This window comes from Erythrolamprus reginae, chromosome 1 (genome assembly GCF_031021105.1).
Source record: "Erythrolamprus reginae isolate rEryReg1 chromosome 1, rEryReg1.hap1, whole genome shotgun sequence".
NCBI classification, from domain to species: Eukaryota; Metazoa; Chordata; class Lepidosauria; order Squamata; family Dipsadidae; genus Erythrolamprus; species Erythrolamprus reginae.
The window spans coordinates 159,535,069-159,606,037 of NC_091950.1; the positions used below are offsets into that span (position 1 = coordinate 159,535,069).

Here is a 70,969-nt window from a genome sequence, read left to right on the forward strand (position 1 = left end):
GACAGTAGGCACGCTAGTGCATTTATGCCCGCGGGGGGGGAGACGCAATGGGGTAGCAAAACCCCAGAGCACCCAATTTGCACTGAAAGATATTGAAAGAAAATGCAGGGCATCCTACATAAGCCACGCCCACAGTAAAAATGTTGGTAGCCCTGCACTGTACACATCCATTATACCCCATGTGATGGGCTCCTATGGGGACAGTCAGGGACGCAGAACCGGTAGAAAAAGTTTGAATATTTTTCTTTTTTTCCCCCTTCTAGGCTCTGGGTATGTTTTTCCTATCTCAGTAAATGAGGTTGAATGTGTATAATTTTAGAAGAACTGTGCGTGCATGTGTGTGTACATACACATATAGTTTATAAAGTAGATAATGTATATTTTTGTGTGCCTGTGTGCAATATGCACACACATAGAATTAAATACCGTATTTTTCGCTCTATAAGACGCGCCTGCTGATAAGACGCACCTAGATTTTAGAGGAGGAAAATAGAAAAAAAATATTTTGAGCCAAAAAGGGGAGAGGAAGAGAGGAAGGAGTGAAAGAAGGGAGTGAGGAAAAGGAAAGCAAGAAATGGAGGGAGGAAAGGAAGGAAGGAAAGAAAGAAAGAAAGGGGGAAGGGACAGGAACAGAGGAAGGAAGCAAGGAAACTTATGAAAGGGGAGAGTAAGAGAGGAAGGACTGAAGGGAGGGAGGGAGGGAAGAAGGTAGGAAGGAGAAAGAAAAGAAGAAATAGAGGAAGGGAAGGTAAAAGAGAGAAAGAAAAAGAGCAAGAAAGAAAGCAAGAAAGAGAGAAAGAAAGAAAATGAAAGAGAAATAAAAATAGAGAGGGGGAATGAAAGAAATGGAAGGAGGGAAGGAAGGAGAGAAAGCAAGAGAAAGAAAGAAAGCAAGAGAAAGAAAAAAGAATGAAAGAGCAAGAGAGAAAAAGAAAGAAAGAAAGAAAGGCAACTTCAAAGAAAGGCTCACTGAGCATCTCTCACTCTCTCTCTTTCTAACCCTCTTTCTTTCTTTCTCTTCCTTTCTCTCTCTCCTCTTCCTTTATCTCCTCTCTCTCCCTCCCTCTCTCTTTCTCTCCCCCCTCTCTCCCCCTTTCCCTCTCTCTTTCTCTCTCTCTTGCTATCTCTCCCCCCTCTCCCTCTCTCCCCCCTCTCCCCCTTTCCCTCTCTCTTTCTCTCTCTCCCTCTCTTGCTATCTCTCCCCCCTCTCCCACTCTCTCTCTCCCTCTCTTTCTCTCTCCCCCCCCCCCCCCCCTCTCTCTCTCCCCCTCTTTCTCTCTCTTCTTCTCGCTTTCTCTCTCTTTTTTTCTTTCTGTCTGGGCAGATGGCTGTGCTGACCGGAGAAGCGAGCGATCCGGGAGTCCGGGACTGTGTGGCTTTGCGCCATGAAGAGGAAACGGCTCCGGCAGCAGGGAAAATCGGCCGTTTTCTCTTCATGGCGCAAAGCCACACAGTCCCGGGCTACTGGATTGCTCGCCCAAGGCAGGAGGCGGCGGAGGAGGAGAGGGGGCGGATCGCGCCCCAAGGCAGAAGGCAGTGGCGGAGGAGAGGGGGCGGATCGCGCCCCAAGGCAGAAGGCAGCGACGTTGGAGAGGGGGCAGATTGCGCCCCAAGGCAGGAGGAGGCAGCGGAGGAGAGGAGGCAGATCGCGCCCCAAGGCAGGAGGTGGCAGAGGAGGAGAGGAGGCGGATCGGGCGGGCAATAGGGCAGCGTGGAGAAGCCAGGGGGCGCATTTGGCCGGAGGCACCGTGGGGAGGCAGGGGCGGCCGCGGCTCCCTTTACTCCTACTGCCACACCTCCCCGCCCACCTCCCCGCGGGCTGGCAGGGAGATGGGGAGCCCGTGGAAAAGGGCGCGCACGGGTGTATTTGGGGGTGCGCGCAGCTTACGGGGAACGGTGGGCCAGGCAGCAGCTAGCCAGCCAGCCGGCGGGATGGCGCTTCCGAGTTCGCAGCCTCCCCTCCCCCTCCCTGCCTGCATCTTCGCTCCATAAGACGGGGCTGATTTTTCATCCTACTTTGGGAGGAAAAAAACTGCGTCTTATGGAGCGAAAAATACGGTAGTATATTTTGGATGTTCAGTAATATTAAATAGATAGGGAAATTGTATCTCTTTGAGGGGAGGAGAGGCCAGGCACCCTAACCCTTTACGTGAGTGACCTCAAGTTCGACACATTTAAGCCAGTCACATGACCTTTAAGCCCCGTCACATGATCGTCAAGCCACTCCCACCTAGTCACATGGCCAGCAAGCCACCCACAGTGTGGTAGTAAAAAAAATTGCAGCCCTTCACTGCCATCATCCCTTTTGTTGAAGGATGCATTTTAAGTGCTTTTAAGTTGGTTACAGTTCTTACTGGGAATATATTGGGGGAGTTTTAAATATATTTTTATTGTTTAAACATAAATATATTGAATACAGTGCACTTGTCCTGGCATTCTACTTGCCATGAAACAAAGGTGAAAACAAACTAACATACGGTACTGTATATACTATTTTAAACTGTACAGCTAGTACTTAAGTGTTTAAACTTAAAGTGCTTAAACTTCTTCAGCTCTGGCTGGATGGTGGGGAATGGAAGGATATACAGTATATTCCATGCAGATTGAAATCTGTCCATTTCCCCACTATCCTGTCAGCTGAAGAAGTTTCTTGGATTATCTATCTATCTATCTATCTATCTATCTATCTATCTATCTATCTATCTATCTATCTATCTATCTATCTTCTATGCTGCCCAATCCCAATAGGATTCAGGACAGCTTACAACAATATAAAAATACAAATTACAATGATAAAAGAAATCAAATATAAATGTTAAAACAATAAAACCTCAATTATAAAACCCCAGCGCAAACAATCCAATCAACACACATACATGCCACACGACACAATTCAGCCGTGACAGATGTAAATGTTCACAGCCCCCAGGCCTGCCGGCAAAGCCAGGTCTTTGCAGCCTTTCAGAAGGCCAGTAGGGTGAAAGCCATACAGACATCTGGGGGGAGACTTGTTGCATAGAGCTGGGGCACCCACAGAAAAGCCCCTACCCATTGTCCCACCAACCTGTATTACTTAGTCGACGGGACCTGGAAAAAGGCCAACCCTATGCTATCTTATTGGTCTCTGGGAGGTATGCGGCAGGGGATGGTCCCGTATATAGTCTGGTCCTAAGCCATGTAGGATTAGAAGCTAAAAGTCTTCAAAGGAAAACCAGAAAGTCCTGTTGCCTTCAGAAAAAGGCACCTTTGAGACAATAGATTGTGCTTTACTCTCTTTTCTCAACTCACATAGCACTTTGAAACATGGAGTGGGGGGAAGCAGACACCCACACTTGAGGTGGCATCATCCCAAATGAGCTATCTTTTTTCCCCAAGGTGTGACTTCTGGCTGCCCAAATCTTGTCCATTCCCGTTTTGATATATCTTTTCATTTCCTGGGTGGGTGGGTGGGTGGGTGAATTGTGTCTTTGCATCAGGACAAACAGGTATTTTTAAAATTTAGATTTGGAAGGTGTCTTACAGAGTTAAGACAAACGCTTGAACAAAATTATCCATTGTGTTGCAAAAGAACACAAGGGCTCAGCAAGCGTCAGCCCTTTGAGGTAATGCAAACAAGAAACGCCAACCCTAGGAACCAGCACTGTCTTCATTGGAAAGTTATACAGTGCTCAAAACAATAAAGGGAACACTTAAGCAACACAATATAACTCCAAATAAATCAAACTTCTGTGGAATCAAACTGTCCACTTAGGAAGCGACACTGATTGACAATCAATTTCACATGCTGTTGTGCACATTCAACTTTGTACAGAACAAAGTATTCAATGAGAATGTTTCATTCATTCAGATCTAGGATGTGTTATTTGAGTGTTCCCTTTATTTTTTTGATCAGTATAGTAACATAATTTTTCAAGTCTGAAAGTACCTCTCCCTCCCCCCTTACTTTTATTTTCCTGAAAATGTGGGAAGGTCCCTTCTGAAATGTTTTCTCTAAATTCTGCCTTCCCCTCTGACTCCATTTTTTTTTATCAGACTATTGTTTGGCTGCAGCTCTTCCTCCTGAAAATCTTCTTCCTCTCAAAATCATTCTGACATAACATTAAAAGAAGCAACTAAATCCAAACTTGCAGGCAAAGCCACACATCCAAAGTCTTTTGGAAACTTTGCAGGGTTGGAATTGTGCATATCTCCATGGGGGGCGGGAGAGTGGGGACAGCATCCAGAGATCAGACACTTCGATAGAGAAGATATGCTTCTGGGCTCCCACTAGATGACATTGTTTAATTGACACAAGAGCACCTGTATTTTAACCTGATGCTGCTGAGATCACTAGAAGGTGGTCTCCATGTAAATAAATAGAGGTAGAGCTGGGGTGGCGCAGCAGGTATAGTGCTGTACTGCAGGCCACTGAAGCTGACTGTAGATCTGTAGGTCAGCAGTTCAAATCTCATCACGGGCTCAAGGTTGACTCAGCCTTCAATCCTTCCGAGGTGGGTAACATGAGGACCCAGATTGTGGGGGCAATAGTCTAGCTCTGTTAAAAAGTGCTATTGCTAACATGTTGTAAGCCGCCCTGAGTCTAATGAGAAGGGCGGCATAAAAATCGAATAAATAAATAAAAGTAGGCTGTATGTTACAAGAAGCTCTATAGGTTATAACCAGCCCCTTGAATTGCACTCAGAGGCCAACTACCTATAGCAGCCAGTGCAGTTTGCAGAGCAGTGATAATGTATAGACATATTAAGATGTGCCCATTGTTGCCCAGCTAACTGTTTTACATCAGCTGTAACTTCTGGATGGTCTTCAAGGGCAGCTCATGCAGAGTGCATTGCAGTAGTCCAGGCATGAGATGACTAGAGCATAAGTGATTCTCTAAGGGCCTCTAGGTTGAGGGAAGAATGCAACTGGTACACAAGATAGATCTGTGCAAAGCCATTCCTGGCAACAACTGCCATTTTTTTCTCCAATCAGTAGTTATGAAATCAGGAGTGCGGGGGGGGGGGAACCTCTCAAGTTGTGTACTAGTTTCAGATGGGGAAGTCATCTAAATCCAAAGAAGAAAAAATGCTAGAACCAGGAGGATCTAAACAGACACACTTGGCTTATTCTTCCCTATCCAGATCCAAACAACCTCTAGACACTGGGTCAGGATATCAACAGCACTTCCTGGATGATCTGAGTCAAGATGAAACATCTGGTATCATTGGCATGGTGATAACACTGGACCCTAAACTTAACAGATGACTTCACTGTCACGCTGAGTATTGACAGCCCCAGAGACATTTAGAGACTTTCAGAGTTATTCAGTAATTAAATAGTTAACTATGTGTGTGTTTTATTAACTCCTCCTATTATGATGTAAAATCCTGCCACATCATATATGCATCACATCCGTCCTCCTGAGATTCTCCATTTGTTAGCAGCCATGATGTGAAGACGTATTTTATTTGCCTCCTATGGCATATTTTATTTTTTCTACTTTTGTAATAAAAAGAAACCTTGTTTGAATACAAATTCTCTCTTTCAATCCATCGCCTCCAGAAATTATTTATTATGGTCCACACGGGCTGTAATATATCGCCTATTTCTGACATTCACACATGTAGATTCCATGTAGATGTTAAACAGAAGGGGCAAAAGCTTTAAGCTGTGAAGCAATGAGAAGAACTCTCCCACACTCCCATCAACATTAATTGGATCTGACCACAGAGAAAGGAGAGGAACCACCACAATAGAGTGCCTCCCAGCCCCAAACCTTGTAGTTGGTCCAGAAGGTTGACAATATCACAAGGCAATGAGAGATGAAGTAGCACAAGAATGGATGCGCTATCTCCCATCCCAACTTGGCAAAAGCCACCAACAAAGGTTATGATGATAAAGAAAGCTATTTCTGGAGTGAAAATTGTGGGTTTATTTCTGTATTTCAGAATAAAATTGTATAGGTAAAGGAAGGTGTCACATTTTGTGTTTCTTACATTCCATCAAAACAGTTGGAAGTGCAGACTATCTCTACATTGTCTTTCTTCCATTTTCCCTCAAATTGCAAGGGAATGACATCAGTAGACAATACAGCTAAGAACAAATACTGAAAACCTTAAACATAGAAATTGTAACATGCACTGTTGGAATCTTCGGACTAGTAGCATAACTTCTTTTAGTAGAGTTTACATATCAGACATCTTTAACGTAAGCTCATGCAAAGAGTAAACTAAGGAAGGGATAATCTATCCTTTAATAAAGTAATGTTTATGTTCACATGGTTTACCCATGGCTATGTTAAACATAAACTATTATGTGGGCTTGTGCAACACATTCTGAACCATAAACTAACCACAGGGACTTGATTTCCGCAGCATGGTAGGCTAAAATATGATTGGTTGGTTGATTTGTGTCCTCTATGAATTGAGAAAAGGAAAGTTCTTGTTTGTTACACATAAAGACCTTGATGCCTCTATACAATCTGAGACTCGCAGAGAGAATCTTGAATCTCTCTTACCTATTTCAAAAGGCTGATGTTAAGATTACAAACCTTTGAAGTGACTGAGCCCTCAGGAAAGAAAAGATAAATACATTTGTTATGAAAAATACATTTGAGTTTTAAAATACATGTGTTATATCGCCTGTCTACTTTGTCTCCTCTATTGACACTTCAAAAATAATGTGGAGTATTATATGTAACATCAGTTTTTCTATTGCCCTTCAGGAGGATGTGCAAATAGAACATTCCCATGCTGTGTTACCAAAACACATTAAGTCATCTATTAGTCACATATGTTGTTAGACTGGAAGGCTTTCTTAGTGTGGGTTTCAAATTTAAACAAAATACATGCTCTTTTTTTGTTTTCCTTGTAAAAAAAAATTGGTGAATCTTCCTGTTCTTTCATTCTAATCTGTTGCTGAAATTCAGTGATGCAATATCAAGGAACCTTACGAAAGTTTGAACTCGTCCCTTTTAGAAAATATTCATCATACTTATCTTTTAAATGGATGGCAGTCAATAAGAAATTTTCACAAGGAATTTTTTAAAAATACAAGAAGGCAATAGTAAACCCATTTCACATTCTCGTCAAGAATATAATACTGTCTTTCCTCCTTTTAAAGCAGTGAGATATTTATATCAAATACATGTCCCCAAAATTCGAAGGGCACTAATCTTAGTGCGTTGCAATGCACTTCCCACAGCAGTTTTGAAGGGATGATTTAAAAAAAAACACCACATAAATTGAGACTGCCCCAGAGGACAAGGGGCCATGCAACTTAAAACTCATCCTATTATAGTGCATCTTCTGTAAGGACTCATGGACTCAAATATATAACACCTTGCCTAATAAAAATATATGGGGAATACTAATCTCTTCTACATACAATTTACGGATCAGTAATAAGTTGTTTCTCCTAACATGGCTAGGTTCTGTTTTGGTGTATGCAAAATTAGATTCTAACTTCCCAATGGTAATCCACCACCAATTGTAATAAATTATTTTAACTGCTGGGTTTTTTTTGCATAGTTATCTGACTCTGATATTCTGGCATAAATTACAACTGTATCATATACACTTATATACCATAGCATATGCATATAGCATATTACAAATTATTATTGTAAATTGAAGACTACCTGTATGCCAACATCACATATTTGATGCAGAAATTGTAGAAATTGTAGAAATAATTCCAAGTTATAGTAAGGGTACCAGATTATGTCTTTAATGATATTTGGGCTCCAACTAGCACTCATCCCTCCTCTGGGTACCATAATTCTTTATTTTCCTGGTTTGTTACAAGCCCAGTAAGTCATATATTAACATTGTATTTCAACACTGTGTCATATTTACTTGTGCTGTATACAGCACTCAGGTCGCTTGGAACTGTTATCTCCTTCCATATTCTAATTCTTTTCCAAAATACATTTACCTTAGAATTCTTGAGGATTGGCAGACTGCTTTTTTTCTTATGTTTACCAAAATGATATCATTCCATTGTAGGGATATTTTAACTCTTATTGATTACTAAGCATTTATTTTTTTCTTCATTACTTAGCCTCATTACACTAGCCAGGTGTAAGTGACACTACATCTTTGTGACAAATATTGAAGTAATATGATAAATATGAATAACTCTGATGCACCAGAAAACACTGACAAATCAAGCAAACACCACCTGCATTTTGCTTCCCAAAAGCTTCATTTTAAAGTTGAAGAATCTTTATTTATCTTCTTCTTTGATCTTAAAGAAAAACTCAGATTCTTGTCCTTCCTCTCTCTCCCTTCCTTCCTATCTCCCTTCCTATCTACCTCCCTCTCTCAGGTGATGCTATTCACAGGATTGAGTGTTTTTCCAGTGAAACCAGTCTATCAGGGCAACCTGGCCTACCCAAATATGACAGAGCATACTGTTCCCACTTTTGCCTTTCAGGCCGAATCCAGGAGGCTTCACAGGTGGTCACCTCCATGACAAATTATTTTTCTGTTAAATTTACCGACAAAGAAATAAAGGGAGACTAGGATAGCTATTTCAAGCTGTTTAGTTCTTATTAGCTAGCCATATCTTTCTGGGATTTGAACCCGGACCACTATATATTAACACACTTGCCTAATATGCAGGCAGCCTGGGCTCCAATCTCAGAAGTGCACGGCTACCTGATGAGATCTAAACAGCTTGATATACTAGTCTCCCTTTATTTCTTTGTCAGTAAATTTAAATTTGTTCACAGGATTGTACTTTATAACAGGGTCGTATTGTGAATAGCACCCCTTTTTCACTATATTTTTAAGTCTGCATTCTTCTACAGAAAAGCTTCACTGTTGAGAAAACTAAATTTTTGGATTAATTAGATCCATTGGGGAGGAAAAAATAAATTGGGATCTGTTATGGGCTGCTTTTTTGCATGGTTCTGGAGATTCATGGGCAATTAACAGACTTTTTTTTAAAAAAAAGTAATTTCTATTCAGTAATAAATGGCAGACACAAATGATAATACCCTAAAGGTTTTCAATTTCACTGATATTTGCTGCCATTAAAGCATTAAATAGTAATGTGCTAGATCACTCAGTAAACATAGCAGTTACTGTGTTCATTAATGGGTCCATATATAAAGCAGAAAATATCATCAGAATCAACAAAGTCCCAGGAAAAGGAGGGAATCCTAGTGGAAGACAAGAATACCTAATGGTGCCTTAATGTAATGCTGAATCATGGCTTTGTATTATGTCTGAAAAGCTTAGTGTGTCAGAGAAATCCATCCAGTACCTTGGAAAAAGTAGCAAATTCTATTCCAGATAAGTATGATGCATGACCTTGTATAATTTTCTGTCCGTGTCAGACTTAAAAGCAATTTTCAACTGATTCTGGAAAAGGACAAAATCAGTTTGCCCCATTTTGGCAATGCTTGTATGAAAATGTGCGGGCTCTTTGGGAAAGAAAAATATTTCACTCAAGCTGGGATACCCATTCTGTAGAATTTCCTTTTCAGCCTTTTAAACATTATGAAGAGGCCTCCCTATGACTTCAAGTTGTTTTGTTTCACAGCCAAAGTCTGCATCTCGTTCTGACCAGGTGCATCCATTTCTTCTCTTACTTTGAAAAACAACATGCAGCTCTGCAGCCAATAGGATTAATTTTTATCACTTTATCACTTTTTTTTTAAACAAGCATAAATACAGCCCAAGCGTACACCCTCATAACAGTGCTGTTCCATTTTAGAACAGGTACAGAAATTAAACTAATAAACAGTAAGCCAAAGAAATTAAAGGTAAGAAATTAGAAAAGAAATTGAAATAATACCTTAATATGTAAAGGTTTTATATCAAAACCACTTGCTATACTTTTCCATACTTTCTTGCAAAGCATTCCTACTCTTTTAACATCTCTCCAATGAACTTATACATGGTCTTTTGTTCTTTAAACCTCACCTCTCTTTCTGAAGATTTAATCAACTGCATTCACTCAAATGTTCTTGGTTTTTCCTTTCTCTCAATTCACCCATTCTTTCTTTGTAGATGACTTGTGATTTGATCCTCATTCAGTTTTGTATTTCTTTTACACTGATCAGTAACTTTTGTATTCAGTCATACTTAACTTATCCTATTCCTTGCTAGGTGTTGGCTAAGTTTTCTATTCATCATTCCCACACAATTTACTTGCTTCCGTCATAAACTCCAAATGTTTGCAAAACATGGCTTTAGTGAAGCCTGTTTATTCTAGCTTTCTTTCCCTTCTTTCTCTTCCTTTCTTGTTCTGCATTTAATCTCCCTTTAGATACAATTTAGGTACCAATCCCCTTTAGGTACAACTAAAGGACAAGTAAGGAAAAGTCCAGGAAGGCCTGGAGGACCATTGTCCTTGGGGTTGCGATAGGTGGGACACAACTTCGCAACTAACAACGGAAAGGAAAAGACAGGGAAAAACAAAGCCAACAAAAAGTAGAAAGTATAAATATTGTAAAAATGTGCATCAACTTTTCAGTACTATTTTTAGGTAAAAGTTTGTAAACGGTTACCTGAGCTTTACAAACCTTATATTCTTTCCTTTTAACAATACTGATCTTTAATTCAATCAGAAATTGTGACAGGATTGCTTCTCTCTTCAGTTTTTCTTTCTCCCATTCCAAGGGCTCCTTCAAGGATTCTTATTTTTCTCTGGCTTATATTATTCAGCAGAAATTGCTATACAGTATATTGCCTACTTTTCTGTAACACGCTTGTTGGGAAGTTAATGAACTCCTTTTCGCAAGCCTTTAACAGAGGCTTGTGGTATACTTGACATTTAGATCCAGAACAGATATCATCCGATTCGTGAATTATATGATATCAAGTTCTTAGTGAACATGTAGATAAATTTTCTCTGTGATGATCTATCCCTAACCTGCTCTTTCAGTCTCCTAACAGGAAAGACCAGAATCCAGGGTTCAGCATCGAGTTTTCAAACCCACAAAATTATTCCTTTCAGGTCATTTTGGAAATGGCCCACTGGAAAACTGAATGGAAAGATGAACGTGATAAAATGTGCTGTCAGTAACAGGACTTTTCATCTGATCTATCTATCTATCTATCTATCTATCTATCTATCTATCTATCTATCTATCTATCTATCTATCTATTATTTATTTATTATTTATTTATTTACTTATTTATTTGACTTCTATGCCACCCAATCCCATGGGACACAGTGCCTCCACTGTTATACTTATCTCTTATCACGTGATCACTTTTCTCCCAAAGGAAAAATGGTAAAATGAAGTGCCTCTTTTCAAATCAATGTTTAATTTCAGGTGTTGCTGGATGTTATCTTTCTTTTTTCCTTGGCCAGAGTTTGTGGGTTTGGGGTTTTTTCCCCCCAGGTGGTGGCCTCCTAGCATTACAGTCAGGAACCACAGTGCCGCTATTCTTTGTCTCTTTAATTGATTTTCTCTGAAAAGAGACAGGAAGGGAACAAATGGAGGACAAAGTAGGTTGAGCTCCTTGTAACGTCCTTTGAATAAGAGGGGCATTATGCAATAACAGCCTCATTTGGAGAATCTATTGCCTGATGCAAGATTGAGAGAAAGAGAAGGGAGAATGCCAAAAGTTCCAATTTTGGTATACACACACACACACACACACACACACACACAAATACTCTTTAGAATCTCAGGCCCAAAGAATGTTGGGGTCTGAAGGACCTGTCCCTTGCCAGGACTATCTATAACTATAAGCCCCAGCCCTCTGGAACCAACTCCCCCCCGGAGATTAGAATTGTCCCCACCCTCCTTGCCTTTCGTAAGCTCCTTAAAACCCACCTCTGCCATCAGGCATGGGGGAACTGAGATACTCTTTCCCCCTAGGCCTTTACAATTTATGCATGGTATGTTTGTTTGTTTGTATGTATGTTTGGTTTTACAATAAGGGTTTTTTAGTTGTTTTAGTATTGGATTTACCTGCTGTTTTTTATTATTGTTGTTAGCCGCCCCGAGTCTACGGAGAGAGGCGGCATACAAATCCAATAAATAAATAAATAAATAAATAAATAAATGAATGAATGAATGAATGAATAAATGAATAAATAAATAAATAAATAAACTTGTCAGCCACAAAAAATTGCATATCAACCCTTTTGCATACCTGTTGAGCTCCAGTTGTGACAATGATAATAATAGTAGCTTTGTACATTTGCTCCTTCCAAGAACATGGCTGCCAGGTTTTGAACATAGCTATGATTGCTTTGGTTCACATACCTAAAAAGTTAGAGCCACTGAGTGGGACACAGTGATAAAATGCTGGGAGCTAGTCCATAACTTGAAAGCAGAGGAAAACAGATTGCTAGAATTGGCACAAGAGAGCCAGTAATATTTCCATGCAGGTGCTTATGCTACTTTAAAAAAAAATAAGTTTGATTTATATAAGTTGATCTATAGTTTATTGAGGATGTAGAAGTACTAAATAGAGAACCATTTAAACCTTTTGGCTCTTCTTTTACGGACACCCCCCCCCCACTAATCATTTCTACAGCCTGACTTCAATTGGAATGTGACCTATAAAAATGTTTAAATTGAGCCAGGATTATTCTTCTCAGGATTACACCATTTCGTATAGGAGCCAGTAAAATGTTATCTTTCATCAGCCACTATTATTCAGCATAAGCTTAAGACAAAGCAACAGAAAATATGGGACTTGCGGTTTTAATAATCTTTTGTTGCATCCATTGCTGCCAGGAAGCAAAGGGAGCCGACACATGTGTAGATTTCAGATAGTTGTGGGAAAGTTTTCTTTCAATATAATTCAGAATTGGTCAATGGAATATCAGATGGGGCAGCTGCCGCAGTCTGTTTTACAGCTAGACACAAATATCACTAAATTCTGTAGAATTGTGGCCAAAATGTTTTAAGACAGTGTGTTTTTTTTTCAAATTTGGCAACTTTGGAATGTGTTGTGCTCAGGCTGGCTGATAAATTTTGGAAGTTGAAGTCCACACATCTTAAAAGTTGCCAGATTTGAAGAAGTTGTGGTCTAAAAAAGCCCTTGTTCCAATTCATATTTACTGTTCTCAGAACCAAGTGACAAATTTAACAAGAAACAGCCTTTTTGGGTGACAGCCGGTTTGGGCAGAAATGGGCTACTAAGGTGGAACAGGGACCTGTGCTGACCCCCTGGCTCTGAGTGCTATCAAAATCCAGCGCAATTATGCTACTGTACCTGGGGTCATGGCACACCTGCATGTCCATGTGAGATTTCACTACCTGCTCAGGTGCAATAGCATAGAACTGTAACTGTGCTGGATTCTGCTAGCACTCAGAGCCACGGGGGCGAGCACACATCACCGTTCCGCCTTAGCATCCATTGCTGCCAGGATGCCACCTTAGACTACTGTAACGCTCTCTACATGAGGCTACCTCTAAAGAGTGTTTGGAAACTTCAGATCATGCAGAATGCGGCCGCGCGAGCAATCATGGGCATTCCTAGATACGCCCATGTCTCGTCAACACTCTGTGGCTTGCACTGGCTGCCGATTAGTTTCCGGACATAATTCAAAGTGTTGATGATGACCTAAAAAGCCCTACATGGCATTGGATCAGAATACCTCCATGACTGTCCTCTGCCGCATGAATCCCAGTGGCCAATTAGATCCCACAGAGTTGGCCTTCTCTGGGTCCCATTGATTAAACAATGTCTGGCAGGACCTAGGGGAAGAGCCTTCTCTGTAGCGGCCCCAGCCCTCTGGAATCAACTCCCCCTGGAGATTTGAATTGCCCCCATCCTTGTCTTCTGCAAGATGTTGAAGACCCATTTATGTCGCCAGGCATGGGGGGACTAATCTCCCCCTCACTTCTGACTTGTAGCATTTGAGTGTGGTGTGATTGTGTAGTATTGATTGTTTTAGTAATACAGTGAACCCTCGAGTTTCGCGTCCTCAAGGATCGCGAAAGGGCTATTTCGCTAATTTTCAACCCGGAAGTAAACTCCACCATCTGCGCATGCATGCCCGCGTAGATGGTGGAGTTTCCCCGCCGGGCAGAGGCTTCCCTGGGTCTTCCCCCTCTTTCTCTATGTTGCTTCTTCCTCTCTCACACTCTCTTCCTCCCTCTCTCATCTCTTTCTTTCCTTCTCTCTCTTTCTCTATCTCTCCCCCTCTTGCTCTCGAGCGGCCGCCTAGCAGCTGATCTGCTCGGCAGCGCAGCAGCAGCGAGGAGCCGAAGATCTTCGGCTCCTCGCTGGTGCTGCGCTGCCGAGCAGATCAGCTGCTAGGCGGACGAAGGAACCTTCCCTGGGTCTTCCCCGCCCGGATCTTCGGCTCCTCGCTGCAGCCGCGCACCCCTCGCCTTCGCCTCACCTGGCGGGCGAAGGAGGGCGCAGCTCCGGCCGCTCGCCTCGGAGCCGGTCTGCCTCACTGCCTCCAGTCCGCGGCAATTCCCCTCAGCACGCTGCCGGATCCAGCGGGGGAGGGGGGGAAGCGAAGGCGCGGCGATGGGCAAGGGCTGCCAGTGAGCCTTCTCCGTCCCGTGGGCGGGGGGAGGCCGGGACCTCGCCTGTCTCCGCCGCCCGCATCGCCCCTCCGGCGGGCCGGCCTCCCCCGCCCGCCTCTGCTGCAGCCGCCACCGCCTCCCCGACTGGCACAAAAGGGCCCCGCCCGCCCCGCCCCGAAGCTTACCTTGCGGCGGGATTCCCTCCCCCCGCAGCCAAAACTAAAAGTCTGTCTCTTTTTTTTCTTGCGGCGAGCCCAAGCCGTTTCTCTCTCGACCGCAGCCGAGCTTCCCTCGGCCCCCTTTGGCCCCGTCGCCTCCTCCCCGCCTGCCTTTCCTCGCCAAGCGCACGAAAAAAAAGAGAGAAGGCTTCTACCAGAAGCGGGTGATGGCGGAGGAGCTCCGAAAGCTGGCTAGCGGCTTTTCCCCCGCAAGAGATCCTTCATGCCCCTGCCCGCCGTCCCCGGCTTCTGGTAGAAGCCTTCTCTCTTTTTTTTCGTGCGCTTGGCGAGGAAAGGCAGGCGGGGAGGAGGCGACGGGGCCAAAGGGGGCCGAGGGAAGCTCGGCTGCGGTCGAGAGGGGAACGGCTTGGGCTCGCCGCAAGAAAAAAAAGAGACAGGCTTTGAGTTTTGGCTGCGGGGGGAGGGAGTTAGGAAAGTCCTACTTCTCTCCCCGCAGCTAAAAACTCAAAGCCTGTCTCCTGCCGCCCGGTTTAGCCAGGACACGAGCGGCGAAGTGACACCCCCCACCCCAGCACTTTGAATCCCGCCGCAAGGTAAACTTTGGGGCGGGGCGGGCGGGGCCCTTTTGTGCCAGTCGGGGAGGCGGCGGTGGCTGCAGCAGAGGCGGGCGGGGGAGGCCGGCCCGTCGGAGGGGCGATGCGGGCGGCGGAGACAGGCGAGGTCCCGGCCGCCCCCCGCCCGCTTGACCCTGGGGGGCTGAAGGGAGCCGGGCGGGGGCTACTCCGCTTCCCGGAGACCGCTTTGGAACATTGCTTTGGTTGTTCCTGCCTCTCCTGCAGCAGAGAGAAGCGGCAAATGGCCCAGCCCTTCCCCCAGCGGCTTCACCGAGCGCTTCGGGAAGGTGCCGCCTGTCTTCGCTGTAAGAAAGGCAGGTGCATCCAAAGCATGCGGGGAAGCGGTTGGGGGAAGGGCTGGCCATTTGCCGCTTCTCTCCGCTGCAGGAGAGGCAGGAACAACCAAAGCAATGTTCCAAAGCGGTCTCCGGGAAGCGACCAAGGGAAAGGCAGTCGCCTGCTTTTCCTTCAGCTCTAAAGAAGCGGCAACTGCCCTGCCTCCCCCCAGCCGGTTAACCGAGCGCTTCAAGTTAACCGGCTGGGGGGAGGCAGGGCAGTTGCCGCTTCTTTAGAGCTGAAGGAAAGGCAGGCGACTGCCTTTCCCTTGGTCGCTTCCCGGAGACCGCTTTGGAACATCGCTTTGGGAGAGGGGGCAACTGTTCCCGGTTAAGAAGCAAGAATCCACCCCCTAGCCAAACGGCTTTTTTCCTGTTTAGCACGGCGTTCGAGCGCTAAACACGAAAAAAGCCGTTTGGCTAGGGGGTGGAAGTGAAAGTGAAATGCCGGCGGCTCTAGCAGCTGCTACAAGCAGCATTTCACTTTCCCTCCCAGGCAAAAAGATGCCGGCATTATGGGCTGATGGGGCCGGACTTCCCAGGCGGAAGGCGTGCCCCTCTCCCCGGCATCTTTTTGCCTGGGAGGGAAAGTGAAATGCCGGCGGCTCTAGCAGCTGCTACGAGTGGCATTTCACTTTCCCTCCCAGGCAAAAAGATGCGGGGAGAGGGGCACGCCTTCCGCCTGGGAAGTCCGACCCCATCAGCCCAGAATGCCGGCATCTTTTTGCCTGGGAGGGAAGGTGAAATGCCGCTCGTAGCGTGGGCGGGCGCGCGCGCGGGGACCCCAGGCGCGAGCAACGGGGTGGGCGGGCGAAGGGCGGTGGAAGTAAAAACACCATCTGCGCATGTGCAGATGGTGTTTTTACTTCCGCACCGCTACTTCGCGAAAAATCGATCATCGCTTGGGGTCCTGGAACGGAACCCTCGCGATGATCGAGGGTTCACTGTAATGGGTTTTAACTTGTTTTTCTTAATTAGATTTGTATTATATTGTATCGTTATTGCTGTTGTGAACCGCCCCAAATCCTTGGAGAGGGGCGGCATACAAATCTAATTACTAATGATAATGATAATAATAATAATAATAATAATAATAATAATAATAATAATTATTATTATTATTATTATTATTATTATTATTATTATTATTATTATTATTATTATTATTATTATTATTATGCCACCTCTGGGTTTGGGGTATTTTTGTGCGGAGATATTCAATAAGGGAGGTAAGCCCTTTGAGAGGCTTCACATATTGAATTTGGACAAACATACCTCATCTTATTCCATTGATCCAATTCATATCAGCCCTATAGCCCATTCCCTTTCCAGCTTGAATTGGATCCTGCTTTTGGCTAGTTTGCTTATACAGGTACAGTATTTCATTTGGACTATACAAAACAAACCAGTACCTCTACAACCAGTTGTAGTCCAAAAAGAAAAGAGTGACAATCTTTATAGCCAGGTTGATCAGCATACATTTTGTGGATTATTATTTATGGGTATGGAGACTTTCCAGGTTTTTTAGACTTTTCATTTTAAAAAAGACCATCTCAGTGAAGCAAAGAAAAAGCTAGAGTGCTTCAAACCTGTTTTAAAAGCATGTGGTTTTGTTAATTGTTTGTGATAATTAATAGAAATTACAGTTTGTATTAAATCCACTGGGGCTTCTGCAAGCAACCATGGTTTAAAATGGCTTGTTCAGCTTTCAGAGACAGAGGAAAAATGAAAAAGAGAAAGGCCTCTGATAGCAAAATGTTTCCCACTTCAGGACAATGAAATCAGAACTTGAAAAAATATATTTGATAAAAGTTAAATAATAGTCTCCAAAGAGCCAAAGCACAGTTAACAGAGTCCTTAAGACCCACAGAAACTTGAATATTATACTGTATTAATACAAAATGCTAAACCCTTTCTAGGCTCTCTAATAAAAAATAAACTGTCAATTAATACTACAGTCTGAGCCACCTGTTACTATGTATTCAAGCATAAAGGAGAATTTAATTCAGTTTCCTCTGGTGTGACCCCTGCCTTGCTTATTTCAAGCCTTACCACCTGCAAGTTTTGCTTTCTAGCTTTTACTTGGCTATTGTCTTTGTGCAAGTTCTTATTTTGATATTAGCACTTCTGAGCAAAAAGGTCACTTGTGTTTGCACAACTTATTTATATGTGGTCAACTGAACCACAGTAAGTAAAATAACACAACTCCCTATGTCTGTATGACATACTAACCCATAAACTTGTTCCAAAAGATCACATAATTGGAAAATATCATTTACATGCCATTGGGTCCAGCCTCCTATTCAATGCAGGAAACCTGTCTGTGAATCATTAAAGCCTCTCCCCCCCCCTTTTTTTTTGAAATATGGGCAACATTTACTCATCATCATTTGAAGGTACCCACTCTCCAGGATATCTCAAAGGTTCGGAAAAGTTCAGCTAAACCAGCTTTCTTTTCAGTTAGCTTTAAAGCTACAGCTCATGTGGTTTTACAGATTTAAACTCATTCAGAATAAACTTCTGCTATCCTGTTTTAAATCCGTAGAATTGAACTTATCAAGATTCAATTCTATCCATTTATCCCGCTCTTTACAATTGATGGTAGAACACATACATTTGTTGGAGAGGGTTACAACAAAATAGTATTATAGTGCCGCCTCTTGTTACTGATTTAGATTTTGCCATCTTCACTGAGTAGCAGGTATACAGGTAGTCTTGACCATAATTTCACCCAACATTTCTGTTAAACGAATCACTGTAAAAAAAGAACTGGAGTTATTAAATTAATAATATTGTTAGGTGAATCTGGTTTCTCCATTAGTAACAGCAATAGCATCTTATATAATGCTTCACAGTGCTTTTACAGCTCTCTCTAAGCAGTTTACAGAGTCAGCATATGTTTCCCCCAACAATTTTATTTTATTTATTTATTTATTTAGTCCAATACATAATACACATTGAAGAGAATAGATATGTAGTAATATAACTAAAGAAACGAATAGAAGAAAAGATATAAAAGTATAGGTGAACAAATTTGAAAGGAAGAAAAGATAAATGAGATAAGGAGAGACAATTGGACAGGGGACGGAAGACACATTGGTGCATTTATGCACGCCCCTTACGATTGACCTCTTAGGAACCTGGAGAGGTCAATTGTGGATAGTCTAAGGGAGAAATGTTGGGGGTTAGGGGTTGACACTACTGAGTCAGGTAATGAGTTCCATCCTTCGACAACTCGGTTGCTGAAGTCATATTTTTTACAGTCAAGTTTGGAGTGGTTAATATTAAGTTTGAATCTGTTGCGTGTTCTTGTGTTGTTGCAATCTGGGTCCTCATTTTACCCACCTTGGAAGAATGGAAGGCTGAATCAACCTTGACCCTGGTGAGATTCGATCTGCCAAACTGCTGGCAGCTGATGATCAGAAGAAGTAGCCTGCAATACTGCACTCTAACCACTGCACCACTGTGGCTTCCCCATTGACTTTGCTTGTCAGAAGGCAGCAAAACATGACCCTGGAACACAACAAAACAACAAATATGAGTCAGCTGCCAAATGTCTGAATTACGATCCCATGACCAGGGGATGCTGCAATAGTCATAAGTATGAAAAACAGTCATAAGTCACTTTTTTCAGTGTTGTTGTAACATTGAATGGTCACTAAATGAGCTGTGGTAAGACAAGGATTACCTGTACTGATTATTGTCTCTTTCTTTTGTTCTGAACATATTGGAAGAAGATCATTTAGTGAAAGCCAACCATTGAATCCAGAGCTTTTGTGGAATAAAAAAAACTTGTGTTGTGACCTCACTCAAGCGTGTATTTGTGTGTAACAGTGGCACACACCAAGGACCTATGCCTACACACATTTCATCATTTGTCACCTTGTTCTTGTTCTACCTTTGTTCTTCACCAACCTCAGCTCATTCTGAACATTGGTTTTCTGTGTTTCCTCTACAGTTCAGATAATTTATATGTATTCTTCTTTAGTAACTACCCTTCTCCTTCATTCAAATTGCCTCTTCTGCTGTCTTACATTCCTTTTCTTTCAGGAATTGTTTGTGATAGTGCTTCTATTGTTTGCTTTTTTAAAGAGCAACCCCTCCCATCTTATTTTCCCATCAGGTTTCCTGCCATGAAATCAATTTTAAATTGTTATGGCTTCCTTAAAATCCATTTCTTTGAAGTTCAAGATAATGCACAGGATCGCTTCTTCTTAGTGCACTTACTTGTCTACTTCTTCAATTAAATCTTCCATGATAAATGTTATTAAGTTTTTAAAGTAGATTTTTATGGTCTGATTTTATGTATTAATTAGATTGATTTTATTATTGTCCCTTATATATGTTGTGAGCCGCCCCAGTCCTTGGAGAGAGGCGGCATACAAATCCAATGAAACAAACAAACAAACAAACAAACAAACAACCTTTCTCAACTGGAATTCCAAGGAATTTATGTTTCTATGTGAGTCAGGTTTGAAAAAATATCAATGTAGTGTACAAATAGCTCATGTTGTAAGCTGTAAATACAACAACTTTTATGTAGGAATTCCTGAAGTACTGTTTCCTCCAGAATTAAAAGTTGAAAAAAGCTGCTATACCATCAAAATAATTAATTCTTTTAGGCCTTCATTCCCTGAAGGAGGAAGTTGTTTGCAAGAAAACCCCCAGAATTTCCTGTAAAGACCATGATTCCTTTTTCCTAAAAGTATTTTGAGTCCTTAGTATTATAATCATTAATGCTATAAACTTTTTGAAAGGGTTTGCAATTTGCTTTTGGAAATCACCTTCTGATTCTCCACTTTGATTGGCTGGGACATAGAAACTATCACCAACAATGGTGGGTGATTAATTCATTCATCCATCCACTTAACCCAGATGCTTCCTGCAATATCTTAAATTTATTTACTGAGTTTTAGCAGCTATTGCTTTACTATACTGTGTAACTTGTTCTACTACTTCTGTTCATTTTAAACAATTATATTCTTTGACCTTTAACTCCCAAACCTAGGAATCTTGCACCAGGTTTCTGTTTATATTGATTATTTTATATTTGCCTTCCTGTACTAAGAATTCCAGCTCTCTTGTTTGATTTCTGAAATACTAAACATTAGCATGTGGGGAACAAAAATCTTGATGAGTCAATATACTTTTTAACTTTTCCTTTCCACTGAGTGGATTAATTGTCTCCCTTACGGCAACATTCCCATTACCTACTATAATAACTGAGCTTTATCTTTACTTTTCAGTTAAGCATTTTCATCTTGGTTAAAGTTTCATTTGAAAGGTCTCCTGATCAAACTCTTCATTATTTCAGCTAAGCCATTTTTCACCTGCCTTCATGAGGTGTTTATTCTGGGCCTAAATCAGGCAATGAATCCAAAAAATCCAAATCTTGCCAACATGATTTATATAACCAATCATCCTTCTTCTTCCGCTTGTCTTCCTTTATAAATGAAGATCATCTTCAAGTTTCTTGAGTTTCCTTCCTGGCTCTGCAAAATTTATGACAAGCCACAGTTGGGGTTTGCAATATTTTTGTCCTTCTGTGGATTAGCAGTAAGGAACAAATATGTATGGACTTGATCAACTTTCTTATCAAATCCTGATCCATGCCCAGGCAGGCAACACACTTCATAAGTAAATAGAGGAACCTGATCAGCACTGATTATTATTATTATTATTATTTATTGGACTTGTATGCTGCCCCTCTCCGCAGACTCGGGGCGGCTAACAACAGTGGTAAAACAACAGTTCTTATATAACATTCAGATATACCAGTAGCAGTGAGTCACTACCTTTTGGTTGTCTACTACTCACAGGGCACAACTGTTTCTTCTGAGATCTATAGGAATTAATTGTCTTCTGTCCTATTTTGTATCTTTCTGTTCCACTCAAGCCCAAAGTCAGCCTCTTCTGCAGAATACATCAAACCACAAATTAGCCAACTACATTTTAATTTAGGACATCCTGTAAACCAATCTACTGATTCCAGGCAAGAGCTTATGGGGCATGCATTGATCTGCTCTTCCTGGGTGACTGTTCAGTTTTGGCTGCCTGAAATGCTTATATTTCACTTTGCATAAGAATAAGAACAGGAAGAAGACTAATTGTAAATGCAGGTACATAATATATACATATACCTCAGTGGTGGTTTTTCCTTCTTCAGTCCGGTTCTAAGAATCAGTAGCGCTGGCAATGGGAGGCTCCACCCACCCGGGATGCTTTAGCTTCTGTGCATGTGCAAACTGGTAGTAAAGGGTTTTAGAACCCACTACTGATATACCCTGAAAAAACACAGACACACAGGCTGCTATGGTAAAATTTCACACTGCTCCTGAAATAATTTAGTCTATATATGAAAATTATTCCAGGAGCAGTTGGCTACAATAAACAAACAGCCTGATAATGAGGCTGCTGAAAGAAAAAAACGGTTTGAGAATATTATTAGTAAATGTATTCCTTTTTAAGATGATGTCACAAGCTGTAAATGGAGTTTTTGGTTGAAATTGGGGACAGCTGTAACAAACATTTATTAGCATAGAGCTATTGACCCTCACCACTAGCCTCAAGCCTTATGGAGGTAGCCAGCAAAATGAGACCAGAAAGAAGACTTGCATGGGAGCGATGCATTAAAATGGCTTTATGGTTCACTGTTTTACTTTATTGGGTAAGGTGTTGGTTGTGTGTGTGTTTTAAATGTGTAAATGTATCTCACTTTGTATCTAGAGTATAAAATGTTACATTTTTTCCACCAAGGTCTAGATTCTGTTATGTGTTATAATAGCACAATTAGCCATATAGGATAACTGGAAATATAATCGCTTAGAAAATAAACTTGATAAGATTGTGCTTGTACCTGCACAATGTGCTAAATCATAAAGCAGTATTTCCAAACCACAATGGCAAAACTGAGGGTTTTTCCCCCCCAACTTGCATAATTTAGCATTTCAAACTTTTTGTGGGGCCACAGGATTTCCAAGGTATAAAATTTTAAAGCAAATTACATTTTTCACTAAATGTAAATGACTAATTTAAAATGCTTTGATTAAATGCTTCCTTTTCCTGTAATTCATACTATTTATAATTTTTCAGCTGTAGAATAAGTAATATATAATGACTTGATTTACTTTGCATTAAACATGGTTTTCCTGAATTTGTATGTTGTATATACACAGCTGTGTTTTTAAAATACACTGTGTTTAAATTGGTAAAATGTAATGCTTCAGATAGTCTTGAGTATTTTTCAAACAGTTGGTGACTTTGCTATGATTCTCTTAGAATATTTTCCTTTAAAAATCCATAAATATCGGCTTTTCCTATTTTTTAAAGAATTTCTTTAAGAATATACAGTAGTAGCCTGATTTCTTCTGCACTATTGATTTATGTGTGAAATTCTAAACATCCCTCCTGAAACTTTTTAAAAGTAAAGAGCCTGCAATTTGTTATATCATGGCTTGTTTAATATGGAATAATCCATGAACCACAGAATGAATTAGAAACCAAACAAACCACATAATGACCTAGTTTGATGTTTAAATCCTAGCCTTGGTCAGAAAAGATTAACTCTACTCTGAGCTTGGAGCAAATGACTGTGCAAGTAACAATCAAGATTTTTATCTATACTTATTTCCCTTGTTTGACTTTGAATATCCAGGTTACAAATACTGTAGTTTGAAATTAAATTGACTAAAATATATTGGCCTTCATGAAGAATAACCTCTAGCTATTTTTCTCAATTATGCTTTAATTTCCCAAATTATAGGTTGCTGGAGCTGTGTTAATAATCACAGGTGTGTGTGTTCAAGTGAGACTCCATAATGCTTTTTTGATACTGAAAGAAGCTGCTTCAGGAGTAGCTGTGACGGTAACAGTTATTGGTTTGCTTATTATCATTCTGTCTGGCTTTGGAGCAATTGCTTTATTCAGATCTAACAAAGCCATGATCAAATTGGTAAGTGCTATTCAAATATATTACATGCAATAGTGTAGTTAATCATGATTTGTTTAATTAATCTCAATGTGGTTATGATGGAACCTCAGTTTTCTTTGGATTTGCTAGATGCCATAGCAATACTGTATCTCCTTAAGTTCTGATTCTTTCATAGATCAGCTCTTAAGGTAAGATTGGACTAAACCCATTGCAGCCCTAAGCTCATACACATGGAAACAAATTGTATCCTGGTGTCAAGAAAATAAGCTAGAAATTCTGTATATATAATTGTTCATTACTGAATAGCAGTAATAAACCAACATTGAATATATTTTTATTTGCACTGAATGTAAAAATTGTTCTATTTTGTAAGAAGCTACAAATATGTCAGATAGTTTTATGCCATTTAAATTCCAATTGTGTTACTGTGTTGGGGAAAACTTTCTGATAATAGTGCTTGTTGATTTTAATGCTAATATGCCCCAAAATAAGTTGGCCTGGAAATGTACACATATAAAGCAGTCACTATATAACTAGAGCCAAGTTTTTACCATGTATGGTCCTGGTGGCTTGACTTGGATACAATCAACCTCTCAGTTTCAACCCTTTCTAATGGTGACTTCATCATTTTGACCTATCCAAGTTGATAAGTGACTGCAATAATGGATGAATGTTGAGTTTGGCTTTGCAGTTGTCCCAGAGTAACGTTGACATACCAGGCAGGCTAAGAATTGGACCTTTGAATAAGAGAGTTAGGGATGGATATAGAAGCGTAAAAATAACAATGCTGTGTTCTAAAAAGCAGTTCTGATAAATTGCTGGCTTTTAAATTAAACAAGTCTCTCTCTCTCTTTCTGACTAGTTCACAGGTTTACTGGTGTTGCTCTTGATCGCTGAAATCCTAATTGTTGTCACTGCCTACGCATGCCGAATAACGGTGAGGTTTAGGAACAAAGGTTTCTGATTCAAAACACAAGTCTTGCCTTCAAACTGGAGGGGAGACAAACCATTTGCTTCTTGAGGTGTGGATTCTCAAGAGGAATGGAGAATTGTCATAATGGGAACTAATTCTTGAGTTCTGCTAGCTACCTGTATGTCCAATACACCATTCTGGACTTTGCCATTTCTTTACTAAAGGGTGCTTTTTTTGTCTTCTCTGAGAAATGGAAAAAGAGGAAGTGGGTGACAAGATTTATACAAACAGTGATTATCTGTTAGCCTAATATTGTATGATAAGTTATCTCCCAAATCACTCTGGCAGAGGAGGCAACTACAATGGAGCAGAGCTTGACCTGATGTGCAATTTAATATTCAACTGAGAATAGTTCTATGCTAAAAAAAAAATAGAATGGTGTATGTGTTTCAGTTGGCTGCTTTTTCCTAAACAATTAAGTATTCCACCATTTATTTATTTATTTTTTATTTATTTATTTTGTCCAATACACAATGAGGGTTTTAGTGGGTATATATCTATATACACATAGTAAAATACATGATGAAGGTTATAGAGGAGATACTCATAGTAAAATATATCTAAGAAATAATAGAAAAGAAGATAAAGTAATAGAACATATCAATGAAAGAACAAGAGATATAGGAATAGAAGAAAGGTATAGGAGATATAGGAAAGCAATAGGACAGGGGATGGAAGGCACTCTAGTGCACTTTTACTCGCCCCTTACTGACCTCTTAGGAATCTGGATAGGTCAACCGTAGATAATCTAAGGGTAAAGTGTTGGGGGTTTGGGGATGACACTATGGAGTCCGGTAATGAGTTCCACGCTTCGACAACTCAGTTACTGAAGTCATATTTTTCACAGTCAAGTTTGGAGCGGTTAATATTAAGTTTAAATATGTTGTGTGCTCTTGTGTTGTTGTGGTTGAAGCTGAAGTAGTCGCCGACAGGCAGGACATTGCAGCATATGATCTTGTGGGCAATACTTAGACTAGAACAAGCTACTTTATAAGGAACACCACTGCTAATCATGTCACGATAGTGTTCATAATGGGCAGATAAAAGACAAACATGTTTAACACTATTTGATTTTTAGAGGAAGCGATCACCTTCTCTTCAAAATAATTAGTAATAATTGGTTAACCTAAAATATAAATGGCTTTTCATTGCTATTAGTAGTGCAATTTTACAGTACAGTTTAGGAATGTTATAATTAATATGTCAGTTGGATTCACAGTAAAAGGAGTATAAACAACCTAGGGTCAATTATAAGCATTAAAAAGATTTTGAAAGGTCTATGTCCTGAATGCCCTAGAGTCTAGAATTTCCATTTTTCCTCCTACCCAACAACTGAGAAAAGGGAGTGAGGGGATAGGTAATATTTAGTAATTTTAATTTTAAGAATGTTTAATTCAGGCTTTCTGAGTACTGTTGTATTAAATTTCTAAATGTTTGGGGAGGCTGAATAGAATAATAATAATTACCTATTAAATCAACTTGCCTCAGCTTAAACTTCCAATACAATCTATGGAATAGTTAATTTGCTTTATCCTATATCTCCACAGCTACATCAGACTGTATCCAAAAATTTCATGAAGATTCTGAACAATTATGATAAGAAAGTACAGATCACCAAGGGGGTGGACATTTTCCAGGCACAGGTAAGGAATCCCCCCCCCACACACACAACTGAACCTTAATTTAAGACAAACATTGGTAGCGTGAATTCTCACTTGCGTTAGAGGAACAGGGAAAGAAATGAAATACTAATTCTAGTAAATAGGCTCAAACCTTTAGAATAGTTGTAGCTGCTGCTGCTTCCGATTTGTTGTTTTACAATTGAAAAGTTTGAACCTCACAGTTTGATTAGACTGCTGATCTGTATTCAGAGTCAGGGTTTATACAATTCCACTGGGCTAAACTGGAGCTAACTAGCATGTGGCTAATTGCCATTGGCCTCAAAGCTTTCCAACTCAGTTAAAGGTTCAATATACAGTAGTTCGCAACCAGGTGATTACTGGGTAATGTTCAAAGGGAATGTTCAAATAGAATTCCTCCAAGTAAATCACCTTTGTGGATTATTTTTTTTAATGCCTGTAGATATGTGGGGGAAATGACATGGACATCCCTAATATGAATCTGAGTTGTGTCTAGTAAAATGTATAAGAAAATTAGAGTTTTCCAGAACTGCAAAGCTTTTTTGAATTATGTCCAACATGACTGTTCTCCATTTATCTATTATGAATGTCTAGATTATTAACTTCTCTGTTGTTGAGGCAATGTAAACCAGTAATTTAATGATTCCAGAAGACACTGTAAATATTTAGGGGGATGACACCTTTTTTATAGGGAAAACTTGGAATGGTTTACAATTCCAAAATCTAATGTTAGTAGGGAAACAAAGAAAGGATCTTCTATGATCTGCATTGATCCCATCACGTCTTCATCTTCCCACTGTCAAGACCTTTAAGAAAGATGTTCAGCTAGACAGTGATGGCAAACCCATGACGTGGGTGACACAGGTGGCAGGCAGAGCTATATCTGCTGGTACGCTCAGCTCCAACATGCATGTGTGTGCCGGCCATCTGATTTTTGGCTCACACAGAGGCTCTGGGGAGATGTTTTTGGCTTCCAGAGAGCCTCCGGGGGATGGGAGAAGGCGTTTTTACCCTAACCCGGCTCCAGGGAAGCCTTTGGAGCCTGGGGAGGGTGAAACACCAGCCTACTGGGTCTACCAGAAGTTGGGAAACAGGGTGTTTCCAGCCTCCAGAGGATCTCCGGGGGGGAGGGGGAAACTATTTTCGCCCTCCCCAGGCATTGAACTATGGGCATGGGCACTCACGCATGTGCGATAGCCTGTGCCCATGCTCTTTGGGCACCCAAGGAAGAAAAGGTTTGCCATTAATGGGCTAGACTGTGAGCAGAAAATATCTGCATTTACTTAAGGAAGTGAAGCTACTGACTCACGAGACAGTGTATTCTCTGTTACCAACTCGCATACTTTCCTCCCTACTGTAGTTTCAATGCTGTGGTGTGGACAACTTTACAGACTGGCAAAATACAACCTTTGGACTGATCTCCTCATCCATCCCCAAAAGCTGCTGCAGAGTGCCTGTGGAAAACTGTGTTACTAATCTAAATGATCTATTTGGCATTAATCAGCAGGTAAAACCCCATATTGCCATCATCCCTTTTGTTAAATCTTGCCAGGGGGAGATGCCATCTAAAGAACATTTTATAGAGATTTTCCTTATATGATATGGCCATTGACAGTTTCTGATTTCTTTCCCAAAGCTTTTGCCAATTATCCAAATATGTTATATCCAAAATTTTTAGCCCATACTGTCATCATCATCTTTGACTTGTTCTTCTTCTATTTTATAATTTTATAATTATATAATATCCTTATCGATTTGTCATCAGTCCCCACTAATATCTTATCCAGTCTTCTTAATTCTCTATAACCCCACCCCACCCCCCCCGTTTTCACATGTTTCACACAACACGACTATATCTGCAGGTATGACCACCACTCTATTCCACCCCTTGGTCTTTTAGTTCTATACTGCTTTTCAATTCACCTTTCTCATTTAGCATTTCTTTCATGTTTATAAGATTTCGGTGTGGTTAATGCTTCTGAAAGGGAGAGCAAGGCTGATATTTTCATATGTTTCTGTTGTTTAATTTTATCCCACGTTGATAACAATGAGTTTCTTATATAATGCCTTTGGAAATATCAATGTGCCATGTTTCTCCCTAACTAGATAAATGAATACCACTCTAGTTGGAGGACGTGACCCTCCAATAATAATAGAAACATAGAAGACTGATGGCAGAAAAAGACCTCATGGTCCATCTAGTCTGCCCTTATACTATTTCCTGTGTTTTATCTTAGGATGGATATATGTTTATCCCAGGCATGTTTAAATTCAGTTACTGTGGATTTACCAACCACGTCTGCTGGAAGTTTGTTCCAAGGATCTACTACTCTTTCAGTAAAATGATATTTTCTCATGTTGCTTTTGATCTTTCCCCCAACTAACTTCAGGTTGTGTCCCCTTGTTCTTGTGTTCACTTTCCTATTAAAAACACTTCCCTCCTGAACCTTATTTAATAATAATCTTCAATATTCTGGGAATATATTGTTAAATGGACTAAGCAAATAATTTTGTCGTTCAGGATGATTACTTTCAAGTTACTATATCTATATGGCAACGAGAGAATCTAACACATGACATATCTTGGTTTTAAGTGGATTCTTTTGCTAACTCTCCTACCCACTCTGATTAGAACTAATTGAGAAAAGAGTAGAACCACTGTATCCTCACCAGTGGAGGGCTACCAAATTTTTACTACCACACTGTGGGCGTGGCTTAGGCCTTTTCTTTCAACATCTTTCAGTGCAAATTGGGTGCTCTGGGGTGGAGCTCCATTTCCACTACCCCACTGCGTTCCCCCCCATCCAGGCAGTAGCCCACCCCTGCCTCAATCCCAAAGTAACCATAACGTCTAACATTTATAGTCCATGCCTGTAGGTTCTCCCTCCTTCTCTCTCTAGGCTCTCTAATGGTTTATCATTTTAATTGTTGGCTGAATTTAGCTTTTAATTTTTATTAGCTTTTAAGAAACATCCATTGCAATTATTTGAATGCATTTTCTCTCTTCTTTCTCAGGGCTGTCTTCTAAAACTAAAAACCTGGACTGAAAGAAACGTTTCTGCACTTGGGGGGCTCGCAGTTCTTGTTATAATTGGTCAGGTAAGCATAAAAGGCTTAAATAAAGGACGACAATAGCAGCATTTGGTGTTTGGTTGGAGAGACAAATCAGAGTGCTCAGACTTTCAAAGTAAAAAATATTTGGGATCCTTAACCACTATTTCTCTTGTACAATAGCTCTACATGCTATTGCTTTCAGTAGAGCTTTAGAGCTAAGTGCCATCTAACGGGAATGATCTATTTCATTTTCCTACTCACCATGTGTCACAATTAAATCACTTTCTGCATGTTCTATACTTTCTCGTCAGGTAACTGGGATCGCGCTTTGCTATATTCTGCTGAAAATAATAAATGAAAACTATGTCATCATTGAATATTCACATCATTGATATCATTGAACAAGAAGCCGGCATTCATTTTGAGACTGCAAAATTGAATGGAAATTGAAATATGTTTTTCTTCTTTTTGTCTTGCCAAATAAAGTGTACCAAATAAAATGTTCTAAAATACAGTTGTTGCATTGGTGGTATTCTTCCCTCCTATTTTCGTGACCCCTCTGGTTCTGCCTTATTAACAAAAGCAATCTGTAAACATTTAAATTGCTAAAATGTTGACACCCTACTTCACACAGTACAATCCCACTCAAATTTTCTTGTATTCACTATGGTATTTATAGGATAACCATCTTTAAAAAGAAGTGTGGGTTTAATACACTCGGATAACCGGGATGTATAATAATTAGCAACGCAAAGCCTGGTTGGTTAGATGAATGAATGTGCAAGTATTGCTTAGCAGGGCACTTACAAGGAACTCTGCTAGTCATATAAATAGCATGGGAAAATGGTAGATAGTAACATACTAAGAAGTAAAGTCAAGCTCACTTCCTGGAAATGTACTTGGATAGAGCCATGCAATTTTCTTGAATAAAATGGGAATTTACCTCCTCAAAAATGTCAGTAATGGTAATCTAGCCTACAGCACTTGTCTTTTAGGCTTGTGTCTACTTAGCTTTCTAGATCAATCAAAGTTGATCAGATGTTGCATAAAATGCTTCACTAATGTAAGGACAACTAATCAAAATAATATGGATACACAATTTATGCAGTTTTTAGATAGCACCAACCTAAAGTGATATTTTAAAGACAACCTACCCCTTCAAGTACTGGAGTAAATTAATAAACTCCAACTCCAAAAGCCAAGTATGGTGCAATAGGTAAATACTACACAAATAACCACTAAACCCATTCTTCTAATATAGTGCAGATGCTTAAATTTAGAGTAGACATAAACTAATGACATTCATTCTCCTTCTCAGAAACAAGGTCAGCTATCTCCCATGTTAATCTCTCTGAAATTAAGCCAGGTTTTTTTAAATGACTTGGATCATAAATTCCACTTTTGACCTTCAAGGAAAACTGTTTCAAATCACTTGCTAATTTCACTCGTTTTCCCTCTATCTTCATTTTTCTGGATAGAAATTCCAAACCCATTTTATTAGAAAATATCTCTATTAATGTCCCCCAAAAGAGAATTGCACCAGCTGTAGAATTTCCTTTATAGGGCTAAAATATTGTCTTAGCATTTCTCCTTCCTGGCCTCCTGGAAAATATTCATTTGTTATATGTATCTGAAGGAGTCTGCTCAGAATCTGCAAATCTATCAGCTAATAAACTAGAACTGTTTGGGGGGGGGGCGGGCGGATCTACTATTTTGTTATAACAAAATCTGAAAATATCTGACTAAATGGAACACTAGAGTAAAGCATTTGATGTGTGTATGAGAGGGAGGGAGATATTGAACGAATGTGTTTTTAGAGAAGACAAAGCAGTCTGATGAGATTAGCGGTAATCCCATGGACTCTGAACTGCAAACCGAAGTTAATGAAGGTGTGCTAAATTCTGGATTTCTATATTTAGCACCAAAAAACCCAGGTGGAATTGTCTGATATTTTAGTTTTCAGAGGAAGAGCCCATTGTGACTTTTTCTAAGAAGGTGCTGATGCTGGTGAAATATTATTGAAGGTGGTTTTTGTTAACTATAGTTTCACTATGGATATGGTGCTTCTGGCCATAGATGCAGATGCATCCATGAGCAAGGCTGAAATTACGCTCCTGTCAGATTGAAGGACATTTTCCTCTATTAAGAATTAGTGGAACTCTACAATTGCTTAAATCACCAGTCAAGCGTAGCTGGGAAATTACAAGCCTCTCAGTATAATGACCATACTGGATTAAGGCATCTAAACAGATTAACAAGCAGCACATTTATCAGTGCTTAAATAAGGATGCTACAGTTAACAGGAGCCAGCGTGGGTGGGTCCGTCCATCCATCCCTCATTTATCTATCTAATCCATCTACCCACCTATGTACCACCTCCATTTCTATCCACTTTATTATTTTTATAAATAACTGAAAGTTGCTAATACACCCCCCCCACCATATTTTCCCCACAACCCTAAACTGAATTTGGGGCTGAGAGAGCTTTCTTGCCTAAGAAAGTCTCTTGGCTTCTGGCTTGGTGCCTTAACCATAGGCCAAAGAGGTTCTCAAAACAATCTCTTTTGTAAGGGATTTAGTAGATGAGTAGGCATGGGCATTTATTTCTTGGACTTTAGAAAAGCCTTTGACATGGTGCCTTCTAGCAATGTTTCTTAAAATATGAAATAGATACTATTGGATGATGGGCTATCCTGTCTTCAGCTATTCAACATTTTTGTCAATTACCTGGAGTTAAGGGAATACTTACAAAGTTTACAGATACAAAATTGGGAATACGAGTTTAAATTTTAAAAGATCTAACAGTCTTGAACAGTGAGGTAATAGGAATAGGGTGGAAGATGTATAAAAGAAAAATGGCTTTGAGAAATGTAAGGTACAAATATAGGAAGAAGTTTGATAGTCATATATTATGAAGGGGATGTAAGTATCCTTGTTGAATAGATATTAAAATTAGCTAGTGGTGCTTCAATCAGATGAAAAACTAGAGACAAATTCAGAGGGGAATCAGATTGGGATGTTTTTTAACCTACAGAAAAATGACCAAAGGCAGATATGATCTCTGTCCCTTTCATGTTGGAAACACTGTTTAAGGTGCTTTTGAGCTGAAAGGATTAGCCAGTGACAAGGCAGATATGATTACAATCTTCAAATGTTTTAAGTCACACAGGAGTGGATTTTATTGACCTAGGGCAGTGATGGTGAACCTTTTTTTCCTTGGGTGCCAAAAAAACATGCACACATGCTATTGTTCATGTGCGAGTGCTCACACCAATAATTCGATGCCTGGGGAAGGCGAAAACAGCTACACCTCACCCCGGAGGCCCTCTGGAGGCTGGAAATGGCCTGTTTCCCAACTTATGGTGGGCTCAGTAGGCTTGAGTTTTACCCTCCTCAGGCTCCAAAGCCTTTTCCAGAGCCGTGGAAGGCTAATAACATCCTCCCCCATCACCTGAGAGGCTGTGTGTGAGCCAAAAATCAACTGACTGGCACACACATGCACATTGGAGCAGAGCTAGGGCAAGGACTCGCGTGCCAGTAGATATGGGTCTGCGTGCCACCTGTGGCACCCATGCCATAGGTTCACCATCACTGACCTAGAGGGTAGAACTAAAACCAACAAAGTGCAAGAAAAGATGTTCAGAGCTGAATATCAGGAGGAGCATCTTGATAATACAAGCTATCAGCCAGTGGAAGAGGCTGCTCCATGACATAGTGAGTTCTTTTATTAGAAGTCTTCAGAGAGATAATCATCTTTTGTACAATTTGCAAAAATCATCTGTAGAGAACCTGCACTAAATATATGAGTGCACATGCATGCAAACATTTGTGGACTAGATCAGTGGTCACCCATGGGTGGTCCATGGAATACTGGGGGTCCGCAAGAAAATTTTGGTGGTTCACAGACAAATTATTTGCATTTGAATAAAAGGTTGGTGCCCCCTGGACTAGATGAAATATTTGATCTCTGATTCTAAGCATATAAATATATAGCAATAAATATTTGCAAGATTGCAAATTGACCAATCTTATTAGCCAAATCAACAGGTTGTAAAATTAAAATATTTCTATTATGACATCCATGGCAACTTATTTCAAATATGCACATTCTAGAAAAATATTACACACTTTTTGTTTGGCCTTTATCAATCATTCATGAAAGCCACAGGAAAAATGGATTTTATTTCTTTAATAATACATGTCAAAGCAATCATATATCTTTAAATATTAAAATTTGCAGATCCATTTGAAATTCACCGTTGATTTATTTTAATTTTTCAGTGATGAAACAGCATTTTAATTAACAGCTGTTAATTTATTAGCAAGATAATCACTGACATAGTTTTGAAAGATACTGTAACTTACTTATAAAAAGAATTTTTTAAAAGGTTAAAAATCTCTAGGCTTTTAAAAAAGTACAGTACATTTCCCCTAGTTATTCTGAAATATTTTCAAAGTCTCCTTGTTTTTTCAAGCTATTCTGCAACGTTTTTTGCAGGTTTGCTATGTTGGCATCCAAGGCTGCTAATCCATTTTTGAAGTCTTCTTCATCTCTGGATGTGAACGTTGAAAAGGAAGATATAGTCCACTCAGATTTTCCTGACATCCAGTCAAGAGTTGAAAAACTGGAGTCAACAGCAGAAATTCCAAGGTTCTTCTGCCCATTTCCTTTTTGAGCATAAGAGTGTTTATCAGGCTGAATTCTGTCTGGTTTGTTCAAAATCACATTAGCAGACCCATTAGTTCTTTCTTTTGGCTGCATTTGGAGTCTCTCACTTTCCAGCTTCTCTATCCTCCCCAGAGTTTCAAATTTATTTTCAACAGTCATTTTTCGACCAAAGCTATCATAGAATTTATCACCGGTGTTGCTCAGCATCCCAAGCTTGCTTGGCTGCCTAGAGTCACACTCCAGTGTATGGGGAACCGGGTTCTGTTGTATGACTGTTTTCCTTTCAGTGGCTGTGACTGGTTTCTGAGATGGACTGCTACTCAGTGGAATGTAAATAGTCTCATCCAGCTCATGACCCCCTAAAGTGCTTAAACTGCTGGCTGCTTCTGCATCAAGCTTTTGGAAGACAGAACGATTTCTTGAAGCTACAGTTTCCTCTGCTACCACCTGACTCTCTTGGGCAGGATGCTCATCTGCTCTCAAATCGAATACTTCCTTGGGCTCCTTCATCTCACCCTCACTTAAGAGGGGCTCCATGTTGGTCGGAACAGGATCCATTTCTAATTTCTTTAGATAGTTTATTATGGAATCACTTAGAGGGCATGCATCAGTCTGCAACTGTTTCTCGTGAATTTCCAAGAGTGCTTTCGATAGACTGCTGACTTGTTTGGGTTTCACCATATCCCCGGTGAGATCTGATAGTAGTTTGGACATACTCCCTTGAAGAGCCCTGTGAAGCAGAGATGTCAAGACATGATGTCAAAACGAGACAAAGGTATAAAGGCTTGTACATATCTGAAAATGCAAAGCACAATCTTAGTATCATTAATTGGGCTCATATCTGAATGAGTATGTATTCCAGTATAATCTAATTGATACTTGAAGCATCAGGGCATCTAACTCCAAATACATTCCACTAAGGAGAATTTACAGCCAGAGTTTCCCCTTTCTTTTAATTTTCATCCCCATCACTGAGGGCTGGAGAAAATGCCCAGATGGTGGTGGAAGTGATTCCTAAGTATTATTTTGCTACTTCATGGTATTGTAGTGCAAGACGTAGATCTTTAACAAAAATATTTTGCACCTTTTTGGAGCTAAAGCACATGGGAGAATTTTTAGTCTGTGGTTTTTCTACTGAATGTAGGTCCGTCACTCTACTGGCAAAAAAACAGCAGGTGAGGATTTGTATAATCACAATTCCCCATCTTTCCTATAGAACAATAAATCATGTATATTAGTCTATTTATTTACATTTATTTTTTATTTTGCCTCTCCTGTAGGATTATCTAACATCTTAGAGAATTATCTATGCCGATCTTCAAGAACACAAAATAAGGTTGAAATTTAAGGTGGTCCACAACTAGTTACAAGTTCATAAATTAGTTTATAAACCAGAGTTATGAAGACATGAAATGTTTCTGTTGTATAAAAAAAGTAAATACAGTACAAGATAATCTGGTATTTAATCATATTTGATTATACTGTATATCTCACTATCAGGCATAATTAAAGTCATCTTTCATTTAATGCACACACTTCCTTCAGTCTTTCTACTAGTCCTTTTCAATCGCTGATATTGTAACCTTTAGTATAGGCTTCATTAATAAATTCTTAATATTCGAGTCAAAATAAAGAATTGTATGCAAGATCACTTCTAGAGAGGATATTCCTTTTAACCGGAGCTACAATGTACACTGTGAGAGCTTTAGAGTATTATAACACCACTTGACAGCATTAATATACCTCTATTGGAAATAAAACAGGGACTAAAATCCATAACATAATAGTATTAATATACACTATTACAAAAGTTTTCTTTTTCTCAGCAAATCAGGTTTTTCTGCATGAGTCACTACCACCACCTTGTGGCTGACTATTATATTGAGAGTTCATAGATTAGTAAAACAAGTAATATTTCCCATCTTCTACCAGTAATTCTGAGATATTGTCCAAGTGTTTAGAATGCGAAATAAAGAAATCAAATATTATTCCATTTGATAAGTTTTTCCTTCCTGCAATATAAATTTATTGAGGTTTTCAATGTTTTGCAAAGATGCATTTCTCAATTTATTGTTCTAAATCTCTGGGGCAGTGTACAATTTTGCTATGTGGATTTGAAACACTAAGAGAAATAAATAAGGTTAATAGTACCAGGTCAATTCACGCAGTCTGTTCACTTCTGCATCTCGCTGATGCAATGTTATGCCCAAAATCTGGTTTTCTTTCTCAGCGGCTTCTAACCTGTACTGGTAAGTCTTCACATTGGTCAACATTTCATCTGCTTCTAGAATATATTAATAACCAATGAACTTTAATTTCCATGATAAATGCCCAAAATTTAGACATGCCCCCCCAAATTTGGCCAACTTACACACCGATTTTGAGTTTGGTTGAGTCAATATCGCACTGTTGTTTCTTTTCAAGCAGCTCTTGTTCTTTCTCATGAATTTGTCTAATTAGCCTTTTATTTTCCTCTTTTTGGCTTTCTAGAATTTTCATGAATTCTTCATTTTTATCCTGCAAGAACTCAATGCTTCTCATGGATTCATTCAACTGACTTTGCAATGTCATATTCAAAGACTGGAGAGATACAACTATGGGAGGAAAAACATAAGAGTTCTTTCAGAAATATGGTCCATGGACAAATATTTCACTTGTTTGAATGAAAAAAAAAAAGCACTTGCTTTTAACCTCTGAGATGTGTTAGTGTAGGGCTCTTAAGTCTGCATGAAATACATTGCTCCAGCAATACACCTGACTCGACTTCTCGCATTTCAGAAGGCAGTGGCAATAATGGGTATTTATTGCCTGGGGTGGAGGCAACTTTTAACAGTATGTGTCATGAATAATAAATTGCAGACTCTTTTATGGTTGAGGATTTATAGTTGTATTTTATTGTTATTATATTTCTCGTACATCACCTTACTTTTTATGAGAGGGAGGCAGTAAAACAGTATAAAATACTATGCAACCAATATTTTATGCCTAATCTCTGGAATGATACAATGACATTCAATAGAAGACAGTATGACAAGGGACAATCAACTACTCTTGCTGTTTTCAATGCATCTATATCATGCAGATATTCATATTTTGTATTACTAGCAAGGTTTCTAGTCAAGGACTAGAGTTACTCTGAAGGTAATTTATAAAAAGTTATTAGTAGACCTTATTACTTTGTTTGTATCCAAATACAAAGAAGCTTTTAAACTGGGTGAAGAGTAAGGTCATACCTGAAGTTTCCTTCTATTTTCTCTAATCATCATACACCCATCTAAAACTGAAGAACACTTCAATTTACTCGAACTTGAGTCTCTCTCTATACAACCCATGACTAGAATACAACCCAGTCCCAGTATGTTTGGCCAGCTGCACTCACAGCTAGACATATATAAATACAGAATTATTTGAGATCTGAGATTTATGTAAATTAGAAAAAACAGTGGGGCCAGAGTGTTAAGTCATTCGCTTTCTCTGAAGCATTTCACTCACCCAGAAGAATGCCTGGAGATCTAGCCTTTGCTGAACCCTTAATGAAATATTTCCATAATCTTTGCAGAGAAAACACAATTATCACATTTGGAATAAAAATGCCGTTTGGCCTTAAAATATGCCATCAGTGCTACTGTGGGCCACAAACATGATATGAAGATAAAAGTGGGAAAGAGATAAGAGGAGAACCGTGTATGCGTGTTGCTTTAATATAACTAATATAATAACTAAGTACAAAGAAGCACAGGGAACCAGTCTATATTCCAGAAAAGAAAAACTGCTCCTGGAAATATGTTAAATTTCCAGTTCTCAGACGCTATTAAAAGCACTGAAACATTTATACCTTGCTACTTACCTTCCAAGTTACTATCCAGGCTACATTCCTTTTCAGCTCTGTTTTGTTCCTTCAGCTGTTGGTTCAAAATTCTCAGTCGTCTACAATAAGAGGCAGGGATTTTAAAACAAATATTTTTTTTTTGTTAACAAATAGATTTGTTACTTGGATCAAGTTTAAAAGTGCCCCCACCCAGCACTTTTTCCTTATTTTGACTGAAAAAAAAGTAGTTTGCCCATCCTGAGATAAATTTCCTTTCTCCAGTAATCACCTTCTTTTGGCAGAAAACTTCCACTTGGATAATTGGCCTGTTCATATTAAAATTCTGCCTTCCATTTTCTAGTGTGGTTGTATAAAACTCTCCTAACCCACCTAAAGGGCTGGGTCCACTTCTTGAGTCAGAAAGCGAACCATTTCCTAACTTCTTGAATTAAGAAAATCAAGCCTGGTCTTGGTGGATGGAATCTCCTTGTGGCCTACATTCCCCTTCTCCATCAGATATGTGCGTGGGTGTATAACTGAAAAAGTGGTTAAACTCCAGCCACTGCAACAACCTTCCTCCCCATCAGCCCACACTTTAAACCAAAGGCTTAAAAAAACCCTATTCCTTTACCATATAGGATCTATTTCAAGTGTCTTTAGAAGAGTAGAATAGGCAGATGAAGGATATTATTCTCCCAAATCTTGACACTCATACTTTTGTCGTCTTCAGATAGCAGTGATCCTGATATCTCCAAAGCCTGACTTTAACTCCTTCTAAATCTGATATGACTGGTGTTTGGATGCTCACTCATTTCCACAATGTTCCCAAAAGATGGAAATGTTATGTTGGAAATAACCTCTTTAAAAGCAACCTTTTTAAAAGCAGTCTGATTGGCATTCACCTTCCTCTCCTTCCACCTTCCTGAGCAGCTGCTGAGCTATCCAATTGGGGCCTGAACAACTCTAGCTCCATGTTCTTGTTACTTGACCAGACAGTTAAAACTGCAACAATTTGGGTAGTTCACTACAAGGTTGACTCTGAACTGAAGACAGAACTCAGTCATTGAATGCAGTGGCCGCTTTTCTTCTCAACAGCATAATATATACAGTCAAACACCAAAGCTCCCCCCCCCCTCCGTCTTTTATTGCATATCTGCCATTGTCAGACTGTACACTGGATTCGGTTTTATTTTGAGAAGAGGAAAATCTGGGAGTAGATTTGTTGCCGTGCTCAAGAAAATATGGATTCAGTCCAGATGTGATATTTTATTTTCAATTTTTAAAAAAGTGCTTGACATCAAGCCAAAATAGCAAAGTATCTATGTATTCAGAATCCCATCACAATGCTCACTGTATTATATAACTGGACTGAATTTGCAATATGGCGAACCACCACTGTTGTCTTAAGTATCATATTTTCTTCTTGTTTACTGACCTGCGCAACTGGGCGTTTTCACTTCTGAGAGGCTGAAGGGCAAGTGCTATTTCAGCTTGTATATTTGTATTCTCAACAGCTGCGGGAAAGAGTGACGTGGTGTCATCTACTTCATCTAGTACCCCTAACGTTTCTGAATCTTCAGTGAGAGAGAGCAGAAAACAAGAAAAACTATATTTTCACAGATACTCAAATATCCATTCTTCAAAAAAAAAAAAATTGTAGACAATCAAGTAGACATCCTAATATGAATGGACTGAGCGGGTTTCCAAGTGCGGGTTTCATGGCATCTATGTTAGGTTTCTCTACCAACTGCCATATAAAATATGAAAAACAGGGCCCACTCTTCAAATAGTTTGCTTTAAGTTGAGGACCAAGAAATATGACAGGTGTCATTTATAGTTGTTATATTTGAGGCTTCAATACTCCCTCACTGCCTTAAACTTTTTATTTCAGAATGGTAAAAACATCACAGAACTGTGACTTCTTAAACAAAACGTAAGATTGGAAATATGACCCTACAGCAGTGATTTTCAACCTTTTTTGAGCCGCGGCACATTTTTTACATTTACAAAATCCTGGGGCACACCACCAACCAAAATGACACAAATCTAATAAATAAAAAAATAAATAAATAAAAAAAATAAAAAAAATAAAATAAATAAATACATACATACATAAATAACCCCCTCATATATACAATCCCATGTAACATCCCCTTATAAATACAGTCAATCATCAATCATCCCTCCTCAAATTTATACCAGTCTCATTTCTGGGTACTTCTCCTGTCTTTCCCCCTTTTCTCTCTCATGTTTCTCATTTCTCTCTCTTCCTCCCTTTTTCCCTCATTCCTTCTCCCTCTCACTTCTCCTCTTTTTCCATCCTCGTCTCTCTCCCCCCCTTATGTGTGTGTGTGTATACACACTCGAACCATTTCCAAAACCAGTTGAGGGCTGGGTTTTTTTTCTCTTTTATTCTTTTCAAAAACAGGTGTGGGCTGGGGTTTTTTTCTTATTATTTGGGTGCTTTTTACCATATGCTTCAAGAATCACCTCTCTCTCTCACTTTTGTTTCTCTCTCCTCTCATTCTCTGCCTCAATCATTTTTTCATTTCTCCATTTTTCTTCCCTTTTTGTTCTCATTTCTCTCTCTCTCCTTTCCTCTCCCTATCTGTCTCTCTTGCTTTCTCTCTCTCTTGCTATCTCTTTTTCTCTCTTGCTTTCCTTCTCTCTCTCTCGTTCTCTCTTATTTTCTTTCTCTCTCTCATGCTTTCTCTCTCTTGTTCTTTCTCTCTGTTGCTCTCTCTCTCGTTCTCTCTTATTTTGTTTCTCTCTCTCTCTCATGCTTTCTCTCTCGTGTTCTTTCTTTCTCTCTCTCTCTGTTGCTCTCTCTCTCTCATTCTCTCTCTTCCTTTCTTCTCTGTGGAGGCCGGTGAAGGTTTTCCTTAGTTTGAATGTTCTGAGCAAGCTGGCAAGGGGATGGGAAGCAGCCCCTTTACTGACAGCCCGGGACAGGACTGTGAGAGGGGTGGGCATTCCCACAGCGCTCGGAGCGGCTAGCGGCTGGATCGCCAGTGCCGCTGCAGCCACCGCTGTGGGAGGAGCCGCGCCCCAAGAAAGCTGGAGTGAAGGACGGATCGGGCGGGCGGGGACAGCCACAAGTGGAAGCCTCAGCCCTGGAGCTCCCACTTGCAGAAGCCGCCCCTCCCCCGGCTATTGCCCGCCGCCGCTATTAGCGACGAGAAGCCATGGGCATGAGGGGGCCGACTTTCAAAGCAATCTTTGCCGGCCTCCCGCGGGAGGGTGCCAATAGCAGCGGTGGTGGCCAATAGCCGGGGGGCGGCTTCTGCAAGTGGGAGCTCCAGGGCTGAAGCCTCAGCCCTGGAGCTCCCACTTGCAGGAACCGCCTCGCGGCACACCTGACCATATCTCACAGCACACTAGTGTGCCGCGGCACACCGGTTGAAAAACACCGCCCTACAGCATAGACTAAAATCTCAACAGTCTTTACTTCTATAATGATTCATTTTTGCAGGCCATGAAAGACACATGGGAAAGTGCATTTGAAAATGCAAAAGTTCAAAATTTTTGTTTTGTTGATATAAAATCCTCATGGTAGATTTTAGCATTCATTGTTTGCCCAGAGCAGGGCAAGACAGGAGCAGTTAATATTTGTAATTACCTACTTCCAATCCTCCTCAAGTTTTTTAAAATGCTGCAATTGTCATATTTACAAGAAAGTAATTTATGATGGATGGATTTAAATAAGATTACTAAATCAATAACTAACCCATTTTTTTTGATAAGATTACAAGTAATCTCAAAATATGAAAATCAAATTAGGAAAGTTAAACAGAAGCTCATTTCACATTAATAACAAGTTTGTGTTCCTTGATGCAACAACATGGGATAGATTGAGCTAAGCGGTCACGATTGGCCTAAAGGTACCCACAGTGCTTCCATTTTGAGGATGGACTTTAATTTGGATCTCCCTGAATTTAGTTCAACAACTTAACCATTACATTAGCTATTTTGCTGCAAAACAAGATAAAAATGATCAAAGAATATGTTTAATCCAGTATGCTAATTTATCAAAAGATTCTGCTGTTTGATCAGTTTATCATGTTTGGCAGTGTTTTCTACTCACGTTAAAAAGCACTTTCTCTAGGGTAAGTGAGTTGCTCTCATGGTGATGATGACAATATCATTATATAGGTAGTCCTCAACTTGCAGCAACAATTGAGACCAACATTTCTGTCATTAAGTGAAATATCTGTTGAGTTTTGTCCCATTTTACAATCTTTCTTGTCACAGCTAAGTGAATCACTTCAGCTCATAAATTAGTAACCACCCAGTTGTTAAATGAATTTGGCTTCCCCGCTGACTTTGTTGTTCAGAAGGTTGCAAAAGGTGATCACATGACCTTGGGACACTGCAACAGTCATAAACATGGACCAGCATCTGAATTCTCATCATATGATCATGGGGATGCTACAACAAGCCTAACAGTGAAAAATGGTTATAAGTCATATTTTTTAATGCTGCTGTAACTCTGAATGGTCACTAAAAAACCTGTTGTAAATCAAGGATTATTTGTATTCCTGCATATTTTCTCCACAGCTTCCTTGTGAACTAGATTGAACTAAAGGAGAGAAAGAGAGGAGAGGGAAGGAGAGGGCGGGGGGAGCCTGGGTCAAAGTTATCCAGCTGACTTTTATGCCCAAAGAAGGGCTAGAGCTCAGTCTCTCCTGGTTTCTAGGCTAGCACCTTAGCTACTACACCAAAGCATACAATATGAACACCTTAAAACCATCTCTAACCAAGTCAGCAAATGACACTAGTAAACCACCTGGGAACTGATCATATTCAACAGTCACAAAGTGTCCCTCCCAGCAAATCATAATAAGAACAATCATATTACCATGGTCAGTTAGCAAGGCCTTGAGCTCTGCCAAAAGATACTTCACAGTTTTCACTTTTTGGACTCTTTTCTGAAGGCTGTTTTTTTGGGGTTTTAAGATTTCTGTGCTGAAACTAGTTTGGCAGCTTGTATCTCTCACAGGTGCCATATCAATGCCTTCTAAGGTATCCTCTTCAGTTAAAGTGTCTTCATTGCATTCGTCAGTTATCTCTGGTTCTTTGGAAATGGGTGACTTGGATTGCACAGGGTCAACATCTGGGCAGTTTCTGGCAGCCTCCTTCAGCTCACGCTCCCTTTCCCGTGCCTGCAACAGTGCCAGCTGTGCCTGAATGCATCTGATCAACTCTGCCTCGTTAAACTGTTCTTCAAGGATTCCTTCCGAAATGGCGTCTCTACCAGGAGATGGAGTGAGGATGGCTGAGGATGGGAGGTTGCTTAGACCAGAGGGAGCCATGTGGGGTGGAGCAGAGCACAAAGCTGACGGTTGTGTCTGAACCAAAGAAGTAGAAGTCCTGAAGCCTCCAGATACAAGGACTGGCCCCATTCGTGAGACACAATGGCTGCAAGTGTCCACAGGAAGGCCCTGTGACAAGTATACATACACAAGAAATGTTCTTCCATACTGAAATCATATTGAACTTATATTCTTGTAATTTGAATTACAATTACAATTCAAATTACATTCTTACAATTAATGGCAATTTAAAAAGATAATGGAGTGTAAGTTTTCCCCCACCTTAAGTACCTATTGCATGAGCACACAAGTTGGTATTAAACAATATGTCAATGGTCGAATACCCAGAGAATAATGCATGCTAGGAGACAGCCTTTTTAAAGTAACTAATTAAACTTGATAATGTTCAATGAGAAAAATGACAAATATGTATGGGAATTTCAGTACTGTTGCAAATTAAAGGGAACTTTGAAAAATGCTGGATCCTTTACGATAGCACATTATCTTTTACTCATGTCTACAAAAAACAAACAAAACAAAACACAACCAGACTTGATTTTTGTCTTCAGGGCAAAAATAGATGACATGGAATAGAGAAAATGGGAATAGGCAAGTGTTTGATTTTTAAAATAGTTTTGCTAACTCTCCCCCATTTCCTTCAATTGTAATGTTCAGAACTGAAGAGGCAAGAGAAATTTTAGAAGAGGTAACCAGCAAATTTAATTTGCACATGTTTGAGAAGCTGCAGAATTTAGACAAACCTGAGGGAGGGAGCAAACACTCAGGAACAAATGAATAAATAGAAAGGGCCTCAAAACAACTTGGATACTGGGAACAGCTGGATTTCTGCTTAAGAGAGCATGCTGAATTTAAAATAAAATGTATCCCTGTTGCTTCTCATCTGAAGATAAAGACACAGTATCTGCTCAACTTGTGGGCAAAAGCCCAAAGGAGCTGAAGTCCAAGTGCCTTTTTATTTTATCTATCCCAAATTCAATCACAAGTTCAGTCATGACCAATGTACATTGCTTTACAGCAGTTCTATTTTAACATTTTGCTCTTAGTTTAGGATAAAACAGGGAAATACAAATTTGAACATATACTTCCAGCAGAAGGAGGGTACTTACAGGGTGAACGATAGAAGGATTAACTGCCTGCTGTGGGGATAGTGCTGGTGTGGAGGTAGGTAAATGGCTGTTGAATGCTGTAGCAGGTTGATACGCTAAAAGGAGGACAATCACCAACAGAAATTAACAACACTAAGGTTAATTCGAACAAATGAACGCAGTGCATAACGACAGTCAAACTGCTTCCACACTTACCCTTTTCAGGAATGATGGAAAGTGGGACATCAGGAATATTGCTGGATTTCATTGGAGTGTGGCTATTTAACAGAGGCATTTGGGACTGTGCATGCTCACACAATTTCTGGTGCGTTACAGGAGAATGCTGAGTGCAAGGTCCATGAATCGATTTAACAACAAAGGCTTGTTTGGTATTTGGAGGAGTTACATCTTTTTCAGCAGCAGTTTCATTACCTGAAACTACCTTTCTATTTAACTCAGATGCTGGGAAGAAAAACAGAGTGGCATATGTTCAGCTTTAATATTATCCAGATGCAGAATGAATTGTTTGGGTTTGAGAATCCTGTTGTTGCATTTAAAAAAATAAATACAATGGATTTGTAGTTATGGTTAAAAAAAGCTTGAAGTAACATGTTTATAAAGCAGAAACCATCATTATTTTTGATAAGACATAAACCAAGAATTTTGACTGTTACATGGTGATTTACATCTTTGTCCTTAACATTTTTGTCCCTTCCAGTAACTACAAAACATATTCAGTTGGTGGATGAAGGCACACATTCATGAAACAAAATGTAAAAATAAACCCTGTTGAGTATTTTCAACGGTATGTTATCTATAGACAAAACCAGACATTCAGGTTTTGGAGGCAAAAATTACATCGTCTAGCTATTACGTAATTGAAGCAGAATGATGAATGAATGATGAATGAATGAGATAAATGCCTGGTTAAAAAAATTAAATTTAAAGGAAAACTGCATACCTGTTTCTTTTTGCACATTTGCTGAAATAATTTTTTTCTTTACAACTCTCTTTTTAGCACCACCCATTTTATTCAGCAAAGGTCTGGGAGCTGTTCTGAAAGTAGTTGTTTTCACTGCTTTTTGAGAGCTGCCCGCCATTCCTAGCACCATTTGAAATAAAAAACACTACTTAAGCCACATTAAGCTATCAAGGATATGAACTTTATATTCAAGTAATGAAAAGGATTGTTACCTTGGGAATCATTCTGAAGTATGTCCCTTAACAAAGATGCACAGCGATCAAGGCCATGGTGAATATTTGCAACCTTAGAAAAGATATTTAGAAGATTACAAACAGCAGTTTCTAGCATAGGAAGCAAGCTTATTAATTTATCTTTATTCTCAAAGCTAGTGATATTCTAGCAATAAAAACATTCCTCAATTAAATTATTTGAGTTCCAGGATCTGAGTTTGATGAAACTTCAAATTGTTTATAGTAAGGGAGAAAAAGCCAGACAAAGAATATTCATTTCTGGATAACTATAATTCCTCTTTGCATGGTTCTTTTATTTAGAGAGAGAATGCAATTGTATGGTTGAAATCAAATGTTTAAGATTGTGCAATCTATAAAAGGAACACATAAATATTGTGTACTAAACAAAAAAATTGTTTAATACACACGAACTGAACAAAAACACTCAAAATTCCTTTTAACGCATGCATGGCTATTGTATACACAGTTCTTAGTTACCCATGGTAGTCTCAGAGGTTTTTGCCAAAATCCAAATTTTCACTTTTCATAAAGCACATAGATTGCAGAAACAAAAAGAGAGCATGTAGCCTTATCTCACTCCTTTGCTGACCTATTTAACCCTGCTGGGTCCTAGACTATCACTTGCTGTCCTGCATGCAGGTAGTCTTCAACGTACGACCACAATTGAACCCCAAACCTATGTTGCTAAGTAAAAAATTTGTTAAATGAATTTTGCCTTATTTTATGACTTTTCTTGCCACATTGGTTAAGTGAACTGCTGCAGTTGTTAAGTTAGTAACATGGTTGTTAAGGGAATATGACTTTCCCATTAACTTTGCTTGTCAGAAGGTTGCAAAAGGTGATCACATGATTCCAGGACACTGCAAGTCATAAATGTGAATCCGTTGTCAAGCATCTGAATGTAAATCATATGAGCAGAGTATTGCTACAATGGTTATAAGTGTGAAAATTGGTCATTAGTCACTTTTTTCAGTGCCCTTGTAACTTTGAATGGTCACTAAAGGAATTGTTGCGAGTTGAGGACTACCTGTATAGACTTCACATAAGGAAATGAGATGTTCTGGGATTCCTATTTTCTTAAGGACATTCCACAGCTTGGCTTGGTCGATGCAGTATAAGGCCTTTTATAGTCAGTGAAGCACAGGCTAACTTCTTTTTGGTTACCCAATTATCTATTGGGGATCAGCAATACCACATGTTCCTTAGCCTAAAACCAGCTCCAACATCTGACATTACCCTTTCCATGTAAACTTTATGGATAATTAATTAATTAATTAATGTAAATCTATGACACCCTGTAAGATGAAAAGGTTGCAAACAAAATTCTCAGAATAGATTTTTGCATCACATTCTCTTTTTACCTGATCCTCTGAATCTGTGGAATACAGGGAATAGCCAGCATCAGATTCTGTATATGCCACTTTTTTTGGAACAACCCTGAAATATAGAAATGATATCATGATAAACTGTTCAACAGGCTACCAAAGAATAATTTGTAATTATTATAAAGAACTAGCTTGATCTAGTGGCTAAGACACCAAGCTAGAAAGTGGGATACCGTGAGTTCAAGTCCCACTTTAACCAGGAAAGCCGGTGGGTTAGGGTGATTTTGGGCCAGTCATTCTCTCTGAGGTCAACCCACCTCACAGTGCTATTGTTGTGGGGAAAGTAGGAGGAGGAATGCGTATTTGATATGTTTGTCACTTCATGTTATTATGTAAACATAATAAAGGGATTTAAATAAATAAAATAGCATTTATTATTAGGAAATTATATTCCATTGCAGAAGAAACTCTCTGAGCAATTACCGTATATTAAAATAATAGTCTAAAGGTACTGTAATACCTTTTCAAGCATTCTACATTGTGCACTACATAATCATGCTTATCAAAAAGAGGACTATCTATTGCAGATAGTATTGTGTACCTATCAAGATTTTCTGGATAGTTTAGAATCTTGAAAGGTACTGGTTTTATGGACATAGGAGACTTTTTACAGTCTTTTCCAGTTTGGTGCCCTGTTCTCAACATATATTATGATTGCATCTTTGCCAATGTCAGTATAGCTAGAAAGACTAAAGTTGAACAAGGCTGCTACAGTTCTTCCATCACTTTTATCACTTGGAAGAGCCACAAAGAAATGATGGGGCAAAACATATTTTGTTAATGAATCTTAAGCATCTTAAATGTTATCTACAAAAACTGGGATTTTGCTAGATAATAGGAATGATATCAGTAGCAAGCCAGGGGAAGTAACAGCCCTAGAAATATTGTAGGGTTTCATCCTAGCATTTTAATCTAACACAGCCAATGATCAGGACACATGAGTATAGCTTCATCTTTGACCTAGAATAGTAAAAATTAGCTGCTTTATATGCCAATAATAATATCAATATATATTAATGAACATTGTTGGTAAAGATTTGTGTGCATTCCTGCAACAGCAAAAGTGACAAATAAGCAAATAAAAACCAGACATATTCCTGGAAGGAAACTTCACAAAATTTCACCTTACTTATTTCAGCTATGTCATGCCATCAAAATTACTACAAAGGGCAGTTAGGCTTGAAATAATCAGCAAGGTTGCAAAAAACCATGGTGGCTAGACACCATCAAAGCTGACATTAGCCAGAGCATAAAAAATTTGAAAGAACCATACAAGATTGGAAAATGTAGAGAGCGCTAATTGCCAGGAATTGGATATGACTGAAAAAATATCATTATCATTAATGAAGATATTCTTACTGTTTTTTCCTGTTTGTCACTTTAGTTGATCCTGTCAACCTTCCTGAAGTCAATGCCTGTTGATTGTATCAAAAATTACTCATTTTCACATAAATTTTCCAGCAAGACCATCACATCTGGTTTGCAAACAATGGCATATTTGTTTACAATGGCATAGTTATTTAAAATAAATGTTTTATGAAGGAAAAATTCCATGCCAGCGTAGTAAATAATTAAAAATGCATGGGTCTAGAGTGAAACATATGACAGTATAATGCAAAGTAACCTCTAAACACAACAATCTGTAGCAATTTAGCATCTCTGAATATCTATAAATATGGGTTAATTTAATTCACTTCTCAAGAGAGTATGAATTTAAAACAAGTTTCTCATTTTAAATTAACATATTTTCACAAACAGTATGAATAATATTATTTTGTATAATAGATAGTACAGTTGAGCTCATAAGTTTACATACATTGGCAGAATTTATGATTTCCTGGCCATTTTTCGGAGAATATTAATATGAAAACATTTCTGTCACTCATGGTTAGTATTTGGCTGAAGCCATTTATTATCCATCAACTGTGTTTACTCTTTTTCAATTATAATGACAACAGAAACTACCCAAATGACCCTGATCAAAAGTTTACATACCCTTGTGATTTTGGCCTGAAAAGGTGCATGCAGGTTGACACAAAGGGGTATGAGAATGACTATTAAAGGTAACCATCTTCACCAGTTCACCTGTGATCTTTTTGCATGTAATCAGTGTGTGTGTGTATAAAAGGCCAATGGGTTTCTGACCTCCTGACAGACCTGTGAAACACAGAGGTGGTTTGCTGATGTTTTGGAGATATGTGAACTACCAAGTCACTGACTACATTTAGTCAGAATTGATGGCACAATGAATGCTATTCTAAGATACTGGGGGACAATTTGTATTCATCAGCCCGCAAGCTACCTGGGATCATACTTGGACATTACAATATGACTATGATCCTAAACACAAGGCCAAATCAAATCTTCATTGACTACAAGAGAATAAAGTGAAGGTTCTGGAGTGGCCATCTCAGGCTCCTGACCTAAATATCATTGAGTCACTCTGGGGAGATCTCAAACATGCAGTTCATCATCATCATCATCATTTATTAGATTTGTATGCCACCCTTCTCTGGAGACTCAGAGCGGAAAGACAGCCCAAGAATTTACAGGACTTGGAGGCTTTTTGCCAGGAAGAATGGGTAGTTTTACCTTCTGATCATCCATACATACCACAAAAGACTTCAAGCTGTCATTGATGATAAAGAGGGCAACACACTATATTAGGAGCTGCGGTATGTAAACTTGTGCTAAAGCACCTACAACTTCTGGAGGAAGGCTTGTTCCACTGGTTAGAGTGCCTTCCGTCCCCTGTCTTATTGCTCTCCTATATCTCCTATACCTTTCTTCTATTCCTATCTCTCTTCTTCTATTCTTTCATTGATATGTTCTATTCCTATATCTTCTTTTCTATTCTTTCTTAGATATATTTTACTATGAGTATCTCCTCTATAACCTTAGATTAGATTAGATTAGATTAGATTAGATAGATAGATAGATAGATAGATAGATAGATAGATAGATAGATAGATAGATAGATAGATGTCCTCACTGTTAGGAAGTTTCTCCTTAATTCCAGGTTCTTTCTTTTGATTAGTTTCCCAACCATTGTTTCTACTCTTGACCTCTGGTGCTTTGGAGAATAATTTGACCCGCCACACTTTCTGCAACCCAACCGGGGGGGGGAGTTGGGGGAAAAACCCAAAGCAATTATTTTCTTGCACTCAGTGGATATCTTCAACCATACTCCCCCCCCTCAAAAAAAAAAAAAAAAAAGCAAAAAACTCTGGCTTATTCTACCCTGCAGTTTCTGGCGCTCCTCGAGTCAAGAAGCTTTTTACCTTGTGGTGCTTCAAGCAGCCCGGTCTCGCCATCCTCGCTCTTCTTAGGGGGAGGGGGGGGACCCTCAGGTCACGCCGCGTCCCTAGACACGATTGGCAGCCCCAACGGCTCTTCGGGGGGGAGGACCTAAGATAGGACCCGCCCATTCCTCCTCCCCATCGTCATTTTACGAGGCGGCGGCGGTCTGAGCGGGAACAGGGCGAGTGGGCGGGGAAATGGAATTACGCGTGCTGCTTATTGGTGAGAAACCGCGGTGACGTTGGGCCTATTAGAAGCGGCGGTGTGCCAATTCGTTGAATTTCTTAGCGGGTTCTGGCCTGTTCCGATTGCAGTTGTAGAGGCGGCGGTTTGTCGGTTTGTCGGTTTTCTGTTATGAGTGCATATGAATTGTCCGTCCCGTGTAAGAATGCAAATGAATTGTCCATCCTGTATATTTATTTATTCGATTTTTATGCCGCCCATCTTAGACTCAGGGCGGCTTACAACATGTTAGCAATAGTACTTTTAAACGGAGCCAGCCTATATGAGTGCATATGAATTGTCCATCCTGTGTATGAATTCACATGAATTGTCCAGCTGTATATATGGTTGGAGGTTGGAATGCTGTTATGTAGAGCCACAACGATTCGCATGTGTCCACTGAAAAACGATAGAAGCCCACGTTGTAATGCACCTGAATGCCTGCAAAGCTATGGAGGAGCGAAATTTTAGGTATGAATTCAATTCTGCAAAGGGAAATAAAGTTCAGCACATGAAAATGCTGTTTCCCTTTAAGGTCCCAGGACATTACTGTATTAGCTAAAAGATAAATCAGTTTTTACCCAAAGCCAGGTTCTGTTGCTTATACAACGAAATTTCATTTTAATGTATGTCGATCAGTGTACATTCAAAGTGACAAAATTAGTCTAAGTCTAAAGTCATATGTTTCAAAGTGCTTACCTTAATTAGATTAATCCAGAAAGCAATTCTTTCAAGTATGTAAAATAGAATGGTTTTGCTAATGCTGAAACATACCATAAAAATGTTTGAATTACCTTTTTTAAAAATATAAAATGATTTTGCCTAATGTTTCAACCTAAGCTTTTTTGGGAAAGTTTGAAACAAAAAGGTGCGTTCAAAAGTTAAATGTGCCCTCAAATCAATCTTGATGCCTAGTGATTATATCCATGTGTATTCTGTGGCAGTGCTGGGAAATTAGTTTGCCACTGCCATTTTGGGAAATATATTTTTCAACAATGGAAAACAATGCTAAATACAAGTAATGTTTACTAATGCTTAACGTCTGGGATTAACCACAGACAGAGTGTTAAAATAAATAGTGTGCAGGTAGATGGCAGTATTAGCAATTCTTTAAAGGTTAAACAGGTTAGATCTATAAGCCTGTGGATGGACAAACCCCTAGCAACATTCTGGAACAATGCAGTGCTAAGAGCACATCTGAACTATGGGGATATGTCCATGAAGTCACTATGAATTAAGCTTGACAAGGGATTTTGCCTTTTGCAGATGAATCTGTTCCTAGCAGACAGCAGAAATGTTCAGGAGCACAAATGTGTATGATATAGCAACTCAGATTCACCATTTAATCTAAAGGGCCTAATGTGAATGAAATATTCCAAATAAAGAAATGAAGAATCAGTAAGGATGATATTTCAATACCAAAAGCTTAAATCAGTACCAGTAGATATTAGCTGACACTGCTCCCTTTCTTTAGCAATTGCTTTGCAGAGAAGGTGCAGAAACAAGCTGGTGTCAAAAGTTGAAATAATGGGATGGCCTTGCAGACCCACATTGGGTTGTATCCACTCCTTCCAAAGAGGTACCGTGTACATGAGCAGATTGTGTCTAATGCCATTAAATCCTTGATTAGTCTTTCACTGCATTTACAGCATTATTCTGTAATTGTCATCCAAGATATCATGGAAGAGAACAGACTTTATATCCTCTTGATGGTTGTTGAATACTGGAAGATTTTAGCATTAGTGAGGAAATAGTTTTGAGAGAACATAACATCCTATGTATGTGCTCAATGAAATAGAACAGAGCTGTCAAACTCAAGGCCCAGGGCTGAATCCAGGCCATGTGTGTGTGTTGCTTAGATCCTGCCTGCGGGGTCGTCCTGGAAACAGTGAAGGACCAGCCCGCAGTGCTTCTGCCAGTGAAAATGGAGCTTGGGAGTGCCCTCCTGAGCGCTGTTGCAGTTGAAAACAGCAAGGGAGCCCATTCTGGCTGGCAGAGGGCTTGGGCCCCCACAGGCACCCTTGACATAAGTGAGGTCGAGCTGGCCATGCCCACTGTGGCCATGCCCCCCCTCCCCCGAGTTCAAACACAACCCTGATGCGGCCCTCAATGAAGTTACTAGCCACAACAAATTCCTTTCTTAGAAGCCAGTCACCCATTGTTCTGCACCAGCAGATGTATGAAAGAGGTCGATGGAATTCCTGCAACCGGACTGGCCCACGTGATGAACTTGTGGATGTGGCGACGATGAGGAGTGAACCTTAACCTGGGTGGGGTACTGGAAGGAAGTTAGTACCAACATGGCTCTGTTAATCAATCAAACCTTGGCTGAGAGAAATGGACTGGAATCTGATTTATTTCTCAGATGCTATTTGGAGCGCTGACATCCAGTTTGACACCCCTGCAATAGAGGGAGCTTCCGGGAAGTAAATATAGGAATATAAGTCTGAAATACTGAAACCAAAAGTTGAAAGAACAGTTGGGCATTATTACAATAGATACCTTGGGAACAAACCCAGTATTTTCCAGGTTAAGATCTAAGATAGCACCATTCTCCATCTGTAGAAACATTGTCATGGTTATTGTCACTTTATTATGAGGGAAAACACTGGCTTAAAATAACATAATGGTGACACACCAAATGATTATTATAATAATAATAATTGATTAGATTTGTATGCCGCCCCTCTCTGCAGACTCGGGGCAGATATAGCTAATATTTCCAGATACTAGGCCAGTGATGCTCAATGTTTTTCTGGCTGCATGCCGAAAGCACCCATAATGTGTGTGTGGCCCTCGTATGACCCCAGCACATGCTTGCTTAAGCCGCCACGTGCACATGTGCTCCCTGCCCTCTTGCATGCATGTGCGACCCAATGTGCCCCACCCCCTCCGTGCATGCCCCATGCATGTGCGTGAGACCCTTGCACATGCTCCCCATGCAAGCGCCTGTATCTCCTGCATGCACTCCTTCCCCCACACATATGTGACAGAGACCTGAAAACCAGCAGGCTGGCGGGAGGTGCATGTGCATGCGCGATGGTGCTGAGCTGGGGCGACAGCTCTTGTGCTTGCAGAGAGGGCTCATGTACCACAGGTTCACCTTCACAGTACTAGGCTATATTAGATTCCAGTGCCATTGTTTATTAAGCAAGACTCAGGTATCATTCCCCAAAGCAGGGCCGCCATCAGGAATTTTGGGGCCCCATACAGCCTAAGTGTCTTCCCCCCCCCCGCCATTTTAAAACTACTGCCCCCCAAATCCCATGCCACCATGGCCACACACCCTGGGCAAGCCCTCCCCCGGTCCTTTGAGGTCAAACACAGCCCTGATGTGGCCCTCAATGAAATTGAGTTTGACACCCCTGGCCTAGAGGCTAAATCCTATGACCAAGGGCTAAGAGAACGAGTCTGTTTAGCTCAACAAATAGAAAACTGAGGGGGAATATAATAGTAGTTTCCCAATCCTTAAAGGGCTGCCAGAGAGCAGATGGCATCTATTTATTCTCCATGCTACCTGAAGGTAGTACAAGAAGCAATGGGTGGAACCTCACCAAGAAGAAATGCAATCTGGAAATAAGGAAAAACTTGGGACTGGGCGGCATAGAAATAAATAAATAAATAAATAAATAAATAAATAAATAAATCAATCAATCAATCAATCAATCAATCCCTTCTTTTTTATTAAAGAAATTAATAATTAAAACCCCCCAAAATCCATTACTATTAAAACTAAAACAACCAGCAAAACTATTAATAAAAACAGGTGAGGGCTGGGGTTTCTTTCTGTTATTATTTAAGTGCTTTTACCATATGCTTTAAATCAAGGGTCACTTCTCTCTCTGTTTCTCTCTCTTTCCTGTCATTCTCTGCCTCAATCATTTTCTCATTTCTCTTTTTTTTCTCCCCTTTTTTCTATCATTTCTCTCTCTCTCTTCCTTCCACTCTTCTCTCTCTCTCTTCCTCTCTCTCACTCTCTTCCTTCCTCTCATTTCTTTTTCTTTCTCTCTTTCTCTATCTTGCTTTCTTTCTGTCTCTCACTCTCTTCCTCTCTCCTCTCTTTCTTTTTTTTCTCTCTCTCTATCTTGCTTTCTTCCTCTCTCACACTCCCTTCCTCTCATCTCTCTCTCTTTCTTTCTCTCTCTTTCTCTCTCTTGCTTACTTCCTCTCTCTCACTCTCTTCCTCTCTCATCTCTTTCTCTCTCTCTTTATCTTGCTTACTTCCTCTCTCTCACTCTCTTCCTTCCTCTCTCATCTCTTTCTTTCTCTCTCTTTCTCTCTCTTGCTTTCTTCCTCTCTCTCACTCTCTTCCTTCCTCTCTCATCTCTTTCTTTCTCACTTTCCCTCTCTTGTTTTCTTTCTCTCTCTTGCTTTCTCTCTCCCTCTTTCTCTCTTGTTTTCTTTCTCTCACTCTTTCTCTCGTTCTCTCTCTCTTGCTATCTCTTTCTCTCACCCCTCTTTTTCTCTTTTTCTCTCTCTTTCTCACTTTCTCTCTATCTTGCTCTGTCGCTCTCACTCTCGTTCTCCGGAGGCCGGGGAAAGTGATTTTCAATGTCGGGGTGGGGGTCGGCGCGCGCTCTCCCCATCCCCCTGCCAGCCTGCCCGGAACATTCAAAGTAAGAAAAACCTTCGCTCTTACTTTGAATGTTCCGGGCAGGCTGGCAGGGGGATGGGGAGAGCGCGCGCTGGCCCGCACGCCTGACATTGAAAATCACCTTCGCCGGCCCCCGCTGTGAGAACGCCTGCCCCGCCTCTCTTGCAGCGGAGGAGAAAGAGAGGTGTAGCAGGCGGGGGGCAGCGGCAAGGTGGCTAGAGGGGCGGGGGGGCGGCGGCTTCGTGCGCGCCCTTGGAAAAGGGTGCGTGGGGGGCGTTTTGGGGTGCGCTGGCTCAGGCGTGCGCAGCCTACAGGGAACGGTGCTGGGCACAATGACTGCTGCGGGCGCCAGGGGGCCGGCACACGGTGGCGGGCCAAAACTGCCCCCCCCAATTTGGCCGGGCCCCTGACGCCAGTACCAGTAGTACCGGCCTATCGGCGGCCCTGGACTCAGCCGTGGGGTGGAGGCAGGGCCGCCATCAGGAACTTTGGGGCCCCATACAGCCTAAGTGTCTGGGCCCCCCTCCCTTCTTCCTTCCTTCCTTCCCTTTTTCTTTCTTTTTTCTTTTTGTTTTTCTTTTCCTTCCTTCTTTCCTCCCTCCTCCCCATCCCCTTCCTTCCTCCCTCCCTCCCTTCCTTCCTTCCTTCCTCTTTCTTTCTTTCTTTCTCTTTCTTTCCCTTTTCTTTCCTTTTTTCTCTTCTTTTTCTTTTCCTCCCTCCTTCCCTCCTTCCTTCCTTCCTTCCCTTTTAAATTTTCAAACTGTCTTCTCCATATTCCTGGCTGAAGAATTCTGAAAGCTGCAGTCAACTGTCTTCAGCCATTGTCCAGCCCTGCGCCACGGACCCCTCCCTCCACCCCCTGAAGAGGCCGGGGGCTTCTTTCCAAAGCCAGTGGCAGTGATGCCAGAACCCCCTTCCCTGGGGATGGGAGCGGGAGGGGGCTCCACTGGTCTCCCTTGACAAGACCTTCAGCAACACATCAGCCCATAGCAACACAGAGCCCCGCCAAAGAAATGGGGGTTAAGGAAGACCCCCACCCCCCACCTTGCCCCAAACACTGGCACTCTGCATAACCCATGCGGGGGCTTTGGCTTCCCCTCTGCAGAACAGAAGCTGGGGACCCCTCCCTCCACATACACCGGATCCCTATGGCCCATCCGAGGGCTGGCAAAATAGGTGTGCCCCCCCCCCACCTGCTTTTCTATCTCTCTCTCTCTTTCTCTTTTTATCTCTTTCTCTCCTTTTCTCTTTCTTTTTCTCTTTCTCTCCCTTTCTCTTTTTCTCTCTTTCTTTTTCTCTCTTTCTCTCCCTCTCTTTCTTTTTGTCTCCCTTTCTCTCTCTCTTTCTCTTTACAGTGATCCCCCGTTTATTGCGTCCCCAACCATTGCGAACAGGGTACTTCGCTATTTTTCAACCCGGAAGTCAAAATACCATCTACGCATGCGTGCCCGTGGGCACGCATGCGTAGATGGCAACCGGGAGATCAGCTGCTGGGCGGCTTCCCTGAGTCTTCCCCCTCTTGCTGGCGTCAGCGAGGAGTTTCCCCACCGCCCACGCAAACTCCTCGCTGCCGCCCGCCCTTCGCCCGCCCACGCCGTTCATTCTCGCCGCACGGGCCTGTCCACGCTGTCTCTCGGCGCTTTCCAGCTGAGTCCGGGAGCGAACTCGCTCCCCGACTCAGCTGGAAAGCGCCGAGAGACAGCGTGGACAGGCCCGTTCCTTGGCGCTGTCACTCGGGGCTTTCGTGCTGAGTCCGGGAGCGAACTCGCTCCCCGACTCAGCACGAAAGCCCCGAGAGACAGCGTGGACAGGCCCGTTCCTTGGCGCTGTCACTCGGGGCTTTCGTGCTGAGTCCGGGAGCGAACTCGCTCCCCGACTCAGCACGAAAGCCCCGAGAGACAGCGTGGACAGGCCCGTTCCTTGGCGCTGTCACTCGGGACTTTCGTGCTGAGTCCGGGAGCGAACTCGCTCCCCGACTCAGCACGAAAGCCCCGAGAGACAGCGTGGACAGGCCCGTTCCTTGGCGCTGTCACTCGGGGCTTTCGTGCTGAGTCCGGGAGCGAACTCGCTCCCCGACTCAGCTGGAAAGCCCCGAGAGACAGCGCCAAGGAACGGGCCTGTCCACGCTGTCTCTCGGCGCTTTCCAGCTGAGTCGGGGAGCGAGTTCGCTCCCGGACTCAGCACGAAAGCGCCGAGAGACAGCGCCCCCCGGACCCCCAACCCGGGTTTGGGGGGTGCTAGGAAGCTCCCATTGTTGGCGGAGACCTTTTAAAACACTCGCGCGGCTTCCAGGACTCGGTTTGGAAGCCGCGCGAGTGTTTTAAAAGGTCTCCGCCAACAATGGGAGCTTCCTAGCACCCCCCCCGAGCCCCCAACCCGGGTTTGGGGGGTGCTAGGAAGCTCCCATTGTTGGCGGAGACCTTTTAAAACACTCGCGCGGCTTCCAGGACTCGGTTTGGAAGCCGCGCGAGTGTTTTAAAAGGTGTTTTAAAGTGTTTTAAACACTCGCCCTTGGCTTCAGGACTCGGTTTGGAAGCCGCGCAAGTGTTTTAAAAGGTCTCCGCCAACAATGGGAGCTTTCTAGCACCCCCCAAACCCGGGTTGGGGGCTCGGGGGTGTGCTAGCGAGCCTCCCATGTCGGCGGGGATGTTTTAAAACACCCGCGCGACTTTCCAATGAGTCCCGAAGACAACGCGTTTGTCTTCGGGACTCATTGGAAAGTCGCGCGGGTGTTTTAAAACATCCCCGCCGACATGGGAGGCTCGCTAGCACACCCCCGAACCCCCAACCCGGGTTTGGGGGTGTGCTAGCGAGCCCCTCATGTCGGCGGGGATGTTTTAAAACACCCGCGCCGCCCCCAATCTTAGGCTCCTCGCTAGCGCTGCGGAAGTAAAAACACCCTCTGCACATGCGCAGATGGTGTTTTTACTTCCGCAGCGCTACTTCGCGAAAACCCGCTCGTTGCGGGGGGTCCTGGAACGGAACCCTCGCAAAGAGCGGGGGATCACTGTATATCTCTTTCTCTCTTTTTTCTCTCTCCCAACCTCTCTCTTTCTCTCTTTCTATCTCTTTCTCTCCCTCCCTCTCTCTTTCACTTTCTCTATCTCTTTCTCTCCCTTTCTCTTTCTTTCTCTTTCCCTCTCTTTCTTTCCCTCCCCCTCTCTCTTTCTCTATCTTGCTTTCTTTCTCTCTCTCACTCTCTTCCTCTCTCCTCTCTTTCTTTTTTTTCTCTCTCTCTATCTTGCTTTCTTCCTCTCTCACACTCCCTTCCTCTCATCTCTCTCTCTTTCTTTCTCTCTCTCTCTTTCTCTCTCTTGCTTACTTCCTCTCTCTCACTCTCTTCCTCTCTCATCTCTTTCTTTCTCTCTCTCTCTTTCTCTATCTTGCTTACTTCCTCTCTCTCACTCTCTTCCTTCCTCTCTCATCTCTTTCTTTCTCTCTCTTTCTCTCTCTTGCTTTCTTCCTCTCTCTCACTCTCTTCCTTCCTCTCTCATCTCTCTCTTCCTTTCTCACTTTCCCTCTCTTGTTTTCTTTCTCTCTCTCTTGCTTTCTCTCTCTCCCTCTTTCTCTCTTGTTTTCTTTCTCTCACTCTTTCTCTCTCTCGTTCTCTCTCTCTTGCTATCTCTTTCTCTCACCCCTCTTTTTCTCTTTTTCTCTCTCTTTCTCACTTTCTCTCTATCTTGCTCTGTCGCTCTCACTCTCGTTCTCCGGAGGCCGGGGAAAGTGATTTTCAATGTCGGGGTGGGGGCCGGCGCGCGCTCTCCCCATCCCCCTGCCAGCCTGCCCGGAACAGTCAAAGTAAGAAAAACCTTCGCTCTTACTTTGAATGTTCCGGGCAGGCTGGCAGGGGGATGGGGAGAGCGCGCGCTGGCCCGCACGCCTGACATCGAAAATCACCTTCGCCGGCCCCCGCTGTGAGAACGCCTGCCCCGCCTCTCTTGCAGTGGAGGAGAAAGAGAGGTGTAGCAGGCGGGGGGCAGCGGCAAGGTGGCTAGAGGGGCAGGGGGGCGGCTTCGTGCGCGCCCTTGGAAAAGGGTGCGTGGGGGGCGTTTTGGGGTGCGCTGGCTCAGGCGTGCGCAGCCTACAGGGAACGGTGCTGGGCACAATGACTGCTGCGGGCGCCAGGGGGCCGGCACACGGTGGCGGGCCAAAACTGCCCCCCCCAATTTGGCCGGGCCCCTGACGCCAGTACCAGTAGTACCGGCCTATCGGCAGCCCTGGACTCAGCCGTGGGGTGGAGGCAGGGCCGCCGTCAGGAACTTTGGGGCCCCATACAGCCTAAGTGTCTGGGCCCCCCTCCCTTCTTCCTTCCTTCCTTCCTTCCTTCCCTTTTTCTTTCTTTTTTCTTTTTGTTTTTCTTTTCCTTCCTTCTTTCCTCCCTCCTCCCCATCCCCTTCCTTCCTTCCTTCCTCTTTCTTTCTTTCTTTCTTTCTTTCTTTCTTTATCTTTCTTTCCCTTTTCTTTCTTTCCTTTTTTCTCTTCTTTTTCTTTTCCTCCCTCCTTCCCTACTTCCTTCCTTCCTTCTCTTTAAAATTTTCAAACTGTCTTCTCCATATTCCTGGCTGAAGAATTCTGAAAGCTGCAGTCAACTGTCTTCAGCCATTGTCCAGCCCTGCGCCACGGACCCCTCCCTCCACCCCCTGAAGAGGCCGGGGGCTTCTTTCCAAAGCCAGTGGCAGTGATGCCAGAACCCCCTTCCCTGGGGATGGGAGCGGGAGGGGGCTCCACTGGTCTCCCTTGACAAGACCTTCAGCAACACATCAGCCCATAGCAACACAGAGCCCCGCCAAAGAAATGGGGGTTAAGGAAGACCCCCACCCCCCACCTTGCTCCAAACACTGGCACTCTGCATAACCCATGCGGGGGCTTTGGCTTCCCCTCTGCAGAACAGAAGCTGGGGACCCCTCCCTCCATATACACCGGATCCCTATGGCCCATCCGAGGGCTGGCAAAATAGGTGTGCCCCCCCCACCTGCTTTTCTATCTCTCTCTCTTTTTATCTCTCTTTCTCTCTCTCCTTTTCTCTTTCTTTTTCTCTTTTTCTCTCCCTTTCTCTTTTTCTCTCTCTTTTTTTTCTCTCTTTCTCTCCCTCTCTTTCTCTTTTTGTCTCCCTTTCTCTCTCTCTTTCTCTTTATATCTCTTTCTCTCTTTTTCTCTCTCCCAACCTCTCTCTTTCTCTCTTTCTATCTCTTTCTCTCCCTCCCTCTCTCACTTTCTCTATCTTTCTCTCCCTTTCTCTCTTTCTTTCTCTTTCCCTCCCTTTCTCTCCCTCCCCCTCTCTCTTTCTCTTCCTCTTTTTATCTCTTTCTCTTTTTTCTCTTTTTCTCTCCCTTTCTCTCTTTCTCTCTCTCAATTTCTCTCCCCCTCTCTCTTTGTCTCTTTCTATCTCTTTCTCTCCTCCCTCTCTCTTTCTCTTTTTATCTCTCTCTTTCTGTCCCCCTCCCTCTCCCTTTCTTTCTATCCCTTTCTCTCTCTCTCTCTTTCTCCCCCCTCTCTCTGAAGTGGGGAGGGCCAGGTTGGCACCAACGGAGCTCGAGACGGGGTGCAAAAGCAAACTACTCTGCCGGCCCGGGCCCGGATCGGAAGGAAGGAAGGAAGGAAGGAAGGAAGGAATTGTAAAAGGGGCGATCAAGAGAGGAATGGGTGAATGAATGGAGGGAGGGTGGGAAGGAAGGAAGAGGGAAGGGACAGGAACATAGGAAGGGTGCAAAGGAAGCAAGGAAAGGTATGAAAGAGGAGACTAAGAGAGGAAGGAGTGAAAGAAGAGAGTGAGGGAGGAAAGAAGGGAGGAAGGAGAAGGAAAACAAAAAATGGAGGGAGGGAAGGAAAGAAAGAAAGAAATAAAATAAAGAGGGGGGAATGAAAGAAATGAAAGGAGGGAAGGAAGGAGAGAAAGAGAAAGAAAGCAAGAGAAAGAAAAAAGAATGAACGAGCAAGAGAGAAAGAGAAAGAAGGAAGGAAAGAAACGGAAGGAAAGAAAGAAGGAAAGAAAGGCAACTCCAAAGAAAGGCTCACTGAGCGGATGCATGAAAAGAGGGACCGGGATCTCCACTTGCCTCCCCCTTGCGCCTCGCTCTTCCCACCTGGCCGCCCGTGCGTGCTTACCTGTTCCCAGCGCCAGCAGCTGGAAGGCGAGCGAGTAAGCCGGCACATGCCAAAAAGAAGCCATTGGCTCCGGGCGGTGGGTGGTGTTCACGCCCGCCCCCCGAACCCCCGGCCCAGCACCTCCGGAGGCCGAAAGGCGTGGCTCTCTTGCCCTCTCAATCCTCGGGGGGACACAAGGCCGGCGGAGAAGCCGGCCGGGCTCAGCCCTCTCCCGTCTTCCCCAATTGCGTTTCCCCAGCAGCGCAGCTTGGCTTCCGGAGGGCCGAGCCACCCCCGCGGCGACTCCTCCTTCCGGTGCTGCCATCGGGGCTCCCTGCTTGTCTGCCGGCCTCCCTGCCTTCTTTCCTCGCGGGGGAGGGATGAAGGTGCGGGCCGCGGTTGGAGAAGCTCCGCAGAGGCCGAGTTCGGTGAGGTGTCTCTGGTCCTTTCACTCGCCTTGGCGCGCTTTTCCCCATCGCAATCGGGGTTGGAGAGTTTTTGACGGGCGCCGGGGCCCCCCATTTTTCAATTTGGCCGGGCCCCTGACGCCAGTCCCAGTAGTACCGGCCTATCAGCAGCCCTGCCCCAAAGGGTCAGGTTTAAAACTCATCTGTTCATCAAAAGCCAATAGACCTATAATTCTGCTTTCCTAAGACCTGGGGGGAAACTGTCCAGTCTCTTCATTTTTAGCTGATTACAGATAGTCCTCAACTTTACAAGAGTTCATTTACTGACTGTTCAAGGTTACAACGGCACTGAAAAAGTAACATGAGAATTTTTCACGCTTATGCCTGACTGTTGCATCATTTCCATGGTCACATGATCAAAATTCAGATGGTTGGCAAACGATTCATGTTTATGACAAGCAAAGTAAATGGGGAAGCCAGTTCGTTTAACAGTTGTTTTACTAATTTGACAACTGCAACGATTCACTTAACTATGGTTAAACATAGAAACATAGAAGACTGACTGCAGAAAAGGACCTCATGATCCATCTAGTCTGCCCTTATACTATTTTCTGTATTTTATCTTAGGATGGATATATGTTTATCCTAGGCATGTTTAAATTCAGTTACTGTGGATTTATCAACCACGTCTGCTGGAAGTTTGTTCCAAGGATCTACTACTCTTTCAGTAAAATAATATTTTCTCATGTTGCTTTTGATCTTTCCCCCAACTAACTTGAAATAGTTAAAAAAAACTATAGGAAAAAATGCTGTGGGAATGGAATATTCAACCTATACCGTGCATTGTTCACCATCGTTTAACTAGCTTAAAAATTACTGGATTCATAGGATATATTCATCCATAGATATAGTTACAAATACAATACAGTATCTCAAATCCATTCCAATTTTGTTGTGAATTTGTGATTCAAGCAGAGCATTTAGAAGGATTACTTTTTCTTCTCTAGCTTGTCATGAAATCATCAGAAGTTGTTTTACTGGTTAAAAGGATTTAGTGTGGAAAACAATTGCAGCAATATTTATATGCTATTGTTTCACAGTACATAAAAATAGGGAAAACCAATACAATTGTTGCTATATAACTGCCCAGAGTTAATTATAAAATGAGTATCTACATAAAAGTTTTAAATAAAATAATATTCTCGCAAAATGCTGATATATGGAGAGAACCCATAAAAAGTTTTAGATATGAGGACATTTTAAACCATTATATTTTGATAAATGATAGTAGAATAGTCACAGAAGTGTTAGAAAAACAAATTTACACCCTGATCCCAAGTTTACTCTCTTCTTTCTCTAATTGTAGACATCTTGGGAAAAATCCTAATATTCTTCTGTAAATAAAAGTTTTGAAATTCCCAACATGTTTGCATGGCAATGCCAGATATTTGAAATGCAAAAAGAGGGAGAAGGATGGACCTCAAATATATTCAATAGGTTTATACTCTTTGGTAGTCTGTGATATTTATTTGGGTGGACGCGTGTATATAAAAGCACTATAAAATTAACAATAGACTGTACTGTATTTTACTGGCACCTTCTCAATCTATGTTTTCATCTTTCTTAGTGGTTGCTTTACCAAACTGTTTATTAACAGACACAAAGGGAAAAAGTGACTGAGAGGTCGGCCTATTTGTTTAAGTCATTCTATTCTCTGTTTCTTCCTCCATCTAACATTGATAGTGTATGATGTAGTGAGAATCTACTCCAGTCTGACTCGAGGATTCTGGGTAAAATCAGTCACCTTGATCAAGCCGTCTGGCCCGATGCTGTATGGAAAATATGGGGAAAAAATGGCTTAGATTTAATACTCTTGCTTATGAAACACACACTTTAAATGTTTCTGATATAAAGTTGTAGCCACATCCTTGTTCTTTCTGTACTTTTTTGATTCCAGGTTGTTGGGGTTTTTTCATTTTTGTTTTAAATCAGGCAAAATCTATAACCACTGTAGGTATTGTCCTGTTCAGTCTTTGGCATCCTCTAAATATTATCTTCCACTATTTATCTTTAAATTATAACTATATAAACTTCAGGATATCTGCATGGAAACCATCTCCTCTCTATTCCTCTCTCTTAGTTTCTAATTATGAGTTTTTAAATACATACTCATATTTGGGAGCTATGGATTGTTGGAAGGGATTTTGTAAAATTTCTTAGGAACTTGCGAAGTAATTTAGTACAGGACATTGATTTTATAACTACATGCCTCGGTGGCGCAGTGGTTAGAGTGCAGTACTGCAAGGTGCTTCTGCTTTAGTTCACCAGTTCAAATCTCACCAGGCTCAAGGTTGTCTCAGCCTTCCATCCTTCCGAGGTGGGTAAAATGAGGACCCCGATTGTTGTGGGAAATATATGCTGACTCTGTAAACCGCTTAGAGAGGGCTGTAAAGCACTGTGAAGCTGTATATAAGTTTAAGTGCTAGTGCTACATTAAGCATAGGTCATCTACAAAAATTTGACTTTTTATCTGTAGACAAGAAGTAGCAAATTCTATATCCCTCTACCATCTCCTAAACTGAGACTGTCTAGATAACATGATTGTTTATATCAAGCCAGATTTTTTAAAAAATTACAATTAAAAATTTGTTTTAGAAAGTGTAATGATAGAATTCTTGCTTGCATTGCAGATGACTGTTCATTCTAACTCTTGCTTACAGAATAGGGCCTCACTTTCCTGGGCCCTTTATTTCCTCTCTCCTTCCATGCCCTCCTATTTCCGGGAAGTTCTCCAAATCTTTGGAGCAAATTTGAAAGTTAGAGGAAAAGTTAATTGGATTGGCACTAGGCGACCAGCTTAGCTGAAAATCAGCATTGAACACCAATGCATTAAATGTGGGGTAAAATATTTGTTCAGGGTTTCCCAAGTTACTGAGTTACATTCAAAAATGGATCTGCACATAGAAGAAGCAGTCTATACCTGAGGTCGCCAACCCCCAGGCCACGGACCAGCATCGGGGCATGGCATGCCAGAAATTGAGCCTCACAAACAAGCAAAGCTCCATCTGTGGGATGCAGACAGTGCACAAAACCACACCCACTTCAGTCCCCGGAACAAACTCTTTCCACAGAGCTGGTCCCTGGTGCCCAAATGATTGGGCACACTGGCCCACACAGTTATTTTCTATTTAAATAAATGGAATAGGATTTCAGGAATCATTTGTGAACCTACTTAACGTTAGTCAAATCGATGTGTGAAATGTCTATGTACAAGCCTGTAAAAGAATTGGCTATACAGTGTTCCCTCGATTTTCGCGGGTTCAAACTTCGCGGAAAGTCTATACCACGGTTTTTCAAAAATATTAATTAAAAAATACTTTGCGGGGTTTTTCCCTATACCATGGTTTTTCCCACCCGATGACGTCATATGTCATTGCCAAACTTTCGTCTGCCTTTAATAAATATTTTTTTTAATAGACTTTAATAAATAAACATGGTGAGTAATAATCTGAATGGTTGCTAAGGGAATGGAAAATTGCAATTTAGGGGTTTAAAGTGTTAAGGGATGGCTTGTGATACTATTCATAGCCAAAAATAGTGTATTTACTTCCGCATCTCTACTTCACGGAAATTCGACTTTCGCGGGCGGTCTCGGAACGCATCCCCCGCGAAAAGCGAGGGAACACTGTATAACTTAGCTATATGCACTCCGCTGAAACATATTCCATCTACTGCACATTTGTGTTGGTTGGGCTGCTATTGCTAACATAAGCTACATCCCTTTGACATTTTACCTTATGTATCAGTGTTACTTACATCTCTTGTTCAATATAATTCAGCATTCGACTGACATGAGATGCGGAGATTTCTCCATCCACTTCCGCAATGTAAGTGTAGAGAAACTGGAAAGTACTGAAAGGGATGCGAGCTGGACCACTTTCATTCTCGTTAGCTAAAACTTCACATATTATCTTCAGAGTTTTTGCAATAGTCTGTTTTCAAAAAGAGTAAGGACATGACATTTATTAGTATTAGTAACTGAGCGAGTAGTCATCATATTTTATTTATTTATTTATTTTGTCCAATACACAATGAGGGTTTTAGTGGGTATATATCAATATACACATAGTAAAATACATGATGAAGGTTATAGAGGAGATACTATAGGTTATAGAGGAGATAGTAAAATATATCTAAGAAATAATAGAAAAGAAGATATAGGAATAGAATATATCAATGAAAGAATAGAAGAAGAGATATAGGAATAGAGGAAAGGTATAGGAGATATAGGAGAGCAATAGGACAGGGGACGGAAGGCACTCTAGTGCCCTTGTACTCGCCCCTTACTGACCTCTTAGGAATCTGGATAGGTCAACTGTAGATAATCTAAGGGTAAAGTGTTGGGGGTTTGGGGATGACATTATGGAGTCCGGTAATGAGTTCCACGCTTCGACAACTCGGTTACTGAAGTCATATTTTTTACAGTCAAGTTTGGAGCGGTTAATATTAAGTTTCAATCTGTTGTGTGCTCTTGTGTTGTTGTGGTTGAAGCTGAAGTAGTCACCGACAGGCAGGATGTTGCAGCATATGATCTTGTGGGCAATACTTAAATCTTGTTTAAGGCGTCTTAGTTCTAAACTTTCAAGGCCCAGGATTTAAAAATACCCTGGGAATTCAACATTCTATGACAGGTTAGGCTAGAATGGAGTCTATAATTATGAAGCTTTTGGCATTAGATACTTCCTTAGTGCTTTTCATTTTTATTTTTCTGACTGGCTACATCCACCATAGAGAAATGGCAAGTTATCTATTTCCAAGTATCCAATCCCCTGCCTGCCCATCTCCTCCAATACTGCCAAGGAGATCCGAATATGCCCCGAATATGCCATGATCCGAATATGCCAGTGAAACAAGTTAGGAATTCTTTTAACAACATTATTGTGAAAATACAGTGTTGTGTAAACAAGATACGGGTACAAAAATGATTGGGAGAAATTAATAGATACCATGATAGGAAACTTAGGGATGCAATTTAATTTTAAATGTAATTTAATTTTAAATATCTTTATATTAATATGCACACACACACACATAGTTCACAATTAATTTACTATAAATTAAGTTTGAAAACTCATATAGCTTCCACAATTTTGCATATTTACAACAGTCTGCAGAGAGGGGTGGCATACAAATCTAAATAATAATAATAATAACAACAACAACAACAACAACCTATTGAAGACCAAATTCCTTATTAAAATTGATGATCTTAATAGAAAAAGCTCTGGGCAACCTGAATAATTGAGGCCTGATTTCATTTTTTCCCCTAGACTAGATTATTCTCCCCTCCTGATTTTGGTCAGAAGGAATCTTGAAGCATTTTTTCAGATTAATAAATATTATTAAAAGGCATAAGCTTTCTTGATGAATGTTTACTTCATTAGATTCATGGATTGACAAAAAATAGAATTTAGATCTGGATAAAATGGTGGGGAGATATTTGTAAACTGTCTCACATGTCTCATACACCTGCATAAACAACCTACCGTTATCTTCTATTCAATCTTCTCATCTTAATTTAATTTAAATCCTACATCTGTTTAGCCATTCCATTCATCTGGTGTAGTGAGCTATAGCTCACTGTTAATTTTGTTAATAAAATGTTCATTTTCAGATTGAAATCACATCTCCCCCGGGTCTATACAGTTTATGCATGGTATGCTTGTGTGTATGTTTTCTTTTTAATAAGGGGTTCTTTAAATGACTTTTAATTATTAGATTTGTTTTATATTGTGTTATTATTGTTGTGAGCTGCCCCGAGTCTACGGAGAGAGGCAGCATACAAATCTAATAAATTGAATTGAATTTCATTTTTTGGTTTCTAAAGATTAACATGGCTCTTCTAAGGTGTCCTAACTATTGACTAAATTTAAAATGTTAAGTAATATAGGACAAGCAATTTCAGGGAAGTGTTTAAAAATCTTAATGATGTACAATTTGTCACACTATAAACAGACAAATCACCTACTGAGAATTTAAATACTGCAGACATGCTAGACATCAAAAGAAAAGGAAACTAAAAATAAATAAACTTACAACTCCAAGAGAGCTACAGGCCAGAGCTAAAAACTTGAGCCATTCAATTTCTTCAGTAAAACGTCCAACGTTCATGATACTTTCAAATAAATCTGTAGGGAGATTCAGCACTTTCCACATCTGGGCTAGTTCATCAACATGGATGATTAGCCTCCCACCCACCTGAAAAGAAATAACAGCCATTAGAAATTAATGTGGGTTTATAGTTGCAAGCATTTCTTAAGGTTTTTAAAATGCATTGTAAGTATAGCAGAACTGAAGTACAGTAATACCTCATGATACGAACTTAATTGGTGCAAGGAGGAGGTTCGTAAGACGAAAGGTTCGTAAGACGAAACATTGTTTCCCATAGGAAACAATGTAAAGTCAATTAATCCGTGCAACCAAACCCCCCCCCCCGCAAAAAAATGGCTTTCGGCGACTGCTGGGAAGCCGCGCGGCTGTTTTAAAAGGTGACAGCCGGCCTGGGGGGCTTCCCAGAACCCCCCGAACCCGGGTTCGGGGTTCAGGGGGGTGCTGGGAAGCCCCCCAGGCCGGCTGTGACCTTTTAAAACAGCCACGCCGCTTCCCAGCTGTCTCCCGAAGCCGAACGTGGAAGTTCGGCTTTAGAGTTCGGCTTCAGGAGACAGCTGGGAAGCGGCGCGGCTGTTTTAAAAGGTCGCAGCCGGCCTGGGGGGCTTGACAGCACCCGCACGAACCCGGGGTTCGGGGGGGTGCTGGGAAGCCCCCCAGGCCGGCTGCGACCTTTTAAAACAGCCGCGCCGCTTCCCAGCTGTCCTGAAGCCGAACGCTAAAGCCGAACTTCCGCGTTCGGCTTCGGGAGACAGCTGGGAAGCGGTGCGGCTGTTTTAAAAGGTCACAGCCGGGCTGGGGGGCTTCCCAGCAACCTCCCGAACCGAACCCGGGGTTCAGAAAATTTTTGCCTCTTCTTACGAACTTTGTTCGAGTTACAAACCGGCGTTCGGGAGGCTTCTGGGAAGCCCCGCCGCCCGGCTGTCACCTTTTAAAACAGCCGCGCGGCTTCCCAGCAGTCTCCGAACGCCGGTTCGTAACTTGAAAAAAGTTAGTAAGAAGAGGCATAATTTTTCTGAACCCCGGGTTCGTATCACGAGTTGTTCATAAGACGAGGGGTTCGTATCTTGAGGTACCACTGTATTATTTTGGAAATTGAGATGCTGTATATGTGTAACTGTTTTGCAATTGTGTTACTACTGTTCCGAAGCAAAGAATAGGAACGAAATACCATAATGAGCATAACTAGAGTGGCCCCCACATAATTTACTACGTCATAATGTATCTCATTTCTTTGTCAAGGCTTAGCATCATTGACACCCATACCTGGAGGAGAGCCCATTCAGAATATGGCCCCAAATTGAAAATAAGCAGAGGGATAGAAACATAGAAACATAGAAGACTGATGGCAGAAAAAGACCTCATGGTCCATCTGGTCTGCCCTTATACTATTTCCTGTATTTCATCTTACAATGGATATACAGTGATCCCCCGATCATTGCGGGGGTTCCGTTCCAGGACCCCCCGCAACGAGCGGGTTTTCGTGAAGTAGCGCTGCGGAAGTAACACCATCTGCGCATGCGCAGATGGTGTTTTTACTTCCCAGCAGCGAGGAGCCGAAGATTGGGGTTTCCCCGCCGCCCACGCAAACTCCTCGCTGCTGCCGCGCCCGCCACTCGCCCGCCCTGAAAGGGAAAGCCCCCCCAGGCCGGCTCCGATCCCCCCAGGCCGGCTCCGATCACCCAGGCCGGCTCCGATCGTTTTAAAACAGGCGCGCCGCTTCTCCGCTGACTCCTGGCGAACTTCCCCGCTTTAGGAGTCAGCGGAGAAGCGGCGCGCCTGTTTTAAAACGATCGGAGCCGGCCTGGGAGGGCTTTCCAGCAACCCCCGAGCCCCCAACCCGGGCTCGGGGGTTGCTGGAAAGCCCTCCCAGGCCGGCTCCGATCGTTTTAAAACAGGCGCGCCGCTTCTCCGCTGACTCCTGGCGAACTTCCCCGCTTTAGGAGTCAGCGGAGAAGCCGCGCGCCTGTTTTAAAAGATCGGAGCTGGCCTGGGGGGGCTTTCCAGCAACCCCCGAGCCCGGGTTGGGGGCTCGGGGGTTGCTGGAAAGCCCCCCCAGGCCGGCTCCGATCTTTTAAAACAGGCACGCGGCTTCTCCGTTGACTCCTGGCGAACTTCCCGGGCGAAGGGCGGGCGAACGGCGGGCGAACGGCGGGTGGCCGGGCGAAGGGTGGGCGAACGGCGGGTGGCCGGGTGAACGGCGGGCGAGCGGGTGCTGGGGGGGCTTTGCCCTCCCGCCAGCAAGAGGGGGAAGACCCAGGGAAGCCGCCCAGCAGCTGATCTGCCCGGCGCCATCTACGCATGCGTGCCCATAGAAAAAAGGGCACGCATGCGCAGATGGTGTTTTGACTTCCGGGTTGAAAAATCGCAAATTAGCCTGTTCGCAATGGTCGGGGACGTAATAACCGGGGGATCACTGTATGTTTATCCCAGGCATGTTTAAATTCAGTTACTGTGGATTTACCAACCATGTCTGCTGGAAGTTTGTTCCAAGGATCTACCACTCTTTCAGTGAAATAATATTTTCTCACGTTGCTTTTGATCTTTCCCCCAACTAACTTCAGATTGTGTCCCCTTGTTCTTGTGTTCACCTTCCTATTAAAAGCACTTCCCTCCTGGACCTTATTTAACCCTTTCACATATTTAAATGTTTCGATCATGTCCCCCCTATTCCTTCTGTCCTCCAGACTATACCGATTGTGTTCATTAAGTCTTTCCTGATACGTTTTATGCTTAAGACCTTCCACCATTCTTGTAGCCCGTCTTTGGACCCGTTCAATTTTGTCAATATCTTTTTGTAGGTGAGGTCTCCAGAACTGAACACAGTATTCCAAATGTGGTCTCACCAGCGCTCTATATAAGGGGATCACAATCTCCCTCTTCCTGCTTGTTATACCTCTAGCTATGCAGCCAAGCATCCTACTTGCTTTTCCTACTGCCCGACCACACTGCTCACCCATTTTGAGACTGTCAGAAAAATCCTTCTCTTCTGAAGTTTTTGCTAACACAGAACTGCCAATGCAATACTCAGATTGAGGATTCCTTTTCCCCAAGTGCATTATTTTACATTTGGAAACATTAAACTGCAGTTTCCATTGCTTTGACCATTTATCTAGTAAAGCTAAATCATTCACCATATTACCGACCCCTCCAGGAATATCAGCCCTATTGCACACTTTAGAGTCATCGGCAAATAGGCAAACCTTCAGTACTTTTCATCCAAAGAAATGAAACAAATCAATTGAGTTATGATCTCAAAAGTTATTTTAGCATTTGAGATATATCTAGACCCTCTCTTTTGCTGGAGCATGGGTTTCAATGTACCAAAAACAACAAGAAGAAAAATGAAATATACTGAGAAGTGATCTATTGTAGATGTCCCTGGTTTGAATGGTGCCATGTTTTCTTCTAAGGAATATGTAGGCAGTATGGAAGCACTTTTGAAGTTGCATCTTTGATTTCTCAGATAGAAGCAACAGCCCAGAGATTTTTAATCAGCTGTGGTTGATATAGCAACCATATCACTTCTGAAAAGAA

The 70,969-nt window shown here is 41.6% G+C and overlaps 3 protein-coding genes and 1 long non-coding RNA gene across 7 annotated transcripts in view; 1 reads left to right on the plus strand and 3 right to left on the minus strand.

Annotated features, from left to right (window-relative positions):
- Positions 1 to 17,312: 17,312 nt before the first annotated feature.
- On the minus strand, positions 17,313 to 21,967 carry LOC139159598 (uncharacterized). Of its 2 annotated transcripts, XR_011557815.1 has the most exons (4): positions 21,706 to 21,967; positions 21,383 to 21,478; positions 18,911 to 19,078; positions 17,313 to 18,320 (listed from the first exon to the last, which is right to left on the minus strand). It is a non-coding gene; the product is annotated as an uncharacterized lncRNA (long non-coding RNA). The 2 variants fall into 2 exon arrangements; XR_011557814.1 differs by lacking the exon at positions 17,313 to 18,320 and having other exon boundaries at positions 18,574 to 19,078.
- Positions 21,968 to 21,983: 16 nt separating this feature from the next.
- LOC139159589 (tetraspanin-6-like) lies at positions 21,984 to 29,676 on the plus strand. The gene is made up of 7 exons (XM_070736895.1): positions 21,984 to 22,232; positions 23,328 to 23,516; positions 24,358 to 24,432; positions 26,016 to 26,111; positions 27,469 to 27,615; positions 29,124 to 29,207; positions 29,474 to 29,676. Exons 1-7 carry the CDS (start codon positions 22,140 to 22,142, stop codon positions 29,552 to 29,554), a joined length of 765 nt encoding a protein of 254 aa, XP_070592996.1. The 5' UTR covers positions 21,984 to 22,139; the 3' UTR covers positions 29,555 to 29,676.
- A 3,660-nt stretch (positions 29,677 to 33,336) lies between these two features.
- CCDC14 (coiled-coil domain containing 14) lies at positions 33,337 to 50,628 on the minus strand. 3 transcript variants are annotated; one of them, XM_070730383.1, is made up of 13 exons: positions 49,939 to 50,628; positions 48,017 to 48,072; positions 46,634 to 46,709; positions 45,252 to 45,324; positions 45,019 to 45,159; positions 44,274 to 44,519; positions 44,079 to 44,173; positions 42,498 to 43,080; positions 39,075 to 39,213; positions 37,679 to 37,758; positions 36,207 to 36,425; positions 35,983 to 36,115; positions 33,337 to 34,561 (listed from the first exon to the last, which is right to left on the minus strand). In XM_070730383.1, the coding sequence occupies exons 1-13, from the start codon at positions 50,083 to 50,085 to the stop codon at positions 33,598 to 33,600; spliced, it is 2,952 nt and encodes a 983-aa protein (XP_070586484.1). In that variant the 5' UTR covers positions 50,086 to 50,628; the 3' UTR covers positions 33,337 to 33,597. The 3 variants fall into 3 exon arrangements, with proteins under 3 accessions (XP_070586484.1, XP_070586476.1, XP_070586493.1); XM_070730375.1 differs by having other exon boundaries at positions 35,983 to 36,112; positions 49,939 to 50,145; XM_070730392.1 differs by lacking the exons at positions 46,634 to 46,709; positions 49,939 to 50,628 and having other exon boundaries at positions 48,017 to 48,029.
- A 12,328-nt stretch (positions 50,629 to 62,956) lies between these two features.
- The window catches only part of LOC139159609 (ropporin-1), a 15,200-nt gene continuing 7,187 nt past the window's right edge, over positions 62,957 to 70,969 (minus strand). The window contains exons 3-5 of the mRNA XM_070736912.1: positions 67,361 to 67,522; positions 65,081 to 65,256; positions 62,957 to 63,093 (exon numbers count right to left, since the gene is read on the minus strand). Coding sequence (XP_070593013.1) covers positions 63,027 to 63,093; positions 65,081 to 65,256; positions 67,361 to 67,522 — 405 coding nt within the window. The 3' untranslated portion in view covers positions 62,957 to 63,026. The remainder of the gene's footprint in view (positions 63,094 to 65,080; positions 65,257 to 67,360; positions 67,523 to 70,969) is intronic.

Excerpts from the sequence above, each read along its gene's own strand:
- LOC139159589 (XM_070736895.1), top strand. The coding sequence starts at position 22,140 with ATGGAGGTAGCCAGCAAAATGAGACCAGAAAGAAGACTTGCATGGGAG. Across the intron at positions 26,112-27,468 it reads TGGACATTTTCCAGGCACAG|TTTCAATGCTGTGGTGTGGA; the intron begins GTAAGGAATCCC and ends TCCCTACTGTAG. Across the intron at positions 29,208-29,473 it reads TTCTTGTTATAATTGGTCAG|GTAACTGGGATCGCGCTTTG; the intron begins GTAAGCATAAAA and ends CTTTCTCGTCAG.
- CCDC14 (XM_070730383.1), bottom strand. The coding sequence starts at position 50,085 with ATGGGCGGGTCCTATCTTAGGTCCTCCCCCCCGAAGAGCCGTTGGGGC. Across the intron at positions 43,081-44,078 it reads ATCCTTCTATCGTTCACCCT|GGCCTTCCTGTGGACACTTG; the intron begins GTAAGTACCCTC and ends TACTTGTCACAG. Across the intron at positions 36,116-36,206 it reads CTCAACCAAACTCAAAATCG|AAGCAGATGAAATGTTGACC; the intron begins GTGTGTAAGTTG and ends AATATATTCTAG.